General features: G+C 37.3%; 1 protein-coding gene across 1 annotated transcript in view; it reads left to right on the top strand.

Annotated features, from left to right (window-relative positions):
* Positions 1 to 55, top strand: part of LOC307069650 (F-box/WD repeat-containing protein 7-like) — a gene marked incomplete at both ends in the record, with an annotated part of 528 nt that extends 473 nt beyond the window's left edge. The window contains one exon of the mRNA XM_079728009.1: positions 1 to 55. This exon is cut by the window's left edge and continues 473 nt beyond it. Within this exon, the coding sequence (XP_079584135.1) occupies positions 1 to 55 (55 nt within the window).
* Between the last annotated feature and the right edge of the window lie 72,034 nt (positions 56 to 72,089).

The following is a 72,089-nucleotide window of genomic DNA, read 5'->3' as shown; positions in this document are numbered from 1 at the left end:
CCCGTTCTATACAAAGACAACAAAAGTGAGTACATTTAGTCTGCTCTTCACCTGAGAAATTTTACATATCCATATTAATTGTAATGAAACTTTGCTCACAGTCTCTGTAGTATTGCAAAATTAATCTTCAGATGTGTAGTAATAAAATGAACTAATTTTTGTTTTACAGAAGGTATTAGAAAGTATTAGAAATAGAAATACTGATAATGGGACAATGTTATTACACATGGAGAGAGGGTATTTGATCCTATTACTATGAAAAATCATTAATATCAAATTTCATTATCAATTTTGTCCCTGGGACAAGGGTTAGTAGGTTGCATGTAGTGGAGAGGGTTGGAGTGAAACATGGTTTGTGTAGATCAAGTAGTGAAGGCTCTTTTCTTATTTACCAAGTGCAGCTGGGCTGGTGGGCTGTGTATTCACAGTTGTTACTCCAAGGCACTAGTTACTGGAAGTTACCTCATAATTAGTTTTCTTATTATGATGAATAAGATATATCCTTTGTAAATAGTTTTCTCTTTGTTATGTAAACAAGGTAAAATTACAGTCTGAATATTAGTATTTGGCTGTTGGGGAAATCTGAGTAGGTACTTTTAAAAGTTAAAATACTAGACACCGACATATTTAAGATTATGAAACATTTTTCCTACATTATAAAACAACAAGAATGTATGGTGCTGTCTTCACTGCTTGTTTTCTTCTAGTTATTTTATTAAAGTTAAAGCATTTAGGAACCCCCCCCCCCAAAAAAAATAATAATAAAGGGATCAATAAAAGAAGGGGATATTACATACATCAACATATACACACCCAATATAGGAGCACCTAAATATAAAAAACTAATACGAACAGACATAAAAGGAGAAACTGACAATAATACAATAACAGTAGGAGACTTTATCACCCCACTGACATCAATGGACAGATCATCCTGACAGAAAATCAATAAGGCAACAGAGGTCCTAAATGACAAAATAGGCCAGTTGGACTTAATTGATATCTACAGGACACAACATCCAAAAAACCAAGAATACACATTCTTTGTAACTGTGCATGGAACATTTTTTAGGGTAGACTACATGCTTGGTCACAAAACAAGCCTCAACAAATTTAAGAGGAAATAAATTATTTCAAGCATCTTTTCTGAAGAAGATGGTATGAAACTAGAAATCAACCACAGAAAGAAAAAGAAGAAAAGAACAAACACATGAAGACTAAACAAGCTGCTACTAAAAAACCAGAGTCAGTAGTAAAATCAGGGCACGAGGGAGAAGAGGGTGGAAGAGTAAGACATGGAGATAACCTTCCTCACCACAGATACAGCAGAAATACATCCACACGTGGATATGAGGAGGGGGAAGTGTAAGCTGTGACAAAGTGAGAGAGTGGCATGGACGTATACACTACCAAACGTAAAATAGATAGCTAGTGGGAAGCAGCTGAATGGCACAGGGAGATCAGCTCGGTGCTTTGTGACCACCTGGATGGCTGGGATAGGGAGGGTGGGAGGGAGGAAGATGCAAGAGGGAGGAGATATGGGAACATATGTGTATGTATAACTGATTCACTTTGTTATAAAGCAGAAACTAACACACCATTGTAAAGCAATTATACTCCAATAAAGATGTAAAAAAATAGTAAAACCAAAGAAGAAATTAGACAATACCTCAAGATAAACAAAATGAAAACAAACATTACAAAATCTATGGCATGCAGCAAAAGCAATTCTAAGAGAAAGTTCATAGTGATACAGGCATTCCTAAAGAAATTAGAAACATTTCAAATAAACAACCTAACCTACCTCCAAAAATAATTACAGTATAAAGAGCAATCAAAATCCAAAGTCAATAAAAGGAAGAAAATAATAAAGATCAGAGAGCAAATAAATGTAATATATATGTTCAAAAATTAGAAAAAAATCAATAAAGTGAAAAGCTGTTCTTTTTTTTTTTTGAAAAGCTAAGCAAAATCAATAAACCTCTAACCATCCTCACCAGGAGGAAAATAAATTGGACCAAAATAAACAAAATAAAAATTAAAGGTAAGAAATAACAACTGATACCACAGAAATAAAAAAATATATATATAAGAGAACACTATTTGTCAACAAATTTGACAATTAGAGAAATTGACAAGTTTCTAGAAACATACAGCCTGCCAAAGCTGAATCAAGCAGAAACACATAATTTAAAAAGACAAATCACTACAGGTGAAATATAACCTGTAATTTAAAAAATACCCTGCAAACAAATGTCCACGAACAGACTACTTCCATGGGAAATTCTGTCAAATATACAGAGAAGAATGTATACCTATCCTTCTCAAAATATTCCAAAAAATTGTAAAGGAGGGAACAGTCCCAAATTTATTCTATGATGCCACCATTACCCCAATAGCAAAACCAGACAAGACACTACAAAAAAAAATTACAGGCCAATATAATTGATGAATATAAATGTAAAACTACTCAACAAAATATTAGCAAAATGAATCCAACAATACTTAAAAAGGATCATACAATACGATCAAGTTGGATTCATTTCAGTGTCACATGATGGTTGAACATATGCAAACAAATGAATGTGATATTCTGCGTCAATCAAAGGAAAGGCAGAAACCATGTGATCATCTCAATAGATGCAGAAAATGCATTTGATAAAATTCAACATTGATTTATGATAAAAACTCTCACCAAAGTGGATAAAGAGGGAACATACCTCAACCTAATAAAAGCCATTTTTGCCAAACCCATAGGCAAAATCATACTCAATAGTGAAAACCTGAAAGCTTTCCCACTAAATTCAGGAACAAGACAAGGATACTCACTTTCACCACTTCTATTCAACACTGGATTGGAATTCCTAGCCACAGCAATCAGACAAGAAAAAGAAATGAAAGCTATCCAAAATGGAAGGGAAGAGGTAAAACTTCATTATTTCCAGATGACATGATACTCTATGTAGAGAACACTAATGTCTCCAAACAAAAACTTATAGAACTAATAAATGAATTAGGCAAGGTAGCAGGATACAAGACTAATATACATAAATCTGTTGTATTTGCTTACACTAATAATGATATATCAGAAACAGAAAATTTCTTTAAATCCTCTTTAAAATTGGCTCAAAAAATAAAATGCCTACGAAAAAACTTAATCAAGGAGGTGAAAGATCGATGTAATAAAAACTATAAAACATAGAGGAAATTGAAGATGATTCAAAGAAATGGAATGAGAGCCAATGCTCTTAAATTGGAAGAATTAATATTGTAAAAATGGCCATACTACCCAATGCATTCTACAGATTTAATACAATCACTATCGATGAACCCATGATATTTTTCAGAGAACTAGGACAAATCGTCCTAAAATTTATAAGGAATCACAAAAGGCATAGAATCACCAAGTCATCTCTGATTAAAAAGAATAAAGCTGGGGACATAATCCTCCCAGACTAGAGACTATATTACAAACTGCCAATAATCAAAACAGGTCACCAAAGCCAGTCCTGGCCTCAAGGAGGAAGCTCATGCTCTGTACCCGCAGCTGATACTGGTGCTCCCGGCAGGGCGAGAGTGGAGCAGAGCTGCCAGGCACCAGAGCTGAGGCAAGCACTGGCACACCGCTGGTTGGAGCTGCTGTTGGGTGAGTGGCTGCTATACATAGCGAAGCATGTTGTGGTCGGATCTGCCCAGTCATGGAACAGAAACATTTGTTGAATGGAAAATCCATAAAAGAAAGCTCCTGTGAAAGCCTGAGACAGATGATAATTTCAGCACTATTCAGCCGTGTGGCTAACAGAGTTGGGATGCTCCAGCCGGGTGTCAGGCCTGTGCCTCTGAGGTGGGAGAGCCAAGTTCAGGACATTGATCCACCAGAGACCTCCCAGCTCCACATAATATCAAATAGCAAAAGCTCTCCCAGAGATCTCCATCTTAAAGCTAAGGCCCAGCTCCACTCAACAACCAGCAAGCTCCAGTGCTGGACACCTCACGACAAACAGCTAGCAAGACAGGAACACAACCACACCCATTAACAGAGAGGCTGCCTAAAATCATAATAAGGTCACAGACATCCCAAAACATACCACTCGATGTTGTCCTGCCACCAGAAAGAAAAGATCCAGCCTCATCCACCAGAACACAAGCACTAATCCACTCCACCAGGAAGCCTACAAAACCCACTGAAGCAACCTTAGCCACTGGGAGCAGACACCAAAAAAACCGGGAAATACGAACCAGCAGCCTGTGAAAAAGAGATGCCAAACACAGTAAGTTAAGCAAAATGAGAAGACAGAGAAACAACAGCAGATGAAGGAGCAAGGTAAAAACCCACCAGACCAAGCAAATGAAGAGGAAATAAGCAGTCTACCTAAAAAAGAATTCACAGCAATGATTGCAAAGATGATCCAAAATATTGGAAATAGAATGGAGAAGTTACAAGAAACGTTTAACAAGGACCTAGAAGAAAAGAGCAAACAAACAAGGATGAACAACACAATAAATGAAATTAAAAATTCTCCACAAGGAATCAAGAGCAGAATAACTGAGGCAGAAGAACAGACAAGCGACCTGGAAGATAAAATATTGGAAATAACTACTGCAGAGCAGAATAAAGAAAAAAGAATGAAAATAATTGAAGATAGTCTTAGAGACCTCTGGGACAACATTACATGCGCCAACATTTGAATGATAGGGGTCCCAGAAGAAGAAGAGAAAAAGAAAGAGAATGAGAAAATAGTTGAAGAGATTATAGCTGAAAATTTCCCTAATATGGGAAAAGAAATAGTCAGTCAAGTGCAGGAAGCACAGAGAGTCCCATACAGGATAAATCCAAGGAAAAACACGCAAGACACATATTAATCAAACTATCAAAATAAAATACAAAGAAAATATATTAAAAGCAGCAAGGGAAAAACAACAAATAACACACAAGAGAATCCCCATAAGGTTAACAGCTGATGTTTCAGCAGAAATTCTGCAAGTCAGAAGTGGCAAGATATATTTGAAGCAATGAAAGGGAAAAACCTACAACCAAGATTACTTAAACAGCAAGGATCTCATTCAGATTCAATAGAGAAATCTAAACCATTACAGACTAGCAAAAGCTAAGAGAATTCAGCACCACCAAACCAGCTTCACAACAAATGCATAGGGTACTTCTCTAGGCAGGAAACACAAGAGAAGGAAAAGACCTACAATAACAAACCCAAAACAATTAAGAAAATGGTAATAGGAACATACATATTGATAATTACCTTAAATGTAAATGGATTAAATGCTCCCACCAAAAGACACACACTGGTTGAATGGATACAAAAAGAAGATCCTTATATATGCGGTCTACAAAAGACCCACTTCAGACCTAGAGACACAAACACACTGAAAGTGAGGAGATGGAAAAAGATATTCCACGCAAATGGAAATAAAAAGAAAGCTGGAGTTGCAATTCTCATATCAGACAAAATAGCCTATAAAATAAAGTTTATTACAAGGGGCAAAGAAGGAAGCTACATAATGATCAAAGGATCAATCCACGAAAAAGATAAAACAATTGTAAATATTTATGCACCCAACGTAGGAACACCTCAATACATGAGCCAAATTCTCACAGCCATAAAAGGAGAAATCAACAGTAATACAATCATAGTAGGGGACTTTAACATCCCACATTCTCCAATGGACAGATTATCCAAAATGAAAATAAAGAAGGAAACACAAGCTTTAAATGATATATTAAACAAGATGGACTTAACTGATATTTATAGGACGTTCCACCCAAAAACAACAAAATACACTTTCTTCTCAAGTGCTCATGTAACATTATCCAGGATAGATCATATCCTGGGTCACAAATCAAGCCTTGGTAATTTTAAGAATATTTAAATAATATCAAGTGTCTTTTCTGGCTACAGTGCTATGAAACTGGATATCAATTACAGGAAAAAAAATCTTTAGAAAATAAAAAAACAACACACTGCTTAATAACTAGAACTCAGTGAAGAAATCAAAGAGGAAATCAAAAAATACCTAGAAAAATATGACAATGAAGGCACGATGACCCAAAACCTATGGGATGCAGCAAAAACAGTTCTAAAAGGGAAGTTTATAGCAATACAATCCTACCTCAAGAAAAAAGAAACATCTCAAATAAATAACCTAACCTTACACCTAAAGCAATTAGAGAAAGAAGAACAACAAAAAATATCCCAAAGGTAGCAGAAGGAAAGAAATCATAAAGATCAGAACAGAAGTAAGTGAGAAAAAATGAAGTAAACAATAGCAAAGGTCAATAAACATAAAAACTGGTTCTTTGAGAAGATAAATAAAATTGATAAACCACTAGCCAGGCTCATCAAGAAAACAAGGGAGAAGACTCGAATCAATAGAATTAAAAATGAAAAAGGAGAAGTAAACACTGACACTGCAGAGATATAAAGGATCAACAGAGATTACTACAAGCAACTCTATGCCAATAAAATGGACAACCTGAAAGAAATGGACAAATTCTTTAAAAAGCACAAGCTTCCGAGACTGTACCTGGAAGAATTAGAAAATATAAACAGACCAAGCACAAGCACTGAAATTCAGACTTTGATTAAAAATCTTCCAACAAACAAAAACCCAGGACCAGATAGCTTCAGAGACGAATTCTATCAAACATTTAGAGAAGAGCTAACACCCATTCTTCTCAAACTCTTCCAAAATACATCAGAGGGTGGAACACTCCCAAACTCATTCACCGAGCCCACCATCACCCTGATACCAAAACCAGACGAAGATGTAACCAAGAAAGAAAACTACAGGCCAATATTAGTGACGAACATAGATGCAAATATCCTCAACAAAATACTAGCAAACAGAACCCAACAGCACATTAAACGCATCATACACCATGATCAAGTGGGGTTTATCCCACGAATGCAAGGATTCTTCAAAATATGAAAATCAACCAATGTGATACACCATATTAACAAATTGAAGGATAAAAACCATATGACCTTCTCAACAGATGCAAAAGAAGCTTCCAAAATAATTGAACACCCATTTGTGATAAAAAGTCTCCAGAAAATAGGCATAGAGGGAACTTACCTCAACAAAAACAAAGGCCATATAGGACAAACCCACAGCTGACATCGTTCTCAAAGGTGAAAAAATGAAACCATTTCCTCTAAGATCAGGAACAAGACAAGGTTGTCCACTCTCATCGCTATTATTCCACAGAGTTTTGGAAGTTTTAGCCACAGCAATCAGAGAAGAAAAAGAAAGAAAAAGAATACAATTTGGAAAAGAAGAAGTAAAAGTGTCACTGTTTACAGATGGCATGATACTATACATAGAGAATCATAAAAATGCTACCAGAAAACTACTAGAGCTAATCAATGAATTTGGTAAAGTAGCAGGATGCAAAATTAATGCACAGAAATCTCTTGCACTCCTATACACTAATGATGAAAGATCTTAAAGGGAAATTAATGAAACACTCACATTTACCAGTGCAACGAAAATAATAAAATACCTAGGAATAAACCTACCTAAGGAGACAAAAGACCTGTATGCAGAAAAATATAAGACATTGATGAAACAAATTAAAGATGATACAAAAAGATGGAGAGATATACAATGTTCTTGGATTGGAAGAATCACCATTGTGAAAATGACCCTATGACCCAAAGCAGTCTACAGATTCAACGCAATCCCTATCAAGCTAGCACTGGCGTTTTCCACAAAACTAGAACAAAAAATTTCACAATTTGTATGGAAACACAAAGGACCCCGAATAGCCAAACAATCTTGAGAAATAAAAATGGAGTTGGAGGAATCAGGCTCCCTGGCTGCAGATGATTCTATAAAGCTACAGAAATGAAGACAGTATGTTACTGGCACAAAAACAGAAATATAGATCAATGGAACAGGAGATAAAGCCCAGAGATAAACCCACACACATAAGGTCACCTTATTTTTGATAAGGAGGGAAGAATATACAATGGAGAAAAGACAGCCTCTTCAATAAGTGGTGCTGGGAAAATTCGACAGCTACATGTAAAAGAATGAAATTAGAACACTCCTTAACACCATACACAAAAATAAACTCAAAATGGATTAAAGATCTAAATGTAGAGCCTGACACTAAAAAAACTCTTAGAGGTAAACAAAGACAGAACACTCTATGACATAAATCACAGCAAGATCATTTTAACCCACGTCCTAGAGAAATGGAAATAAAAACAAAAATAAACAAGTAGGACCTAATGAAACTTAAAAGCTTTTGCAAAGCAAAGGAATCCATAAACAAGATGAAAAGTCAACCCTACGAATGGGAGAAATTATTTGCAAATGAAGCAACTGACAAACGAATAATCTCCAAAATTTACAAGCAGCTCAGGGAGCTCAATATCCAAAAAGGAAACAACCCAATCCAAAAATGGGCAGAAGACCTAAATAGACATTTCTCCAAAGAAGATATACAGATTGCCAACAAAAATATGTACGGATGCTCAACATCACGAATCAGTCAAGAAATGCAAATCAAAACTACCATGAGGTATCACCTCACACCAGTCAGAATGAGCATCATCAAAAAATCTACAAACAGTAAATCCTGGAGAGGGTGTGGAAAAAACTGAACCCTCTTGCACTGTTGATGGGAATGTAAATTGATACATCCACTATTGAGAACAGTATGGAAGTTCCTTAAAAAAACAAAAATAGGATTAACATATGTCCCAGCAATTCCACTACCTGGCATATCCCCTGAGAAAACCATAATTCAAACAGGGTCATGTACCAAAATGTTCATTGCAGCTCTATTTACAATAGCCAGGATGTGGAAGCAACCTAAGTGTCCATCAATAGATGAATGGATTTACAAGATGTGGAACATATATACAATGGAATATTACTCAGCCATAAAAAGAAACAAAATTGAGTTATTTGTAGTGAGGTAGATGGACCTAGAGTTTGTCATACAGAGTGAAGTTAAGTCAGAAAGAGAAAAATTAATACCGTATGGTAACACATATATATGGAATCTGTAATAAATAAATAAATATATGTTCTGAAGAACCTAGGGGCAGGACAGGAACAAAGATGCAGACATAGAGAGTGGACTTGAGGACACAGGGAGAGGGAAGGGTAAGCTGGGATGAAGTGAGAGAGTGGCATGGACTTATATATACTGCCTATTGTAAAATAGATTGCTAATGGGAAGCAGCCGCATTGCACAGGGAGATCAGCTTGTTGCTTTATGACCACCTAGAGGAGTGGGATAGGAAGTGTGGGAGGGAGACGCAAGAGGGAGGAGATATGGGGATATATGTATATGTATAGCTGATTCACTTTGTTATAAAGCAGTAACTAACACACCATTGTAAGAAATTATACTCCAATAAAGATGTTAAAAAAGAATGAAAACAGCATGGTATTGGCACATAAACTGACATGTCCATCAATGGAACAGAATCCAGAGCCTAGATTGACGCACACACCTACATATGGTTATTTAATCTACAACAAAGTGGCAAGAATATAAAATGCAGATAATACAGTCTGTTCAACAAGTGGTGCTAGGAAAGCTGAACAGCTATACATAAATCAATTAAATTAGAACACTCCTTCTCATCATATACAACAATACAGTCAAAATGGTTTAAAGACCTAAATATAAGTCATGACACCATGAAACTTCTAGTGGAGAACATAGGTAAACATTCTCTGTCATAAATCATACCAATATTTTCTTAGTGCAGTCTCCCAATGCAAAAGACAATGAAAGCAAATATAAACAAATAGGACCTAGTTAAACTTAAAAGTTTTTCACAACAAGGGAAACCATCATCCAAACTAAAATATTGCCTACAGAATGGGAGAAAATATTTGCAAACCATATGACCAACAAGGGGTTAATATCCAAAATATAGAAACGGCTCACACAACTATATATATATAACAACTAACCCATTTGAAAAATGGGCTGAAGACATAAATACACATTTCTTCATAGACAACATAGAGATGGCCAAGAGGCACATGAAAATATGGTCAACACTGCTAATTATTAGAGAAATGCAAATGAAATCCTCAATGAGTTATCACCTCACACTAGTCAGAATGGCTATCATCACAAAATCTACAAATAATAAATGCTAGAGATGGTATGGCGAAAAGTAAGCCCTTGTACACTGCAGGTGGGAATGTAAATTTGTGTAGCCACTATGGAAAACAGTATGGAGTTTCCTTAAGAAAACTAAAAATAGAGCTACCATATGATCCACCAATGCTACTATTGGGTATTTATTCAGAAGAAACAAAAACACTAATTCAAAAAGATACATGCACCCCAATGTTCATAGCAGCAGTATTTACAGTAGCTAAGTGTCCCTCAACAGATGACTGGTATTTATATACAATGGAATGTTATTCAGCCATAAAAATGAATGAAATATTGCCACTTACAGGAACATGGGTAGACCTAGAGAATATTATATTTAGTGACATAAGTCAGACAGAGAAAGACAAATAGTATATGATATAGCTTACATGTGGAATATAAAAATAATATGAATAAATTAGTATACAAAACAGAAACAGATGCACAGACATAGAAAACAAACTTATGGTTACCAAAGCAGAGAGGCAGTGAGGGAGTGACAAATTAGGAGTATGTTATTAACAGATACAAACTACATAAAAAAAGATAAGCAGCAAGGGTTTACTGTATAGCACAGGGAATCAGAGTCAGTGTCTTGTAATTACCTATACTGGTACATAATCTGAAAAAAATAACCAAATCCTTTTCCTCTACATATGAAACTAACATAATAAAAAATAAAAATAATACAATTCAATCGAAACATTGCTAACAGTCTTGAAGAGACATTTTTCCAAAGACATACAAATGGCTAACAGGCACATGATATGATGCTCAACATCACTAATTATTAGAAAATGCAAATGAAAACCACAATGAGGCATCACCTCACACTGGTCAAAATCGCTATAATCAAAAATCCTACAAATAGGAAATGTTGCCAAGGATCTATAGAAAAGGGAACCCTCCTACACTGTTGGTGGGAATGTAAATTGGTGCAGCCTCTATGGAAAACAGAATGGAGGTTTCTTAAAATCTAAGAAAAGAACTACCATATGTGCTTCAGGAAATCCACTCCTGGGTATGTATCTGAAAATGAATACACTAATTTGAAAAGATACATGCACCCCAGTGTTCGCAGCAGCACTATTTACAATAGCCAAGAAATGGAAGCAACCCAGTGTCCATCAGCAGATGATGTGTTTACGAGGATGTGATATACATATACAATGGAATATTACTCAGCCATAATAAAAGTGAAATACTGCCATTTGCAGCAATGTGGATCAACCTAGAGAATATTATGCTCACTGAAATAAGTCAAACAGAGAAAGACAAATATTATATAATATCACTTATATATATCACACATAATATCACTATTTGTGAGACATAGACTCACACAGTCTATGTCTACAGACTCACGGACATAGAAAACAAACTTATGGTTACCAGACGGGAGATGGACAAATTAGGTGTATTTACAAATCAGGGATTAACAAGTACAAACTACTGTGTATGAAATAGATAAGCAAAAAGGATTTACTGTTATAGCATGAGGAATTATACCCATTATTTTGTAATAACCTGTCATTGAATATAATCTGCAAAAATACTGTATCACTATGCTGTACACATGAAACTAAAACAGTATTATAAATCAACAATACTTCAATTAAGAAAAAGAAGAGAAGAAAAGGCAAACCCCAGGACTGACTCATGGAACACTATAAGAGTTCTGGAGGAAGAGGAGCAGTTAGCACAGACCGAGGAGTGTTCAACTTGTCAGGAAGAAAACCAGTAAAGTTTGATATTACAAGAACCAAGAGAGGAGAGAGATTGAGAAGGAGAGATTGGGCCACTGAAATGAATGTTTCTAAGCATTTAAGATAAAGAAAGAAATTTTAATCAATATATTTGACAACATAGAAGTCATTAACCACCTTGCTGTGAGTGGTTTCAGTGGAGTAATTGGGAAGAAAGTCAGATTGGACTGGATTGAAGAGGGAAAGTATGCTAATAAAGTGTAACAGGAGTGGAAATAACTCTCCAATATTTAAAAAAAATAGCTTGGAAGCTAAAGTAGTTTGTGCAGTTTGAGGAAAATTACTTTTTGGTAAGATAGGATATATCAGACCATATTTGTAGGCTAGTAGTAATGATATAGGACAAAGGAACAGAATGGTGATATATGAAAGAGGGAGTTTAATGAACAGAGTGAAGTTCTTGATAAGATGAGAGGATATAGTGTCCAGCATACAAGTTTAGAACTGGTCTTTCATAGGAGCAGAAATAGATGGGTGCTAGCAGTTTTAGAGATTCCATTTAGGTGGGGAAAGTAAAGGAAATTTTGATGCTGTTTATTTTCTCAATGAAATATGAGGTAGCATTAGCCGAGAATGAGTGGGAAAGAAGATGAGATATTTGAGAAGAGTGGGTAAGCTGACCTACCGGGAAACATAGTAAGATGTCAGACAGAACTGAGTAACCAATTTGAGGTTTGTGGTCTTGAATTTTAAGTGCAACCAGGCATCTTAGCTGTGTGATTTTTTTTATAAGTAGGAAACTAATCCTCCTCAGTCATGGCATGTTATTCTTTCAATGTACTTCTGGATTTTTTCTTTGAATTATATTTTTTGGCATTGAATTTATAAATTTTACCTTATTATGGTGTATAAATATCCTGTCTATCGTTAATCTCAAATGTAATGTCCAAATTATTTCCACATTATCTCCAAATATGTCTCCAAACGTAATATTGGGTATACAAGACCCTCCTTTAGGCATCTTGCTTTGATTTGGAAGAACTGGATGCTTGAATAATTTTATCTCAAAACTTAAAGCTTACATTTCTTTGATCTAATACCAGTATTATTTTTCAGTCAGTACTATCTACCAGTGTTCGTTTATGCCTCCCATGTGATATCGAAGACTAACGAATAGAAGACTTCCTTGAGATAAGTTTGTAAGACATTGAGGATTCACAGGAAAGAGGAAGAGGGTTAAAGACAAGTGAGACTGTTGCAATGGCTATGCATATGTGGCAACTTGATAATACATATGTATGCATGAGGTAGTGGCTATCTGAAATGGAAGGGTGAAGTGTAAAGTTAAAAGGACAAGGTATGGGAGGAAGATGTTGGAGGAGGAAAACATGCTGCATCTGATAGAGAAGAGAGGACATGGTGGGGAAGAGATGCCAAAACAGGCGGCTCACATTGCCCTAGTAGCATAAGCTAATCATCCAATGTAAAGAGGGGAGAGCCAACGGCCTTGGTGTGCAAAGTGAAACTTTGAGGAGGCAAATCTGGCATATAGATACATTTTGTTAGACCTACATAAAGGTTGTAAAAATTGGTAGTTGTAAACATTTTAAAATTGAGAGGTTTCTTGAGAAAACCTGTCTATGACTTCTCTCAAAAATTCTGAAGATATGTGTTGAGCATTTATTATGCACTAGTTACTCTTCTAAGCCCTTTAGCACTAATTAACTCAAATCTCATACAAGCTCTATGTGGAAGATACCATCATTATTATTATTTTAGAATTTAGGAAACTGGAACAGAAAAGCTAAGTGACTGGCATTTTGTCACACAACTGGTAAATGGCAGAGCCAGGATTCTAATTCGGAGAATCTGGCTTCAGAGTTTATACATTTTTTTTTTTTTTGGTACTCAGGCCTCTCACTGTTGTGGCCTCTCCCGTTGCGGAGCACAGGGTCCGGATGCGCAGGCTCCGGGTGCGCAGGCTCAGCGGCCATGGCTCACGGGCCCAGCCGCTCCACGGCATGTGGGATCTTTCCAGACCGGGGCACGAACCCATATCCCCTGCATCGGCAGGCGGACTCTCAACCACTGCGCCACCAGAGAAGCCCCAGAGTTTACACTTTTAACCATGCTATCTTGTTCTTTAGTTAATACTGAGCTCACATCTCTGCATGGCAACATTTGGCTGAAGATATGTAGTGTCTGCCTCTTTAGATGAAACATATGCTCTCCTGTTTGCCTCAGTTTTCTTTAGCATTCCCTTTTGTAGTTCACCTACTCCCCTTCGCTCATTTACATTACCTGTATGTTCTCTGAAGGCATTTGAATGTGTGACTCCTGATGTATAAGAAGAGGGTAGAGGAATATTACTTGTTCATATCAAGACATACTTACAAGGTTTTCATAACTTTGGAGGGTCCTTCAACATGATAGCCTCTGGCTTCAAATGCTATATCATTTGGTTGGGGAGGGGGAGAGAGTCATTTACCCACAGGGCCTGGTATATTGCAGTAGCTTAATATCTATTCATTGAATAAATAGAGCATGAATGCATGAAAAAATGGAGTTGCTGTGAGCATTCAAGAATTAGATCTGTGGATGAATTAGATAAACCTTAAGGCTTCTATTACTCGGAAATTATGATTCAATAATCCAAAACATTATAAAGCCATTAACATATCATAGTATTTCAAATTGAATATAATTACACAATTGGAATTTTAAATCTGGAAGGGATCTTTGAGAATATACAGTTCCCCAACTCCCTATTTCTATCATTTTAGGGAGTAGTAACTTGGAGACTCAGACTCCTCCTTTATGTTATGTTGTTTCCTCTCAACATTCTAGGGGAAAATGACTACACTTTCCTTTGTGCTTCACTCAGGGCAAACTTCAGAGTATCCATAAGGTTTTCTATCACTACTGTAAAAATTACCAAAATCATAGTGTCTTCAAAACAACACAATATGTTATTTCAGAATTCTATAGGTCAGAAGTCTAGGCACAGAGTGGCTTGTCTGGTTTCTCTGCTTCTGACCTCAAGGCCAAAATTAAGGTATTTGCCAGCCTTGGCTCTTGTCTGGAGGCTCTGAAGGAGAATCCCCTTCCATGCTTGTTCATGTAGTTGTCCAAATTAAATTCCATGTAGCCTCTATTTCCTTGCTGGCTGTTAATTGGACATTGTTCTCAGCTTCTAGAGGCCACCTGCATTCTTTGGCTCTTTCTCCATTATTAAAGCCAGTACCAGAAATGTGAGTTATTTTCATTCAAATCTCTCTGACCTCTCCTTCTACCTCATCTCTCCTGCTTCCCACTTCCTCCAAATCTCCCTGATGGACTCTTCTGACTTCTTTTTCTGCTTTTAAGGACCCTTTGGGACCACCCAGGTAGTCCAGGATAATATCCTTATTTAAAAATCAGCTGATTAGTATCCTTAATTACACCTGCTTTCACAGCAGAACCTAGATTATTGCTTAATTGAATAAGTTGGGAATGGAAATCTTGAGAGGACACTTTTAGAATTCTGTTTACCACAGTGTAATTTATCTTATTTGACTATATATGTTTCCCTGAAAGACTTAAGCATTTAAGTGCCAGGACTCTGTCTTTGGCTAAATATTGTAGTGGTTAAGTGCACAGATCCTAGAGCCCGACTATTTGGATCAAAAGCCTTTCTTGTTTGGCAGCCTAGGGTAAATTATTTAACTTTCCTGTGATTCAGTTTCTTCAACTATAAATGGAAATAAGCATAGTAACTATTCCAGAATTGAAGATATAATAGCACATTTTAAGTTTTAGTTTTTGGCATTATTACCCTTAGCACCTAGCACTTAGCACTATATTTGTTATGTAGTAAATACTCTGTAAATAGTAGCCATAATTTTTATTATTGCTATGTACAGATTTTTATAATGGCACTCATGACTCTTTATTGACCTTGTTTTTCTACTTATCCTCCTCTCTCTCCTAGACTGTATATTTCTTGAAGACTGGTATCATTTAGTTTATATTTTTGTTCCCAGCCTAGCAAAGTATCCAGCATGTAGTAGGTGCTCTATGAGCACTAATTAAATAAGTAAATGAATGAATAAAATACTTTTCCAATGAATTCAGTCTCTGATGATGCATAGCCTTGCTGGTTAGGAATTATAGGTCCAGTAGGTATGCCGTTTCCTGGCTTAGCTAGAGAAGTTATGAGGCTTGCCGAAAGTCATACAGATAGGTAGTACTTGTTTTCTCTGTGGTGTGACTATTTACCTTTCCATGTGCATATTTAATGAACTGAATTATAATTTAAAGATCAAAATATAGAGTAAAAGCAGTTAGCATTGTGGGTTGCCAGGAAGGTCAGAGATTAAGTCATTATTGAATTCAATCTAATCTCCTGAGAGATGACATGATTATTTCAAAAATTCCATCTCTAAGCTTGAAGATGGGACTCTGCAAAAAGCTGAGACATTTATAAATGAAAGAGGAATTGTCACTTTGAGTCATTTGTTGATTCACCAGCAGGACCAGTTTATGCAAATTTAATTAGTAAAGAAGCCTATACAGGCTTTCAGTGAAGGCATTCCACCTGGATCATTGTCATTATATTTTTTAATACATATGTAACCAGAGACACCTATGCTACATTGTAGACATAGACCCATAGGTCTATGAATATAGGTCTGTAAAATATAGACCTCAGATTTATTAAAGAAAAGGATGAACTGTCTTAGGAATTGACTCTAACATGTTCATTAAAAATGTGTATGTGCGTGAGTACATGCCTGTAATTGGAGAAAAACAGGATCACATACCAGATCTGAGAAAAAGAGAGTGATTAATTTTGAATTATAATAACACCAGGAGACTTGAAATGAGGTAGAATCATTTTTCTTATAATGATACAATGAATTTCCTAGAAATTACATAAATATTTGGCAGCTAAGGACAATAACACCTCCCCTGAGCCCCTGTACACATCACAGGTAGCAGTACACTGGGAGATGTTATGCCACATCTATGGCCACCAAAAATCCTGAAAGGTAAATTTACCATCTGTGGAAGAACATTGGTGATATGCTGACATATTGCATAGAAAGAGGTACAGAACTCAAGTTGGTTTCCTTCATCAAATTGTATAGCCAGCTCTTTCATCCATGCATACCCCATTCTCCCTACATCCCTCAATGACACCTACTCCCTAATCTTTTGAAGAATATGCTAGTGTGATTATAGGTTTCAGAAAACTAGATTCTATATAGCCCTCTGTTTGTCTATGTCTGATTATCTCAACAGCACTTTAAATTTGAGGACAGCTCAAGTGGCCTCAACTGCCCCTTGTTATTTGAATTTATCTGACAAGGTCACTTAAAGCTTCTGGACTATATAACTAACAGCTCCTGGACTCTGTGACAGTAGGGTTTAGACTGCATTTTTCCTGATGCTAAAGACCCAAGTATTTCAGCAACTTTATCAGTGGCAATAACCTCCCACCCCAACAGTGTTACCAATGATGAAAAAGGTGTGTACCTAGTCCACTTCTCCCAGGTCCTTTGGGTACCTGATATTTCTTTGTTTCCCTCCAAGGCACTGACATTCAGGAGAGAAATATGCTCAAAACTGTAGTAAAATGAATATGGCCTATAATCATTTTGTGGTTACCTGCCCTATTTGTTATAGGACTGAACTGGGTTTGGCCCCTGTTTGCCTTTAACTTATTTAGATGAACCTCTGGAAAGATCCATACATCTATCTAATCTCTCTCTTTCTGATCTACACTTTTACAGTCATGTTCACCACATTTCTCCTGACTAAATGCCTCTTGAAGAAAAAAGCTGCACCCCTGAGATCACTCTTGCATTTCTGTTACCTTCCTGCAGGTGGGGTGGAGGTAACAATTCTATCCCTGTTTCTAAATACCTTTTGTAATAACGCCTCTGCTTAGATTCAACGACTCTCCCACTCTCCTGTTTTGAAGCCTTGACTGAGCCCCCTTAATTAACTTTAGTTTTCAGAATCTCCTCTACAAAGCTCTAGGCATCCACTGGCCTTGGTTGCCAAGCCACAATTTCTCCTTAGGTGTTAGGGCTCAGAGAAGTTTCCTCTAACAGCTCTAGCTAAACCAGAACCCATTCCATCAATCTGTCCTCTTATACAACTTTACAGTTTCTTGTTAGCACTATGCATCATGATTGTTGGTTTTTATTCATTTATTTATTTTTGCTTGTATATTTTCTGCACTGGAATAGGATTTCCACCTTCGTGGACTTTCTCAATTGCATTCTCTACTAAAGGACCAGTGCCTAGAAGAGAGCTTAAGACATAGTAGGTGTCCAATAAATATCTGTTGTGTGTAGGAATGAATTAAATCGCAGATGGATCCTGTCCCAAGGTCACTGATAATTGGTACTGAAAAAGTATTTTTCCCCCTTTGTCCAACCCCATATCCCATTAACCTTGATGTCAGCTTTGGAGTCTCTGCAAGTGTCTTCTTGGGTATTGTAGGTTTTTATGTTCTTCAGTGTTTTCCTAAATCTTATGTTTTAAAATCTTTTCTCTCTTCTCTCAGCTACCTTTGAGGAAGAAATTGTAGAGGGTAGAGAAAAAGAAAGTATTAGGCAGAAGGGCTGTTAGAAAATGTTCTTGAAAAGAATTTTCCCCCGGGGAGGCAGGATAGTGTACAAAAAGGAGCATGGGTTTTAGAGTCAGAATCCCAAGCTCAAGTCCTAGCATAATCAGATTTTTTAGTAGCTTGGTGGCTATGGGCAAGTTGTGTAAATCCTCTGTGCATTATCTACAAACTGGGGTCATCAATAGCATTTGCCTCTGTTACTGAGTCCAAGCTCATTCTACTCATTGCCAATAAATCAAGAGATGGGGTGTTGGGGCAAGGAATAACGACATTATTAGGAAAACCAGGAGTCCAAGAAGATGGCAGACAAATGTCCTAGAGGACCATCTTCCCAGGGTCTGCATGCTAATTGCTTTTATAGAATAAAGAGGGGGATGGTGTGAAGGGAAGGTAAAAAGGCCATAAGTTGTTGCAAATGTCTCCTGGTTTCAGCCAGACTCCAGGAGATGTGTTAATTTCTTCTTTCCTGTAGCCATTGAGAGGTAAGCTGGCTCAGGATGTTTCCTGTGAGCTGAAAAGGTATTTTAGTTTTACTTTCAGGCATGGGGGACAGGGTTCTTAGATATGGGCCATTATGTTTACTTTAAGCTATAGGCAAATCCTTTTATGGTTAACTTGTAGCAAAAACAATAGAAAACAAAGGTTAAGGTAAAAGAAACAGATCTAATACGGAGTCATATAGGGCTCTTGTGAGGATTAAGTGACTAATACATATAATAACAATGTTAATTCTCTCCCTGCTTTTGTGTATCTTATCTCCTGATTTTCTTTTCTTACCTAGCTTTCCATAAGGAAAATCAGTATGTTTCCACAGGTGAGATACGTAATACTTTGCTGCCCCAACACTGTCCCCCTCCCCTACTCATACCTCAATTCTAGTAAAAACAAAACCCTAAACAAATAAAAACCACACATAAAATCTAGACAGTCCAGTCTGGAAAGGATTGAGACAGCTCTCCTAAAACAATGTCTTACTTGCTTGGTAAACTTTACACACAAAAGTCCCCTTAGCAAACACTGCAGCACTTTCACAACCCTTACAGCCTTCCCTGGAAGAGAAATTCACAAGAGTGATTCTCAAAGTATACTGTCTACTGAAAAAAAACGCACAACCTATAAAAGTTAAGAGTTGTTTCGTTTGGTGGACTTTCTGAGGATTTCATGCCTGGGAGTTAGCTTCTCAGGTAGTTCTGAAGGACTCATCTGAAGAGGTAAGGGAGGATCCAGGATATATAGGAGTTTTGCAACAAGGACCAGGTAGTAGGAACATCAAAAGATTGCTGTTTATTTTATTTATTTTTCATTGGAGTATAGTTGCTTTACAATGTTGTGTTAGCTTCTGCTGTGCAGCAAAGTGAATCAGCCACATATATATATATATATATGTGTATATATATATATATATATATATATATATATATATATATATATATGTATATAATCTCCTCTTCCTTGGGTTTCCTTCGCATTTAGTCCACCACAGAGCACTGGGTAAGTTTCCCTGTGCTCTACAGTCTGTTCTTATTACTTATCTATTTTATACACAGTAATGTATATGTCAGTGTCAATCTCCCAATCCATCCTACCCCACTTCCCCCCTGGGTATCCAAACGTTTGTTCTCAAAGTCTGAGTCTCTATTTCTGCTTTGTAAATAAGTTCACCTATACCATTTTTCAAGATTCCACATATAGGTATTAATATACAATACTGGTTTTTCTATTTCTGACTTACTCTGTATGACAATCCCTAGGTACATCCACATCTCTGCAAATGGCACAATTTTGTCCTTTTTTTTACAGCTGAGTAATATTCCATTGTATATATGTACCACATCTTCTTTATTCATTCCTCTGTTGATGGACATTTAGGTTGCTTCCAGGTCCTGGCTATTGGAAATTGTGCCACAATGAACAATGGGGTGCATGTATCATTTTGAATTATGGTATTCTCTGGGTATATGCCCAGGAGTGGGATTGTTGGGTCACATGGTAGTTTTATTTTTAGTTTTCAAAGTAAGCTCCATACCTTTCTCCATAGTGGTTGTATCAATTTACATTCCCACTGAAAATGTAAGAGGGTGCCCTTTCCTCCACACCCTCTCCAGCATTTATTGTTTGCAGATTTTTTGATGATGGCCATTCTGACTGGTGTGAGGTGATACCTCATTGTAGTTTTGACTTGCATTTCTCTAATGATTCATGACGTTGAGCATCCTTTCATGTGTTTGTTGGCAATCTGTATATCTTCTTTGGAGAAATGTCTATTTAGGTCCTCTGCCCATTTTTGGATTGGGTTGTTTGCTTTTTGGATATTGAGCTGCCTGAGCTGCTTGTAAATTTTGGAGATTTTTCCTTTGTCAGTTGCTTCATTTGCAAATAATTTCTCCCATTCATAGGGTTGTCTTTTCATCTTGTTTATGGCTTCCTTTGCTTTGCAAAAGGTTTTAACTGTCATTAGGTCTCATTTGTTTATTTTTGTTTTTATTTCCATTTCTCTAGGAGGTGGGTCAAAAGGATCTTGCTGTGATTTATGTCATAGAGTGTTCTGCCTCTGTTTACCTCTAAGAGTTTTATACTGTCAGGCCTTACATTTAGGTCTTTAATCCATTTTGGGTTTATTTTTCTGTACAGTGTTAGGGAGTGTTATAATTTCATTCTTTTACATGTAGCTGTCCAGTTTTCCCAGCACCACTTATTGAAGAGGCTGTCTTTTCTCCATTGTATATTCTTGCCACCTTAATGAAAAATAAGGTACCCATATGTGTGTGGGTTTATCTCTGGGCTTTCTATCCTGTTCCATTGATCTATATTTCTGTTTTTGTGCCAGTACCATACTGTCTTGGTTACTGTAGCTTTGTAGTATAGTCTGAAGTCTGGAGCCTGATTCCTCCAGCTCCGTTTTTCTTTCTCAAGATTGCTTTGGCTATTTGGGGTCTTATGTGTTTCCGTACAAATTGTGAAATTTTTTGTTCTAGTTCTGTGAAAAATGCCAGTGGTAGTTTGATAGGGATTGCATTGAATCTGTAGATTTCTTTGGGTACTAGATTCATTTTCAAATTGTTCATTCTTCCAATCCAAGAACATGGTATATCTCTCCATCTATTTGTATCATCTTTAATTTCTTTCATCAGTGTCTTATAATTTTCTGCATACAGATGTTTTGTCTCCTTAGGTAGGTTTATTCCTAGGTATTTTATTCTTTTTGTTGCAATGGTAAATGGGGGTTTTTCCTTAATTTCTCTTTCAGAATTTTCATCATTAGTGTATAGAATGCAAGAGATTTCTCTGCATTAATTTTGTATCTGGCTATTCTACCAAATTCATTGATTAGCTCTAGTAGTTTTCTGGTAGAGTCTTTACGATTCTCTATGTATAGTATCATGTCATCTGCAAAGAGGAAGAGCTTTACTTCTTCTTTTCTGATTTGTATTATTTTTATTGCTTTTTTGTCTCTGATTGTTGTGGCTAAAGTTCCAAAACTATGTTGAATAATAGTGGTGAGAGTGGACAACCTTTTGTTTTTCCTGATCTTAGGGGAAATCTTTCAATTTTTCACCTTTGAGAATGATGTTGGCTGTGAGTTTGTCATATACGGCCTTTATTATACTGACATAAGTTCTCTCTATGCCTACTTTCTGGAGGGTTTTCTTCATAAACGGAAGATGAATTTTGTCTAAAGATTTTTCTGCATCTATTGAGATTATCATATGCTTTTTCCTCCTTCAATTTGTTAATATGGTTTATCACATTGATTGATTTGGGTATACTGAAGAATCCTTGCATTCCTGGGAGAAACTCCACTTGATCATGGTATATGATCATATTAAGGTGCTGTTGGATTCTGTTAGCTAGTATTTTGTTGAGGATTTTTGCATCTATGTTCATCAGTGATATTGGCCTGTAGTTTTCTTTCTTTGTGACAACTTTGTCTTGTTTTGGTATCAGGGTGATGGCGGCCTCGTAGAATGAGTTTGGGAGCGTTCCTCCCTCTGCTATATTTTGGAAGAGTTTGTGAGGGATAGGTGTTAGCTCTTCTCTAAATTTTTGTTAGAATTCGACTGTGACGTCATCTGGTCTTGGGCTTTTGTTTCTTGGAAGATTTTTAATCACAGTCTGAATTTCAGTGCTTGTGATTGGTCTGCTTATATTTTCTATTTCTTCCTGGTTCAGTCTTGGAAGGTTGTGCTTTTCTAAGAACTTGTCCAATTCTTCCAGGTTGTCCATTTTAATGGCATAGAATTTCTTGTAGTAATCTCTCATGATCCTTTGTGTTTCTGCCGTGTCAGTGTTTACTTCACCTCTTTCATTTTTAGTTCTATTGATTTGAGTCTTCTCCCTTGTTTTCTTGATGAGTCTGGCTAGTCGTTTATCAATTTTGTTTATCTTCTCAAAGAAACAGCTTTTAGTTTGATTGATCTTTGCTATTGATTACTTCATTTCTTTTTTACTTATTTCTGATCTGATCATTATGATTTCTTTCCTTCTGCCACCTTTGGGGATTTTTGTTCTTCTTTCTCTAATTGCTTTAGGTGTAAGGTTAGGTTGTTTATTTGAGATGTTTCTTGTTTCTTTAGGTAGGATTGTCTTGCTATATACTTCCCTCTTGGAACTGCTTTTGCTGCATCCCATAGGTTTTGGGTCGTCTTGTTTTCATTGTCATTTGTTTCTAGGTATTTTTTGATTCCCACTTTGATTTCTTCAGTGATCTCTTGGTTATTTAGTAGTGTATTGTTTAGGCTCCATATGTTTTTATTTTTACAGATTTTTTCATGTAATTGATATCTTGGCTCATAGCATTGTGGTCAGAAAAGATACTTGACACATTTTCAACTTTCTTAAATTTACCAGGGCTTGATTTGTGACTCAAGATATGATCTATCCTGGAGAATGATCCATGAGCACTTGAGAAGAAAGTGTATTCTGTTGTGTTTGGATGGAATGTCATATAAATATGAATTAAGTCCATCTTGTTTAATGTATCATTTAAAGCCTGTGTTTCCTTATTTATTTTCATCTTGGATGATCTGCCCACTGGTGAAATGTGAGTGTTAAAGTCCCCTAATATGATTGTGTTACTGTTGATTTCTCCTTTTATGGCTGTGAGCATTTGCCTTATGTTTTGAGGTGCTCCTATGTTGGGTGTATAACTATTTACAATTGTTATATCTTCTTCTTGGATTGGTCCCATGATCATTATGTACTGCCCTTCTTTGTCTCTTGTAATAGTCTTTATTTTAAAGTCTACTTTTTGTGATATGAGAATTGCTACACCAGGTTTCTGTTGATTTCCGTTTGCATGGAATATCTTTTTCCATTCCTTCAATTTAAGTTTGTATGTGTCCCTAGGTCTGATGTGGGTCTCTTTTAGACAGCATATACATGGTTATTGTTGTTTTATCCATTCAGCCAGTCTATGCCTTTGGGTTGGAGCATTTAACCCATTTTTATTTAAGGTTGCTATTGATATGTATGTTCCCATTACCATTTTGTTAATTGTTTTGGGTTTGTTATTGTAGGTCTTTTCCTTCTCTTGTGTTTCCTTCCCATAGAAGTTCCTTTAGTATTTGTTGTAAAGCTGGTTTAGTGGTGCTGAATTCTCTTAGCTTTTGCTTGTTTGTAAAGTTTTTAATTTCTCCCTCAAATCTGATTGAGATCCTTGCTGGGTAGCTCAATGTTGGTTGTAGCTTTTTTCCTTTCTTCACTTTATATATGACCTGTCACTTCCTCTCGTTTGCAGAATTTCTGCTGAAAAATCAGCTGTGAACCTTATGGGGATTCCCTTGTATATTATTTGTTTTTTGCCATTGTTTCTTTTAATATTTTTCTTTGTGTTTAATTTTTGATAGTTTGATTAATATTTTTCTTGGTGTGTTTCTCCTTGGATTTATTCTGTATGGGACTCTCTGTGATTCCTGGACTTGATTGACTACATCCTTTCCCATATGAGGTATGTTTTCAACTAAAATTTCTTCAACTATTTTCTCAATTCCTTTCTTTTTCTCTTCTTCTTCTGGGACCCCTACAATTCGAATGTTGGTGTGTTTAATATTGTCTCTGTGTTCTCCGAGAGTGTCCTCTATTCTTTTTTCTTTATTCTGCTCTGTGGTAGTTATTTCCAATGTTTTATCTTCCAGGTCACTTATTCTTTCTTCTGCCTCAGTTATTCTGTTATTGATTTCTGTTTGAGAATTTTAAAATTTCATTTATTGTGTTGTTCATCATTGTTTATTTGCTCTTTCCTTCTTGTAGTTCCTTTTTAAATGTTTCTTGTATTGTCTCCATTCTATTTCCAAGATTTTGGATCATCTTCACTGTCATTACTCTGAATTATTTTTCAGGGAGACTGCTGATTTCCTCTTCATTTGTTTGGTCTGGTGGGCTTTTACCTTGCTCCTTCATGTGCTGTGTGTTTGTCTGTCTTCTCAGTTTTCTTAACTTACTGTGTTTGAGGTCTGCTTTTTACAGGCTGCAGGTTTGTAGTTTCCATTGTTTTTGGTGTCTGCCCCCAGTTGCTAAGTTTGATTCAGCGGGTTGTGTAGGTTTCTTGGTGGAGGGGACTGGTGCCTGTGTTCTCGTGGATGAGGCTGTATCTCTTCTTTCTGCTGGGCAGGTTTGCATCTGGTGGTGTGTTTTGGGTTGTTTGTGACCTTATTATGAATTTAGGCAGCTTCTCTGCTAATGGGTGGTGTTGTGTTCCTGTCTTGTTAATTTTTTTTCATAAGGTGTCCAGCAATGTAGCCTGCTGGTTTTTGAGTGGAGCTGGGTCTTAGTGTTGAGATGGAGATCTCTGGGAGAGCTTTCAGTGTTTGATATTACATGGAGCTGGAAGGTCTCTGGTGGACCAATGTCCTGAACTCAGCTCTCCCACCTCAGAGGCACAGGGTTGACACCCGGCCAGAGCAACAAGACTCTGTCAGCCACACGGTAGATCACTGGTTGGTTATAAAAGGATGCAATGCATGAGCAGCCATGTTAAAGACACGCAGTGGGCAGGTATGGGGAAAGGGCATGGAGTTTCCATGTCCTGTGCTAATGCCCCACTCTTCCCAAATCTCTCAGTGTTCACCAACCAGAAGCTCCAAGAGACTCATTTTAAACCAAAATGAACTCACAGTCTGAAAGTGAAAGGATGGAAAAAATATACCATGCAAACTGAAATATAAAGTTGGGATAGCAATACTTACATCAGATAAAAATATACTTAAAACTAAGAATTTAACAAAAGACAAATAAGGGCATTACATAATAAACAAATAAAGGGGTCAATGCAAGAACAGGATATATCATTCCTAAATATTTATGCCCTGCATATGAGAGCACCTAAATATATAAAACAAATATTAGCAGAAATAGAGGGAGAAATTGACAGAAATAGAATAATAGTAGAGGAATTTAATACCCCACTTACATCAATAGATAGATCATCCAGATATAAAATCAATAGGGAAACACTGACCTTAAACAACTCATTATACTAATAGACCTAATATATAAATACAGAAGTTTCCAACCAAAATCAGCAGAATACACATTCTTTTCAAGTGCACATGGAACATTCTCTGGGAAAGATTACACATTATGTCACCAAACAAGTCTCACTAAATTTAAGAAAGTGTAATCATATCAAGCATCTTTTCCAACGAAGTGATATGAAACTAGAAATTAATTACAAGAAAAGAGCTGGAAAAAAAGTAAACGTGAAGACTAAACAACATGCTACTAAACAACTAATGATTCAACAAACATATCAAAAGAAAATTAAAAAATACTTGAGATAGATGAAAATGAAATCACAACTGTCCAAAATTGATGGGACTGAGCAAAAAGAATTCTAAGAGAAATGGTTATAGCAATACAAGTCTATCTGAAGAGACAAACAAAAAATATAACTTTATATTTAAAAGAACAAGAAGAAAAAAGGCAAAGCCCAAAGTTAATAGAAGGAAGGAAATTATAAAGATCAGAGTGGAAATTGAGAAAATAAAATCTGAAAATGAAACAAAAGAAAGCGAAATCAATAGTAAAGATGAATGAAACTAAGAGTTGGTTCTTTGAAAAGATAAGCATCATAAGAGAATACTATGAAAACTATATGCCAACAAATTAGACAACCTAGAAGAAGTGGATAAATTCCTAAAACATAATCTTTCAAGCCTGAATCATGAAAAGTAGAAAATCTAAAATGACTGAGTCCTAGGAATGAAATTGAATTTGTAATAAAAACTCTTCCAACAATCAAAGGTCCAGGTCCAGATGGTAAATTCTACCAAACACTTCAGGAAAGTTTAATGTCTATCCTTCTCATTTATTCCAAAAATTTGAAGAAGAAAGAATGCTTCCAAACTCATTTTATGAGACCAGGATTACTGTGAAACCAAAACTAGACAAAAACAGTACAAAAAGAGAAAATTGTAGGTCAATATCACTAAAAAACATAGATGCAAAAAATTCTCAAGAAAATATTAGCAAACCTAATTCAACAATATATTAAAAAATCACACATGTTGATCAAGTAATATTCCAGGGAAGCAAGAATTAACATCTGAAAAACCAATCAATGTTGTACACCACATTAACAAAACAGTTGATTATAATCATATAATCATCTAAATAGCATATGATGAAATTCAACATCCATTTAAGGAAAAAGAATCTCAACAAAGTGGGTATCAAAACATACCTCACCATAATAAAGGCCATATATGAAAAATTCACAGCTAACGTCATACTCAATGGAGGAAAGGTTAAAGCTTTTCCTGTAAGATCAGGAACAAGGCAAGTATTTCCTCTATCATCACTTTTATTCAGCATAGTATTGGAAGTCCTAGTCACAGCAATTAGACAAGAAAAAGAAATAATAGGATTGGAATGAGAGAAGTAAAACTGTCACTATTTGTAGATGGCATGATACTATATATAGAAACCCCCAAAGACGCCACTAAAAAACTATTGGAAGTAATAAATGAATTCAGTAAAGTTGCAGGATATGAAATTAATTTGTAGTTATCAGTTTCACTTCAATATGCTAATAACAAACTATCAGAGTGATGAATGAAGAAAAAAATCCCATTTACAATTGCATGAAAAAGAATGAAATACCTAGGAGAAAATCTAACCAAGAAGGTAAGAGCCCTGTACTCTGAAATCTATAAGACATTTATGAAACAAATAAATGGAAAAATATCATGTTCATGGATTGGAAGAATCAGTATTATTAAAAATGTCCATACTACACAAAACAATGCACAGATTTAATGCTATCCTATCAAAATATCAATGTCATTTTTCAGAGAACTACAACAAATAAAATTAAAATTTGTATGAAACTACAGAACCCTCAAATAGACAAAGTGCTCTTGAGAAAGAAGAACATAACTGGATTTATCAAGTGCCCAGATTTCAAACTATACTACAAAGCTATAGTAATCAAAACAGTATGGTACTGACAAAAAAACCAGAAATATAGATCAATGGAACAGAGTAGAGAGCCCAGAAATAAGCCCACACTTATATGGTCAATTAATCTATGGCAAAGGAAGCAAAAATATATAATGGGGAAAAAACAGTCTCTTTGATAAATGGTGTTGGGAAACATGGACAACTACAAGCAGAAAAATGAAACTGGACCACTTTCTTATACTATATACAAAAATTAACTCAAAATGGATTAAACTTAATATAAAGCCTGAAAATAGAAGAATCCTAAAAGAAACGTAGGCAGTAATCTCTTTGACATTGGCTTTAGAAACTTTTTTTTCCTTTGATATGTGTCCTCATGTAAGGGAAACAAAAGCAAAGTAAACAAAAGGACTACATCAAACTATCGATAAAAATCTTTTGCAGAACAAAGGAAACCACCAGTAAAGCATAAAGGGAACCTCTTGAATGGGATAAGATATTTATAAAGGTTATATCTGATAAGGGGTTTATATATCTGATAAATACATAAAAACTCATACAACTCAATATCAAATAAAAGAAAAATCTAATAAAAATAGCCACTTTTCCAAATAAAATATACAGATAGCCAACAATCACATAAAAAGATGTTCAACATCACTAATCATCAGGGAAATACAAAACAAAAACCACAGTAAGACACCACCTCACTCCTGTCAGAATGGCTATTATCAAAAAGAAGAAATAACAAATGTTGGTTAGATGTGGAGAAAAAGGTATCCTCATGCACTGTTGGTGGAAATATACATTGGTGCAGTCACTGTGGAAGACAATATGGAAGTTCCTTCTTTGTAATGTATAAGAATATCAAATCACTATGTTGTACACCTAAAACTAATGTAATACAGTATGTCAATTTTAATTTAATTTAAAATAAATAAAAGAAAGAAAAGGAATGAAACAGGAAATATTACTCTAGACCTTGAAGATAAGAATACAATGAACAATTCTATGTTCACATTTGATAACTCAGGATAAAAGGACCAATTCCTTGGAAAATACAAACTACTACATCTCATCCAATATAAAACATAATTTGAATAGGACTATAACTATTATGGAAATTGAATTCATAATTTTAACTCCAGAAAAAAAAATAATCTCCAGATCCAGAAGCTTTCACTGGGCAATTCTATCAAATACTTATGAAGAATTACATTAATTCTACACTTTTTCATCCAGAAAATAGTGGAGGAAGGAATATTTTTCAATTTATTGAATTAAGTCAGTATTACTCTGATATCCAAATCACACATAGTATGTAGAAATAATACTACAGATTAATATTCCTCATTAATATAAGTGCAAAAATCCTTAACAGAATGTAGGCAAAGAGAACTGAGTTATATATACATATGAAAAATTGTGTAATGATTAAGTGGGTTTAATCCAGGAATGCAAGACTGGTTCAATATTTGAGAAACAATCACTGTAATCCTCCAAATTAACAAATTAAGAAAGACAAAACACAACAATTGATTCAAAAATTATTTGCAAAATTTGACACCCATTTTGTTATAAACACTCTCAGAAAGTTAGGAATAGAGGAAATTACCTCAATTTGCTCAAGAGCATCTGCAAAAGATCTACAGCTAATTCATACTTAATGATAAAAAACTGAATGCTTTCCCCTTAAGATAAGGTGGAAGGTAAGTATATTCACTCCCAGCACTCTTATTCAAAACAATGCTGGAAGTCTGAGGTACAGCAATAAGGCAGGGAAAGGAAATAAAATGCATACAAATTGGAAAGTAAGAAACCGTTTTTGGGAATGTAAATTGGTTCAGCCACTATGGAAAACAGTATGGAGTTTCCTTAAAAAACTAAAAATAGAGTTAGTATATGATCCAGCAATCCCACTCTTGGGCATATATATGGGGCAACTCTAACTTGAAAAGATAAATGCATGCAATGTTCATAGCAGCACTATATACAATAGCCAAGACATGGAAGCAACCTAAACGTCCATGGACGGATAATGAAATACTACTCAACTATAAAAAAGAATAAAATAATGCCATTTTCAGCAACATGGAAGGAACTAGAGATTATCATACTAAGTGCGATTAAGTCAGACAAAGACAAATATCATATGATATCACTTATATGTGTGATCTAAAAAGTGATACAAATGAACTTATTTACAAAACAGAAACAGACTCACTGACATAGAAAACAAACTATGGTTACTAAAGGGGAAAGGGGGGAGGGATAAATTAGAGTTTGAGATGAGCAGATACAAGCTACTATATATAAAATAGATAAACAACAAGGTCATACTATATAGCACAGGGAACTATATTCAATATCTTGTAATAAACTATAATGGAAAAGAATCTGAAAAAGAATATATATATCTATATATCTATATATATATATATATCTGAATCACTGCTGTATACCAGAAACTAACACAATATTTTAAATCAATTATAATTAAAATTTTTTTTTAAAAAAATGGAAAAATCTCTACCCCTATTTGAAGATGATTGTCTATATAGAAAATTCAAGGAACTTACAGAAACCACAACTAATAACTGAATTTAGTAAAGTTGCAAGATAAAAGATAAATTTAAAAAGTCAACTGTAAAATGGGACTTCCCTGGTGGCACAGTGGATAAGAATCTGCCTGCCAATGCAGGGATCATTGATTCAGTCCCTGGTCCAGGAAGATACCACATGCCATGGAACAACTAAGTCTGCGTGCCATAACTACTGAGCCCCCGCCACAACTACTGAAGCCTGCACACCTAGAGCCCGTGCTCTGCAACAAGAAGCCACAGCAAAGAGAAGCCCATGCATCAGAACGAAGAGTAGCACCCGCTCTCCACAACTAGAGAAAGCCCGTGCGCAGCAACTAAGACCGAATTCACCCCAAAATAATAAAATTAAATCTTAAAAAATCTACTTTATTGTGTCTATTTATTTAAATGTTAATCTTATCTGGAAATACTATCAAAGACACACTCAGAAATAATATATAATCTGGACACCCTGAGGCACAGTAAAGTTAACACATAAAATTAACCATTATAAATCCATCCCTTGTCTACTTGGCACCCAAATGCATCTCCTTAATCCGCACTTAATCTCCCACCCCCAAAAAACCAAGACAATAACATGGTCATAATTCCACCTAACATGATACAACCATTATGTATACAACTGAAAATACACTAACTCCTTCCCCAGAAGAGGACATAAAGTTCTTGAGTGTTGTTTACCCTTCTCATTGATATCCTATAGCATTAATAAAATTAATAACACAAATATTATAATGTAAAGCCAATACATATTGTGTTACATAATAAGGGAATAAGGGAGGGAATAAATAAAAGATACATATACACAGATTCACAGGATCAAATATTCATGACAATCACAGTCGTTGTTTCTGTAACTGGTCACATGGTTGTAGCTGGTATTTATAACTACCTTCTCCCACTACCTACTCAGTATTCCCTTTGCCTTCAGCAAGCACCTCATCTGATCATGGTTCTTTACCTGGTGTAGTGGCCCAAACCTTTATTCCCTGAAGGGTCTAGGTCATTAGTAATTATGCCTGAGTTAGATTGTTGTATTTTTTGCTAACTTTTATCACAGGGCATGGTAATACTAAAAGACCCTCTAAGGGTTCACTCAAATTCCAGAAATACCCTTCCTTACCTCCATTGTGGAGTAGCAGTCCAATTTTCCCTTAGTAGTCAGGATCAGTCACCCCAGTCAACACTGTAACTCCCTTATTTGCCTGTTGATTCAGAAGCATGAGGAGCTCAAAGTGGATGGGAGTCTTAACTTCCAGTTCAGTGGAATTATTATTGTGTCTCTTGGTGGAAAAAATCTTCTTTTTTAAACAAAGACCTCTAGGTCAGCAGAGCATAAGGTCATGGGGACAGGAAACACATTTAGTTAGTGGGTAACTATGGGTAAAAGTGAATGGTGTAACCCCCATGTCCACCCCTTGATTCCTGGACTTGTGAATCCTTGCTATGGGAGAAACAACACTACGTGTTGGATACTGATTAAGAGCATATACAAAGCCCTGGAAAACCTTGCCCCAGCCCTGCAAGGTATTACCATCTAGATAGCACTGCAACTGGGTCTTCAAAAGGCCATTACACTGCTCTATCAAGCCACCTGCTTCAGAATGGTGGGAAACATGCTAAGACCAGTGAATTCATGAGCATGGGCCCATTACCACAGTTTTTTTTCCTGTGAAATGAGTCCCTTAATCAGAAGCAATGCTGTGTGGAATACCATCATAGTGGAGAGGACATTCTGCAAGCCCCCAGATGGTAGTTTTCTCAGAATCTTGGGTACAAGAAAGGCAAATCTGTATCCAGAGTAAGTGTCTATTCCTGTAAGAACAAAATGCTCCCATGATTGAAGTTGTCTAATGTAATCAACCTGCCACCAGGTAAATGGATGATCCCCCTGGGAATGGTGCCATATCAGGGATTCAATTTTGGTCTCTGCTGCTGGCAGATTGCACACTCAATGGTGACTATTGCCAGGTAAGCCTTGGTGAGTAAAAGTCCTTGTAGCTGGGCTCATGCATATCTCCATGTCTGCTACAACAGGGGAAAGAAGATGACTGGTATCCACAGAATAGGTCATTCTATCCATTTAATTACTAAAATCCTCCTCTGCTGAGGTCAGTTGTGGGCAACATTCATATGGAACACAAATATCCTCACATATTTTGCCCATTCAGGGAAGTTTATCCACATACTTCTTTCCCAAATTTCCTTGACACCAGTTTTCCAATCATATTCTTTCCAAGTTCCTGACCTTCCAGGTAACATTTTGGCTACAGCCCATAAAAATATATATAATCACAAATCTTTGTGCTGTTTCTCCTTTAAAGCAATATGAACAACCAAGAGCACTGTATGCAGTTCCTCCCACTGGGTGGATTTTCCTTCACCACTTTACTTCAGTGATCTCCCAGAAAGGAACTGTAGTGCTGGAGCTGTTCACTGCATATGGTGATGCCTGCATAACCTGCAGAACAATTTGTAAATGATAGTTTACAAATTCTCCTCTTCCTCCATAAACTGATCATAGGGAACTTCCCTTAAAACCATATGTACAGGCTGGGAGAGATAAGGCAGTGTAGCAGGAATGGGGACCATGGACATTTGAGCCACTTCTTCATGTAACATACTTATGCAGTAAGGTCCTGATCCATTTGATGATGAAGTGCTACTGTGCCCAACCAACTTTATGGATTGGTGGATCAGGTAACATCCAGTTCTTAATAGGCAACTCAGTTTACATGGTAACTTGGTAGCCAATGTTTAAGTGCTCAATGTCTACTAAGTCCCAGTGCAAGATAAGAGCTGTTTCTCAAAAAAAAAAAGTAGTTATCTGCAGAGAATGGCAGGTCATGGCTCAAAGATCCTACGAACTGGCATTGTGATTTGCTTATATGTTGGGGTCTGCCAAACCAGATCTGCCACTCCAAGTACCACTGGACCTGCTATATCATATAGCCCAAGTGACAGAACAACTTGCACAGTATGGACCTGTTGCAGAGCCATCTCCTGCTATGGACCTCACTAAAAGCTAGAAGATTCTTGGATCACTTGGCAAATGGGCTGGAGTAACAGACTCAAATGTGGAATATGTTGCCTCTAAAATTCAAAGAGACTCGATAGGCATTATGCCTTTTTTTTTTTTTTTGGTTGTATGAAAGGATGAAGATCCCTTCACTTTAGAAGGTATATCTCCACATGCTCCACACCACCAAGGAGGTAAAAACCAGTACACTGAAAACTATAAAACAATGATGAAAGATGTTGAAGACACCATAAATGGAAAGATATCTTTATGTTATGTTATTTATTTTTGGATGCTCTTGGTCTTCATTGTGGCATGCGGGCTTTCTCTAGTTGTGGTGAGCGGGGGCTTCTCTTAGTTGTGGTGTGTGGGCTTCTCATTGTGGTGGCTTCTCTTGTTGCAGAGCACAGGCTCTAGGTGCACGGGCTTCAGTAGTTGTGGTGCACAGGCTCAGTAGTTGTGGCTCATGGGCTTAGTTGCTCTGTGGCACGTGGGATCTTCCTGGACCAGGTCTCAAACCTGTGTCCCCTGCATTGGCAGGTGGATTCTTAACCACTGCACTACCAGGGAAGCCCCAATGGAAAGATATCTTGAGTAAGAATAACAAAGCTGAATGCATTAAATGCTGTAACTTCAAACTATATTACAAAGCTATAGTATTCAAAACAATAATGGTACTGGCATAAAAATAAACACATATACCAAAGGAACAGAGTAGATAACCCAGAAATAAACCAACACATATATGATTACCTAATTTTCAACAAAAGTGCCAAGAGTAAACAATGGGGAAAGGATAGTCTCTTTAATAAATGGTGTTTGGAAAACTGCATATATACATGCAAAAGTGAAGTTTTAACCCTGTCTTACAACATTCACAAAAATCAACTCAAAATGGATTAAAGACTTTAGCCTGAAACTGTAAAACTCTTAGAAGAAAACAGTGGAAAAACATCTTGACATTGGTCTTGGCAATAATTTCTTGAATTTGACAGAAAAAGCATAGGCAAAAAAGGAAAAACTAGTGGAAATATATCAAACTATTTTTTTACAGCAAAGGAAACAACAACATTAAAAAGTTAAACCACAGAATGGAAGAAAATATTTGAAAACCATAGAGATTTACTACCCAAAATACATAAGGAACACATACAAGTCAATAGCAAAAAACCCCAATAACCTAATTAAAAGGTGAGCAAAGCCACTGAATAAACATTTTTCCAAAGAAGACATACAATTAGCCAACATGTATATGAAAAGATGCTCAATATTACAAATGATCAGGGAAATGTAAATAAAAACCACAATAAGATAACACTTCATGTATGTTAGGATTGCTATTATGAAGAATCAAAAATAACTTTGAGGTATATGAGGAGAAAAGTGAACCCTCGGGCACTGTTGCTGGAAATGTAAATTTTTATATCCACTATGGAAAACAGTGTGAAGATTCCTCAAAAAATTAAAAATGGTACTACCATATGATCCAGAAATCCCACTTCTAGGGTTATATTTGAAGAAAATATAATTACTATCTCAGAGACATCTGTACACTCGTGTTTATTGCAGCATTATTCACAATAGCCAAGACATGGATACAACCCTGTGTTCTTCAATGGAAGAATGGATAAAGAAGATGTAGTATTTATATTCAATGGATAATTATTTCACCATACGAAAGAAATAATTCTGCCATTTGTGACAATATGGACAAAACTTAAGGAAATGATGCTAAATGAAATAAGACAGATAAGAGAAAGACAAATATTGCATGATATCACCTATATGGGGAATGTAAAAAAAAAAAGATGAACCCATAGTAACAGAATATAATGGTGGTTTCCAGAGGCTGGGGTTTGAGGGGGAAGAGGGAGATAGAAATCAATGGGTAAAGGGACTTCTCTGGAGGTGCAGTGTTTAAGACTCCACACTCCCAATGCAGGGAGCCTGGCTTTGATCCCTAGTCAAGGAACTAGATCCCACATGCATGCGTCAACTAAGAGTTCACATGCCACAACTAAGGAGGTGGCAAGCTGCAACTAAGGAGCCCACTGGCCGCAACTAAGGAGCCCACATGCTGCAACTGAGACCCGGTGTAACCAAATAAATAAATAAATAATACATTAAATTAAATTAAAAAAAGAAAATTAACTGAAATCTGCAAGTTCAAAAGTTGAACCTCTCAACTCTGAAATAAACAGAGAATCTTATTTTTTTAAAAGAAATCAATGGTACAGTTTTTCAGTTAAAAGACGAATAAGATATGGAGACCTAATGTACAACATGGTGAACTTCAGTAAATAATATTATATTGTATACTTGAAATTTATTAAGAAAATATATCATGTGTTCTCACACACACCAAAAATGTTAACTATTAATGATAGATATATTAATGAGTTTAATTGTGGTAATATTTCACAATGTATACATACATCTAAATATCACTTTGTACTATATATATATATACATTTTATATATACACATAAATCACATATGTCAAAAATAAATAGGAGGAGGAGTCAAAATGGCGGAATAGGAGGATATAGAATTCATTGCTCCTGACGTGTACATTAAGAAAGAAGAAAAAGAGAAAAGAGGAATCAAAAAAGGGACCAGCAACCCTGGTGTGAAGCCAAAGGTGAAGGGAGGTCCCCACACTCAGAAAAACTCCCTCTCGGTGGGGAAATCATCTGGGACAGAAAAGGACACTTGGGGGATCAAAGAAGAATGCAACAGATGGTCTGTGGAAGGCAGGACAAAGTAAGAACTGCACGCGTGGTCTATACTGCAACTCTGCACATTCCAACCAGAGTTGTGAGTCTCCTGTTTCAAAGGCGGAATTGGTGCTGGAAAGTGTGGTTTGGAGTGTGGACCCAGGGAGGGGACAGATGGTGGCTGGGAGAATACAGCCTGAAGGGACAGGAGTAAGGAGCTCCACATCCAGGAAAGTCTGCAGAATAAATCCAGGACACCATAGAAGTAAAACATCATGGTTGACTGATGCGCAAGGGACAGAGCCACCATTACAACCCCTTTCCACACCCACCAGCTTCTTCTGCTACTGCAGGCACTGGGAGAGGCTCCTATCTGAGCAGTCCCTCCCACCACTCAGGTCGGGGTCTCCTCTGCCCACATGCAATCCAGGGGCCTGAGTGTCACCCATCCCAAAGCCTCCTTGAAAATCAGCCTTGGGCACCCCTGCCTGGTATGAGACACCACCGATGCTGCCAGGAGCTGAGTGCTAAAGCATGGGGTTAGGTAAAGAGATCCAGGGAGAGCAACACCGTTGGCTGTGCAGATACAGCAGAGGGGATGGGAGTGAGGGGATGTGTGGCCGGGAATGCACCTATAGGAAGCATGATCTGCCTGGAAAGTGAGGTGCCATTGTTGTGAGGTGCATGGGGGGCAGGGCCACCACTGCCCCCACATGCCAGCTACTGCCTCCTTGCGCACTGGGAGGGTCTCCACCCAGAGCAAGCTCACCACAGTCTGCTGCAACTGCCTGCTGCTCCCTGCCACTGCAGGCAACTCCCATACATCCCAACTGTGCCTGCTGTACCCCTCCCAGGCCTAAGTGAGTAAGTGTGTCCCAAGAAGCTACTGCTTTTGCCCCCTCTCTCTTCAGCAAGGAAAGATGACTGAGTGTGGCGCACATACAGAAGTAGGATCAAAACTGAAGGTGAGCCCGAGGGGCAGTGTGACTAAGGAAGAGGAACGGAAATCTTTCTGTGCAGCTGCACAATCCGCAGATTAAATCTTCGAGATTGGCTTGGTAAATCCTGCATCTGTGGAATATCTGAATAGACAAAGAGTGTTCCCACAATGGAGACTGGTCTAGCCTTCACAGCAGTGGACTTTGGGGACAAATACACATGAGACTCAGGCCAGGTCAGAGCCTCAGCTGGCCCTACAGTGCCCAAAGCAGATCCAGAGACTTATCTAGAGGTACTGGAAGGCCTCCTGGGAAGGCAGGGATTGGCTCTGGCTCACTATGGGTGCAATGACACTGACAGAGGAGGCTCCAGGAAAATATTTTTATTACTATTATTATTTTTTGTTTGTTTTATTTAATTCAGCTGTTGGCATTGTTGCTTTTATTTTTATCTTTTATTTTAAGTTTTAATTTTTTAATATATATATTAATTTTTCTATTTTTACTTAACTTTTTGTTGTTTGATGGTTTTTTGCTTGTTTTTGTTTTTAATTTGATTTTTTCTTTATTATTTTGATTGCTTTTATATGCATATTTTATGTTTTCCACACTTTTTTGTTATTCATTTGCTTTCTGTTTTTGTATTATTTTTCATTTTTTTTGTTTCTGTTAGTTTAGTCCTTACTGACTCTTCTCATTATTGAATTCTTTTGTTTGTACTCTTTTTTTCTTGTTTATTTTTCTTTTTTCTGTGTGTGTGTGTGTGTGTTGCATGGTTGTTGCTGCTGCATGTTTGCTGTTGTTTTTGCTGTTTGTCTTGGGTTTTGTTTGTCTGTTTCTTTTCTTTTCTCTTCTTTTCTTTCTTTTTTTTTTCTGGCTGCATTGTGCGGCTTGTGGGCTCTTGGTTCCCCAGCCAGGAGTTGGACCTGGGTCTCCAGGGTGGGAATGCTGAGAATTACCAGGCTCAGGCAATATTAATCAGTGTGTGTGCTCCTGGAGGTATCAGTATTAACACCAAGACCTGGACCCACACAACTGCCTACAGCCTCCAGTGCTGGATGCCTCACACTAAACAACCAGCAAGACAGGAACACAGACACACCAATCAGCAGACAGGGTATCTGAAGTCCTAGTAAGCTCACAGGCACCCGAGAAAAGACCACCTGATGCAGCCCTGCCCTTTAGAGTGAAGAAACACAGCTCCACACCAGAGAACAGGTAACGGTCCCTCCCACCAGGAAGCCTACACAAGCACCTGGAACAACTTTACTCACCAGAGGACAGACAAAAGAAACAAGAGGAGCTACGACACTGCAGCCTGTGCAAAGGAGACAATAAACACAGTAGGTTAGACAAAATGAGATGACAGATAAATTTGTTGCAGACAAAGGAGGAAGGTAAAATCCCGCAAGACCAAATAAATGAGGAGGAAAGAGACAATCTACTTGAATAAGAATAAAGAGTAATGATAGTAAAGATGATCCAAGTTCTCAGAAATAGAATGAAGGCACGGATCAAGAAGATACAAGAAACGTTTAATAAGGACCTAGAAGAACTAAAGAACAAACAGTGATGAACAACACAATAACTGAAATGAAATATACACTAAAAGGAATCAGTAGCTGAATAACTGAGGCAGAAGAATGGATAAGAGGTCAGGAAGATAAAATAGTGGAAATAACTACTGCAAAGCAGAATAAAGAAAAAAGAATGAAAAGAATTGAGGACAGTCTCAGAGACCTCTGGGACAACATTAAATGCACAAACATTCGAATTATAGGGGTCCCAAAGGAAGAAGAGAAAAAGAAAAGGACTGAAAAAATATTTGAAGTGATTATAGTTGAAAACTTCCCTAATATGGGCAAGGAAATAGGTAATAAAGTCCAGGAAATACAGAGAGTCCCATACAAGATAAATACAATGAGAAAAATGCCAAGACACATTTTACTCAAACTATCAAAAATTAAATATAAAGAACAAATATTAAAATCAGAAGAGAAAAACAATAAATAACATACAAGGGAATCCCCATAAGTTTAATAGCTGATCTTTCAGCAGAAACTCTACAAGCCAGAAGGGATTTTTTTTTTTACCTTTAAAATTTTTTTTCTTAAATATTATTTTTTTATTTTAATAACATTATTTTATTTTACACACAAACATTCAAATTATAGGGGCCCCAGAAGACGAAAAGAAAGGAAAAGGACCTGAGAAAATATTTGAAGAAATTATTCTCAAAAACTTCCCTAACATGGGAAAGGAAATAGTCAATCAAGTCCAGGAAGCACAGAGAGTCCCATACAAGATAAACCAAAGGAGAAACACACCAAGACAAATATTAATCAAAATAAAAATATCAAATACAAAGAAAATAATATTAAAAGCAGCAAGGGAAAAGAAACAAATAAACAGCAAGGGAATCCCCATGAGTTTATCAGCTGATTTTTCAACAGAAACTCAACAAGCCAGAAGGGAGTTGCAGGACATATTTAAAGTGATGAAAGGGAAAAACCTACAACAAAGATTACTCTACACAGTAAGGATCTCATTCAGATTCCACAGAAATCAAAAGCTTTACAGACAAACAAAAGCTAAGAGAATTCAGCACCACCAAACCAGTTTTACAACAAATTCTAAGGGAACTTCTCTAGGCTGAAAAAACAAGAGAAGAAAAAGACCTACAAGAACAAACACAAAACAGTTGAGAAAGTGGCAATAGGATCATACATATCTATAATTACCTTAAATGGGAAAGACAACCCTCAGAATGGGAGAAACTATTTGCAAATGAAACAACGGAGAAAGGATTAAACCCCAAAGTATAAAAACAGCTCATAGAGCTCAATATCAAAAGAACAAACAAACAAACAATCTAATTTAAAAATGAGCATAAGATCTAAATAGACATTTCAATAAAGAAGACATACAGATGGCCAAGAGGTACATGAAAAGATGCTCAACATAACTAACTCTTAGAGAAATGCAAATAAAAACTACAGTGAGATATTACCTCACACTGGACAGAATGGCCATTATCAAAAAATCTCAAAACAGTAAATGATGGAAAGGGTGTGGTGAAAAGGGAACACTCCAGCACTGTTGGTGTGAATGTAAATCGATACAACCACTATGGAAACAGTATGGAGGTTCCTTAAAAAACTAAAAATAGAACTGCCACATGTCCCAGCAATTCCACTACTGAACATATACCCTGAGAAAACCATAAGTCAAAAAGGGTCATGTACAACAATGTTCATTGCTGCACTATTTACAATAGCCAGGACATGGAAACAACCTGAGTGTCCAATACAAATGAATGGATAAAGAAGATGTGGCACATATATACAATGGAATATTACTCACCCATAAAAAGAAACAAAATTGAGTTATTTGTAGTGAGGTGGATGGACATAGAGTCTGTGATACAGAGTAAAGTAAGTCAGAAAGAGAAAAACAAATCCTGAGGACCCCAAATAGCCAAAACAATCTTGAAAATGAAAAATGGAGCTGGAGGAATCACAGGTTCCCTGCCTTCAGACTGTACTACAAAGCTACAGTAATCAAGACAGTATGGTACCGGCACAAAAAAAGAAATATAGATCAATGGAACAGGATACAAAGCCCAGAGATAAACCCATGCAGATATGGTCACCTTTTCTTTGATAAAGGAGGCAAGAATATACAGTGGAGAAAAGACAGCCTTTTAAATAAGTGCTGCTGGGAAAACTGGACAGGTACATGTAAAAGTATGAAATTAGAACACTCCCTAACACCATGCACAAAAATAAACTCAAAATGGGTTAAACCAAAATGTAAGGCCAGACACTATATAACTCTTAGAGGAAAACATAGGCAGAACACTCTATGACATAAATCACAGAAAGATCCTTTATGACCCACCTCCTAGAGAAATGGAAATAAAAACAAAAATAAACAAATGGGACGTAATGAAACTTCAAAGGTTACACAAAACAAAGGAAATCATAAACGAGACAAAAAGACAACCCTCAGAATGGGAGAAAATATTTTCAAATGAAGCAACTGACAAAGGCTTAATCTCCAAAATTTACAAGCAGCTCATGCAGCTCAATAACAACAACAACAAAAAAAGCAACCCAATCTAAAAATGGGAAGAAGACCTAAATAGACATTTATCCAAAGAAGATTTACAGATTGCTAATAAACACATGAAAGGATGCTCAACATCATTAATCATTAGAGAAATGTAAATCAAAACTACAATGAGATATCATCTCACACCGGTCAGAATGGCCATCATGAAAAAATCTAGAAAAAATAAATGCTGGAGAGGGTGTGGAGAAAAGGTAACACTCTTGCACTGTTGGTGGGAATGTAAATTGATACAGCCACTATGGAGAACAGTATGGAGGTTCCTTAAAAAACTAAAAATAGAATTAGCATACGAACCAGCAATGCCACTACTGGGCATATACCCTGAGAAAACCATAATTCACGAAGAGTCATGTACCAAAATGTTCATTGCAACTCTATTTACAATAGCCAGGACATGGAAGCAACCTAAGCGTCCATGAACAGATGAATGGATAAAGAAGATATGGCACATATATACAATGGAATATTGCTCAGCCATAAAAAGAAATGAAATTGAGTTATTTGTAGTGAGATGGATGGACCTAGAGTCTGTCATACAGAGTGAAGTAAGTCAGAAAGAGAAAAACAAATACTGTATGCTGACACATATATATGGAATCTAAGAAAGAAAAAAAAACGTCATGAAGAACCTAGGGGTAAGACAGGAATGAAGACACAGACCTACTAGAGAATGGACTTGAGGATAAGGGGAGCGGGAAGGGTAAGCTGTGACAAAGTGAGAGAGTGGCATGGACATATATATACTACCAGATGTAAAACAGATAGCTAGTGGGAAGCAGCCACATAGCACAGGGAGATCAGCTCGGTGGTTTGTGACCACCTAGAGGGGTGGGATAGGGAGGGTCGGATGGAGGGAGATGCAAGAGGGAAGAGATATGGGAACATATGTATATATATAACAGATTCACTTTTATAATAAAGCAGAAACTAACACACCATTGTAAAGCAATTATGCTCCAATAAAGATGTTTTAAAAATATACTGTATGCTAATGCATATATATGGAATCTAAAAAAAATGGTTTGTTTTACCTAGTGTAAGGGCAGTAATAAAGATGTAGACATAGAGAATGGACTTGAAAACACGGGGGGGGGGGCAAAGAGGAAGCTGGGGCAAAGTGAGAGTAGCATTGAAACATATACACTACCAAATGTTAAGCAGGTAGCTAGTGGGAAGCAACATCATACCACAGGGAGGTCAGCTTAGTGCTCTGCGATGACCTAGAAGGGTGTGATAGGGAAGGTGGGAGGGGGCCTCAAGAAGGAGGGTATAAGGGGATATATGTATGCATATGGCTGATTCACCTTTTTGTACAACAGAAACTAACACAGTATTGTGAAGCAAGTTTACTCCAATAAAGATGTTTTAAAGTATTTACCTTAAATATAAATGGATTAAATGCTCCAATCAAAAGACACAGACTAGCTGAATGGATACAAAAACAAGACCCATATATATACTGTCTACAAGACACCAACTTCAGACCTAGGGACAAATACAGATTTAAAGTGAGGGGGTGGAAAAAGTTATTCCATGCAAATTGGAATGAAAAGAAAGCTGGAGTAGCAGTACTCATATCAGACAAGATAGAATAAAGACTATTACAAGAGACAAGGAAGAGAGTACATAATCATCAAAGGATCAATCCAAAAAAGATATTACTATTGTGCATATATATGCACCCAGCAGAGGAGCACCTCAGTACATAAGGCAAATGCTAACAGCCATAAAAGGGAAAACTGACAGTAACCTAATAATAGTGGGGGACTTTAACACTCTACTTACAGCAATGGACAGATCATCCAGAGCAAAAATAAATAAACACAAACTTTAAAAAACACAATAGACCAAATAGACTTAATTGTTATTTATAGGACATTCCATCCAAAAGTGGCAGTATACAATTTCCTCAGAAGTGCTCATGAAACATTTTACAGGGTAGATAACATCATGGGTCAAAAATCAAGCCTTGGTAAATTTAATAAAATTGAAATCATGTCTGGAATCTTTTCCAACCAAAACACTGTGAAATTAGAAATCAATTACATGGCAAAAACTGTAAAAAATACAAACCCAAGGAGGCTAAACACCATGTTACTAAATAACAAAGAGATCACTGAAGAAATCAAAGAGGAAATTTTAAAATACCTAGAAAGAAATGACAAAGCAAACAACATGACCCAAAACCTTTTGGGATGCAGCAAAAGCTGTTCTAAGAGAGAAGATTATAACATAACAATCTTCACTCAAGAAACAAAAAAATCTCAAATAAACAACCTGACATTACACCTAAAGAAACTAGAGAAAGAAGAAAAAAAAACCCCAATATTAGTAGAAGGAAATTAATCATAAAAATCAGAGCAGAAATAGATGAAATATATACAAAGAAAACAATTGGCAAGGATCAATAAAACTAAAAGTTGGTTCTTTGACAAGATAAACTAGCAGATTCATAAAGAAAAAAAGGGAGAGGACTCATATCATTAAAATTAGAAATGAAAAAGGAGAGTTACATTTGACACTGCAGAAATACAAAGAATCATAAAGGACTGCTACAAGCACTATATGCCAATAAAATGGACAACCAGGAAGAAATGGACAAATTCTTAGAAGGGTACAACCTTCCAAGAGTGAACCAGGAAGGAATAGAAAATATGATCAAGGAGTTGAGGAAGGTGGTGGAAGAGTAAGACACGGAGATCAACTTCCTTCCCACAGATACATCAGAAATACATCTACACGTGGAAATGCTCTTATACAACTCCCACTGAACACTGGCAGAAGATGTCAGACCTCCCAAAAGGCAAGAAACTCCCCACATACCTGGGTAGGGCAAAAGAAAAAAGAAAAAAACAGACAAAAGGATAGGGAAGGGACCTGCACCAGTGGGAGGGAGCCGTGAAGGGGGAAAGGTTTCCACACACTAGAAGCCCCTTCGTGGGCGGAGACTGCAGGTGGTGGAGGAGGGAACCTTCAGAGCCACGGAGGAGAGCGCAGCAACAGGGGTGTGGAGGGCAAAGTGGAGAGATTCCCACACAGAGGATCAGTGCTGACCAGCATTCACCAGCCTGAGAGGCTTGTCTGCTCACCCGCCGGGGCGGGCAGGGCTGGGAGCTGAGGATCGGGCTTCGGTCGGATCCCAGGGAGAGGACTGGGGTTGACAGCGAGAGCACAGCATGAAGAGGTTAGTGCACCACGGCTGGCCGGAAGAGAGTGCGGGAAAAAGTCTGGACCTGCTGATGAGGCAAGAGACTTTTTCTTCCCTCTTTGTTTCCTGGTGTGCAAGGAGAGGGGATTAAGAGCACTGCTTAAAGGAGCTCCAGAGATGGACGCGAGCCACGGCTAACTGCGTGGACCCCAGAGACAGACATGAGAACCTAAGGCTGCTGCTGCTGCCACCAAGAAGCCTGTGTGTGAGCACAGGTCACTAGCCACACCATCCCGCCCGGGAGCCTGTGCAGCCCGCCACTGTCAGGGTCCCGTGATCCAGGGACAACTTCACCGGGAGAATGCACTGTGCACCTCAGGCTGATGCAACATCATGTTGGCCTCTGCTGCCGCAGGCTAGCCCCGCATCCGTACCCCTCCCTCCACCTGGCCTGAGAGAGCCAGAGCCACCAAATCAGCTGCTCCTTTTACCCCGTCCTGTCTGAGCGAAGAACAGACGCCCTCAGGTGACCTACACGCAGAGGCGGGGCCAAATCATAAAGCTGAGCCCCGGGAGCTGTGTGAACCAAGAAGAGAAAGGGAAATGTCTCCCAGCAGCCTCAGGAGCAGTGGATTAAATCTCCACAATCAACTTGATGTACCCTACATCTGTGGAATTCCTGAATAGACAACGAATCATCCCAAATTGATGAGGTGGATTTTGAGAGAAAGATATATTATTTTTTCCCCTTTTCCACTTTGTGTGAGTGTGTATGTGTATGCTTCTGTGTCAGATTTTGTCTGTAAAGCTTTGCTTTCACCATTTGTAGTAGTGTTCTGTCCGGCCATTTTTTGTTTGTTTGTTTGTGTTTTTTACTTAAAAATTTTTTCTTAATAACTATTTTTTATTTTAATAACTTTATTTTATTTTATCATCTTTCTTTCTTTCTTCCTTCTTTTGTTTGTTCGTTCCTTCATTCCTTCCTCCCTTTCTTTCTTTCTTTCTACTTTTTCTCCCTTTTATTCTGAGCCATGTGGAGGAAAGGCTCTTGGTGCTGCAGCCAGCAGTCAGTGCTGTGCCTCTGAGGTGGGGGAGCCAACTTCAGGACACTGGTCTACAAGAGACCTCCCAGCTCCATGTAATATCAAACGGCGGAAATCTCCGAGAGAGCTCCATCTCAACACAAACACCCAGCTACACTGAACGACCAGCAAGGTACAGTGCTGGATGCCCAAGGCCAAACAACTAGCAAGACAGGAACAAAACCCCACCCATTAGCAGAGAGGTTGCCTAAAATCATAATAAGGCCACAGACACCAAAACACACCACCAGACGTGGACCCGCCCAACAGAAAGACAAGATCGAGCCTCATCAACCAGAACACAGACACTAGTCTGCTCTACCAGCAAGCCAACACAACCGACTGCACCAACTTTACACACTGGGGACAACACTAAAAACAACGGGAACTATGAACCTGTCGCCTGCAAAAAGGAGATCCCAAACACAGTAAGATAAGCAAAATGAGAAGACAGAAAAACACACAGCAGATGAAGGAGCAAGATAAAAACCCACAAGGCTTAACAAATGCAGAGGAAATAGGCAGTCTACCTGAAAAATAATTCAGAATAGTAATAGTAAAGATGATCCAGAATCTTGGAAATGGAATAGAGAAAATACAAGAAACATTTAACAAGGAACTAGAAGAACTAAAGAGGAAACAAGCAACAATGAACAACAAAATAAATGAAATTAAAAATAATCTAGAAGGGATCAATAGCAGAATAACTGAGATAGAAGAACGGATAAGTGACCTGGAAAATAAAATAGTGGAAATAATGACTACAGAGCAGAATAAAGGAAAAAGAACGAAAAGAATGGAGAACAGTCTCAGAAACCTCTGGGACAACATAAAATACAACAACATTCGAAATATAGGGGTACCAGGGACCCGGAGGAAGATGGCGGAAGAGTAAGACACGGAGATCACCTTCCTCCCCACAGATACATCAGAAATTCATCTACACGTGGAACAACTCCTACAGAACACCTACTGAACGCTGACAGAAGACCTCAGACCCCCCAAAAGGCAAGTAACTCCCCACATACCTGGGTAGGGCAAAAGAAAAAAAGAATAAACAGAGACAATAGGATAGGGACGGGACCTGCACCAGTGGGAGGGAGCCGTGAAGGAGGGAAGGTTTCTACACACTACAAGCCCCTTCGCGGGCGGAGACTGCAGGTGGTGGAGGGGGAAAGCTTCGGAGTAGCGGAGGAGAGCAGAGCAACAGGGGTGCGGAGGGCAAAGTGGAGAGATTCCAGCACAGAGGATCGGTGCCCTCAGGCACACACCAGCCCGAGAGGCTTGTCTGCTCGGCCGCCGGGGCGGGCGGGGCTGGGAGCTGAGGCTCGGGTATCGGCTTTCAGTCGGAGCGCAGGGAGAGGACTGGGGCTGGCGGCAGGAAGAGAGCCTGAAGGGGTTAGTGCACCACGGCTAGCCCGGAGGGAGTCCGGGGAAAGGGTCTGGAGCTACCGAAGAGGCAAGAGACTTTTTTCCCTTTTGTTTCCTGGTGCGCGAGGAGAGGGCATTAAGAGGGCTGCTTGGGGAAGCGCCAGAGACAGGCGCGAGCCGCGGGTAAGGCGCGGACCTCGGAGATGGGCGTGGGACGCTGGGGCTGCTGCTGCTGCCGCCGCCGCCGCCGCCGCGGGGCCTATGTGCGAGCGCGGGTCACTGTCCGCCCTGCCTTCCGGGGGGCCTGCGCACCCCGCCACTGCCGGGGTCCCTGGACCAGGGGACGGCTTTCCCGGGAAAGCGCATGGAGCGCCAAGGGCTGCTACAACGTCACGCCAGCCTCTGCCGCCACAGGCCCTCCCCACACTGCGTGCCCCTCCCTCCCCTCTGCCTGAGTGAGCCAGAGCCCCCGAATCAGCGGCTCCTTTAAACCCGTCCTGTCTGAGCGAAGAACGGACGCCCTCTGGCGACCTACGCGCAGAGGCGGGGCCAGGTCCAAGGCTGAGACCCGGGAGTTGTGAGAGCAGAGACAGGGAAATCTCTCTGTGCAGCCTCGGAGGCAGCGGATTAAAGCTCCATGGTCCATTTGATGTGCCCTGCGTCTGTGGAGTGCATAAATGGACAGCGAATCATCCCAAATTGAGGAAGTGGACTTTGAGGACAAGATTTAAGACTTCCCCCCCTTTTCCTCTTTTTACAATGAATTATCCCAAATTAAGGAGGTGGACTTAGCAAGATTTCAGACTTCTCGCCCTTTTCCTCTTTTTACAACGAATTATCCCAAATTGAGGAGGTGGACTTGGAGAGCAAGATTTTTGATCTTTCCCCCTGCTCTCTTTTTGTGAATGTGTATGTGTAATCTTCTGTGTAAGATTCTCTCTGTATAGCTTTGCTTCCACCATATGTCCCAGGGTTCTATCGGTCCGTGTTTTTTTCAATAATTACTTTTTAATTTTAATAACGCTACTATATTTCATACTTTATTCTGTTTTACTTTACCTGCTCTTTGTTTTTTTCCTACCTTCCCTTCCTCCCTCCCTCCCTCTGCTCCTCCTTTCCTTCTTTCTTTTTCTTTCCTCCCTCCCTCCCTCCCACCCTTCTTCTTTCCACTTTCTTTTTCTTACCTTCCTCCCTCCCTCCCTCCTGTCTTTCTTTCTTTCTTTCCTTCCGCCCTCCCTCCCTCCCTTCTTCCATTCACGCTTCCTTTTGCTTTCATTCCTCCGTCCCTCCCTCCTTTCTTTCCTTCCTTCTTTCCATCCTTCCTCCCTCCCTCCCTCCTTTCTTTCCTTCTTTCTTCCTTCCTTCCTTTCTTCCCTTCCTCCTTTCTTTCCCTCCCTCTTTCTTTCTTCTACTAATTCTTTCTTTCTACTTTTTCTCCCGGTTATTCTGAGCCGGGTGGATGAAAGGCTCTTGGTGCTGCAGCCAGGAGTCAGTGTTGTGCCTCTGAAGTGGGAGAGCCAACTTCAGGACACGGGTCCACGAGAGACCTCCCAGCTCCACATAATATCAAGCAGCGAAAATCTCCCAGAGATCTCCATCTCAACACCAGCACCCAGCTTCAGTCAACGACCAGCAAGGTACAGTGCTGGTCACCCTATGCCAAGCAACTAGAAAGGCAGGAACACAACCCCACCGATTAGCAGAGAGGCTACCTAAAAACATAATAAGGCCAGAGGCACCCCAAAACACACCACCAGACGTGGACCTGTCCACCAGAAAGACAAGATCGAGCCTCAACCACCAGAACACAGGCATTAGTCCCCCCCACCAGGAAGCCTACACAACCGACTGAAAGAACCTTAGCCACTGGGGACAGACACTAAAAACAACGGGAACTACGAATCTGCAGCCTGCAAAAAGGAGACCCCGAACACAGTAACATAAGCAAAATGAGAAGACAGAAAAACACACAGCAGGTGAAGGAGCGAGATAAAAACCTACCAGACCTAACAAATGAAGAGGTAATAGGCAGTCTACTGGAAAAAGAATTCAGCATAATGATAGTAAAGCTGATACAAAATTCTATTTCCAAATCCATAATCTTGGAAATAGAATAGACAAAATGCAAGAAACAGTTAACAAGGACCTAGAAGAACTAAAGATGAATCAAGCATCGATTAAAAACACAATAAATGAAATGAAAAATACTCTAGATGGGATCAATAGCAGAATAACTGAGGCAGAAGAACGGAAAAGTGAGGTGGAAGATAAAATAGTGGAAATGACTGATGCAGAGCAAAATAAAGAAAAAAGAATGAAAAGAACAGAGGACAGTCTCAGAGACCTCTGGGACAACATTACATGCACCAACATTCAAATTATAGGGGTTCCAGAAGAAGAAGAGAAAAAGAAAGGGACTGAGAAAATATTTGAAGAGATTATAGTTGAAAACTTCCCTAATATGGGAAAAGAAATAGTGAATCAAGTCCAGGAGGCACAGAGAGTCCCATACAGAATAAATCCAAGGAGAAATACGCCAAGACACATATTAATCAAACTGTCAAAAATTAAACACAAAGAAATCATATTAAAAGCAGCAAGCGAAGAACAACAAATAACACACAAGGGAATCCCCATCAGGTTAACAGCTGATCTCTCAGCAGAAACTCTAGAACCCAGAAGGGAGTGGCAGGACATAATTAAAGTGAGGAAGGAGAGAAACCTGCAACCAAGATTACTCTACCCAGAAAGGATCTCATTCAGATTTGATGGAGAAATTAAAACCTTTACAGACAAGCAAAAGCTGAGAGAGTTCAGCACCACCAAATCAGCTTTACAACAAATGCTAAAGGAATTTCTCTAGGCAAGAAACACAACAGAAGGAATATACCTACAATAACGAACCCAAAGCAATTAAGGAAATGGGAATAGGAACATAAATATCAATAATAACCTTAAATGTAAATGGACTAAATGCTCCCACCAAAAGACACAGAATGGCTGAATGGATACAAAAACAAGACCCATATATATGCTGTCTACAACTGACCCACTTCAGACCTAGAGACACATACAGATTGAAAGTAAGGGGATGGAAAATGATATTCCATGCAAATGGAAATCAAAAGAAAGCTGGAGTAGCAATTCTTATATCAGACAAAATAGACTTTAAAATAAAGACTATTAGAAGAGACAGAGAAGGACACTACATAACGATAAAGGGATCTATCCAAGAAGAAGACATAACAATTGTAAATATTTATGCACCCAACATAGGAGCACCTCAATACATAAGGCAAATACTAACAGCCATAAAAGGGGAAATCGACAGTAACACAATCATAGTAGGGGACTTTAACACCCCACTTTCACCAATGGGCAGATCATTCAAAATGAAAATAAATAAGGAAACACAAGCTTTAAATGATACATTAAACAAGATGGACATAATTGATATTTATAGGACATTCCATCCAAAAACAACAGAATACACATTTTTCTCAAGTGCTCATGGAACATTCTCCAGGATAGACCATATCTTGGGTCACAAATCAAGCCTTGGTAAACTTAAGAAAATTGAAATTGTATCAAGTATCTTTTCCGACCACAATGCTATGAGACTAGACATCAATTACAGGAAAAGATCTGTAAAAAATACAAACACATGGAGGCTAAACAATACACAACTCAATAACGAAGTGATCACTGAAGAAATCAAAGAGGAAATTAAAAAATACCTAGAAACAAATGACAATGGAGACACGACGACCCAAAACCTATGGGACGCAGCAAAAGCAGTTCTAAGTGGGAAGTTTATAGCAATACGATCCCAGCTTAAGAAACAGGAAACATTTCGAGTAAACAACCTGACCCTGCACCTAAAGCAATTACAGAAAGAAGAACAAAAAAACCCCAAAGTTAGCAGAAGGAAAGAAATCATAAAGATCAGATCAGAAATAAATGAAAAAGAAATGAAGGAAACGATAGCAAAGATCAATAAAACTAAAAGCTGGTTCTTTGAGAAGATAAACAAAATTGACAAACCATTAGCCAGACTCATCAAGAAAAGAAGGGAGAAGACTCAAATCAATAGAATTAGAAATGAAAAAGGAGAAATAAAAACTGACACTGCAGAAATACAAAAGATCATGAGAGATTACTATAAGCAACTCTATGCCAATAAAATGGACAACCTGGAAGAAATGGACAAATTCTTAGAAATGCACAACCTACCAAGACTGACTCAGGAAGAAATAGAAAATATGAATAGACCAATCACAAGCACTGAAATTGAAACTGTGATTAAAAATCTTCCATCAAACAAAAGACCAGGACCAGATGGCTTCACAGGCGAATTCTATCAAACATTTAGAGAAGAGGTAACACCCATCCTTCTCAAACTCTTCCAAACAATATCAGAGGAAGGAACACTCCCAACCTCATTCTACGAGGCCACCATCACCTTGATACCAAAACCAGGCAAGGATGTCACAAAGAAAGAAAACTACAGGCCAATATCACTGATGAACATAGATGCAAAAATCCTCAACAAAATACTAGCAAACAGAATCCAACAGCACATTAAAAGTATCATACACCATGATGAAATGGGGTTTATTCCAGGAATGCAAGGATTCTTCAATATACACAAATCAATCAATGTGATACACCATATTAACAAGTTGAAGGAGAAAAACCATATGATCATCTCAATAGATGCAGAGAAAGCTTTCGACAAAATTCAACACCCATTTATGATAAAAACCCTGCAGAAAATAGGCATAGAGGGAACTTTCCTCAACATAATAAAGGCCATATATGACAAACCCACAGCCAACATTGTCCTCAATGGTGAAAAACTGAAACCATTTCCACTAAGATCAGGAACAAGACAAGGCTGCCCACTCTCACCACTCTTATTCAACCTAGTTTTGGAAGTTTTAGCCACAGCAATCAGAGAAGAAAAGGAAATAAAAGGAATCCAAATTGGAAAAGAAGAAGTAAAGCTGTCACTGTTTGCAGATGACATGATACTATACATAGAGAATCCTAAAGATGCTACCCAAAAACTCCTAGAGCTAATCAATGAATTTGGTAAAGTAGCAGGATACAAAATTAATGCACAGAAATCTCTGGCATTCCTGTACACTAATGATGAAAAATCTGAAAATGAAATCAAGAAAACACTCCCATTTACCATTGCAACAAAAAGAATAAAATATCTAGGAATAAACCTACCTAAGGAGACAAAAGACCTGTATGCAGAAAATTATAAGACACTGATGAAAGAAATTAAAGATGATACAAATAGATGGAGAGATATACCATGCTCCTGGATTGGAAGAATCAATATTGTGAAAATGACTCTACTACCCAAAGCAATCTACAGATTCAATGCAATCCCTATCAAACTACCACTGGCATTTTTCACAGAACTAGAACAAAAAATTTCAAAATTTGTTTGGAAAAACAAAAGACCCCGAATAGCCAAAGCAATCTTGAGAACGAAATACGGAACTGGAGGAATCAGGCTCCCTGACTTCAGACTATACTACAAAGCTACAGTAATTAAGACAGTGTGGTACTGGCATAAAAACAGAAAGATAGATCAGTGGATCAGGATAGAAAGCCCAGAGATAAACCCACACACATATGGCCACGTTATCTTTGATAAAGGAGGCAGGAATGTACAGTGGAGAAAGGACAGCCTCTTCAATAAGTGGTGCTGGGAAAACTGGACAGGGACATGTAAAAGTTTGAGATTAGATCATTCCCTAACACCATACACAAAAATAAGCTCAAAATGGATTAAAGACCTAAATGTAAGGCCAGAAACTATCAAACTCTTAGAGGAAAACATAGGTAGAACACTCTATGACATAAATCACAGCAAGATCCTTTTGGACCCACCTCCTAGAGAAATGGAAATAAAAACAAAGATAAACAAATTGGACCTAATGAAACTTCAAAGCTTTTGCACAGCAAAGGAAACCAGAAACAAGACCAAAAGACAACCCTCAGAATGGGAGAAAATATTTGCAAATGAAGCAACTGACAAAGGATTAATCTCCAAAATTTATAAACAGCTCATGTAGCTCAATAGCAAAAAAAACAAACAACCCAATCCAAAAATGAGCAGAAGACTTAAATAGGCATTTCTCCAAAGAAGATATACAGACTGCCAACAAACACATGAAAGAAAGAATGCTCAACATCATTAATCATTAGAGAAATGCAAATCAAAAAACTACAATGGGATATCATCTCACACCAATCAGAATTGCCATCATCAAGAAATCTAGAAACAATAAATGCTGGAGAGGGTGTGGAGAAAAGGGAACACTTTTGCACTGCTGGTGTGTATGTGAATTGGTAAAGCCACTATGGAGAACAGTATGGAGGTTCCTTAAAAAACTAAAATTAGAACCACCATATGACCCAGCAATCCCACTACTAGGCATATACCCTGAGAAAACCATAATTCAAAAAGAGACATGTACCAAAATGTTCATTGCAGCTCTATTCACAATAGCCCAGAGCTGGAAACAACCTAAGTGTCCATCATCGAATGAATGGATAAAGAAGATGTGCCACATATATACAATGGAATATTACTCAGCCATAAAAAGAAGCGAAACTGAGCTATTTGTAATGAGGTGGATAGACCTAGAGTCTGTCATACAGAGTGAAGTATGTCAGAAAGAGAAAGGCAAATACCTTATGCTAACACATATATATGGAATTAAAAAAAAATGTCATGAAGAACCTAGGGGTAAAACGGGAATAAAGACACAGACCTACTTGAGAGTGGACTTGAGGATATGGGGAGGGGGAAGGGTAAGCTGTGACAAAGCGAAAGAGAGGCATGGACATATATACACTACCAAGCGTAAGGTAGATAGATAGTGGGAAGCAGCCGCAGAGCACAGGGAGATCAGCTCGGTGCTTTGTGACCGCCTGGAGGGGTGGGATAGGGAGGGTGGGAGGGAGGGAGATGCATGAGGGAAGGGATGTGGGAACAGATGTATATGTATGACTGATTCACTTTGTTATAAAGCAGAAACTAATAAAAAAAAAATAAAATAAGAGAAGGAACAAATCAAAAAAAAAAAAAAAAAGAAATATAGGGGTACCAGAAAAAGTAGAGAAAAAGAAAGGGACTGAGAAAATGTATGGAGAGATTATAGTTGAAAACTTCCCTAATATGGGAAAGGAAATAGTTAATCAAGTCTAGGAAGCATAGAGAGTCCCATACAGGATAAATCTAAGGAGAAACACGACAAGACACATATTAGTCAAACTATCAAAAATTAAATACAAAGAAAACATATTAAAATCAGCAAGGGAAAAACAACAAATAACACACAAGGGAATCACCATAAGGTTAACAGCTTATCTTTCAGCAGAAACTCTGGAAGCCAGAAGGGAGTGGCAGGACATATTGGAAGTGATGAAGGAGAAAAACCTACAACCAAGATTAGTCTACCCAGGGCTTCACTGGTGGCGCACTGGTTGCGAATCTGCCTGCCAATACAGGAGACACTGGTTAGAGCCCTGGTCTGGGAAGATGCCACATGTCGTGGAGCAACTAGGCCCGTGAGACCCAAGTACTGAGCCTGTGCATCTGGAGCCTGTACTCCACAACAAGAGAGGCCGAGAGAGTGAGAGGCCCATGCACCACGATGAAGAGTGGCCCCCACTCACCACAACTAGAGAAAGCCCTAGCACAGAAAAGAAGTCACAACACAGCCGAAAATAAATAAATAAATTTATAAAAAAATTATAGTCACAGGACAAGGCAGTTCCCATTCTACCATTTAACAGCTTAGAATACTAAACGCATGTCATGAAAATTGCTAAACATTAAAACGGAAACACTTAAAAAATTACTCTACCCAACAAAGATCTAATTCAGATTTGATGGAGAAATTAAAAGCTTTACATACAAGCAAAATCTTAGACAGTTCAGCACCACCAAACCAGGCTTACAACAACTGCTAAAGATACTTCTCTAGGCAAGAAACACAAGAGAAGGAAAAGACCTACAATAACAAACCCAAAACAATTAAGAAAATGGGAATAGGAACATACATATCGATAATTACCTTAAATGTAAATGGATTAAATGCTCCCACCAAAAGACACAGAATGGCTGAATGGATACAAAAACAAGACCCATATATATGCTATCTACAAGAGACCCATTTCAGACCTAGGGACACACACAGACTGAAAGTGAGGGGATGAAAAAAGATATTACATGCAAATGGAAATCAGAAGAAAGCTGGAGTAACAATTCTCATACCAGACAAAATAGACTTTAACATAAAGACTATTAGAAGAGACAAAGAAGGACACTACATAATGGTCAAGGGATCGATCCAAGAAGAATATTTAAAAATTTTAAATATTTATGCACCCAACATAGGAGCACCTCAATACATAAGACAAATACTAACAGCCACAAAAGGGGAAATGGAGAAGACCAGAAATATAGTAGGGGACCCTAACACCAAACTTTCACCAATGGACAGATCATCCAAAATGAAAATAAATAAGGAAACACGAGCTTTAAGCGAAACATTAAAAAAGATGGACTTAATTGATATTTATGGGACTTTCCATCCAGAAACAACAGAATACACATTTTTCTCAAGTGCTCATGGAACATTCTCCAGGATAGATCATATCTGGGGTCACAAATGAAGCCTTGGTACATTTAAGAAAACTGAAATTGTATCAAGTACCATTTCCGACCACAACACTCTCAGACTAGATATCAATTAAAGGAAAAGATCTGTAAAACATACAAACACATGGAGACTAAACAATACACTATTTAATAACGAACTGATCACTGAAGAAATCAAAGAGGAAATCAAAAAATACCTAGAAACAAATAACAATGGAGACACGAGGACCAAAACCTATGGGATGCAGGAAAAGCAGTTCTGAGAGGGAAGTTTATTGCAATACAATCCTACCTTAAGAAACAGGAACATATCAAATAAACAACCTAACCTTGCACCTACATCAATTAGAGAAAGAAGAACAAAACACCCCAAACTTAGCAGAAGGAAAGAAATCATAAAGATCAGATCAGAAATAAATAAAAAATAAATGAAGGAAACGATAGCAAAGATCAATAAAACTAATAGCTGGTTCTTTGAGAAAAAAACAAAAATTGATAAACCATTATCCAGACTCATCAAGAAAAATAGGGAGATGACTCAAATGAATAGAATTAGAAATGAAAAAGGAGAAGTAACAATTGGCACTGCAGAAATAAAAGGATCTTGAGAGATTGCTACAAGCAACTATATGCCAATGAAATGAACAACCTGGAAGAAATGGACAAATTCGTAGGAATGCACAACCTGCCGAGACTGAAGCAGGAACAAACAGAAAATATGAACACACCAATCAAAATCACTGAAATTGAAACTGTGATTAAAAATCTTCCAATAGGGCTTCCCTGGTGGCACAGTGGCTGAGAGTCCGCCTGCCGATGCAGGGGACGCGGGTTCGTGCCCCAGTCCGGGAGGATCCCACGTGCCGTGGAGCGGCTGGGCCTGTGAGCCATGGCCGCTGGGCCTGCACGTCTGGAGCCTGTGCTCCGCAATGGGAGAGGCCACAACAGTGAGAGGCCTGCGTACCGCCAAAAAAAAAAAAAAAAAAATCTTCCAATAAACAAAAGCCCAGGACCAGATGGCTTCACAGGCGAATTCTATCAAACATTTAGAGAAGAGCTAACACCTATCCTGCTCAACCTCTTCCAAAATATAGCAGAGGGAGAAACGCTCCCAAAATCATTCTATGAAGCCACCATCACACTGATACCAAAACCACACAAAGATGTCACAAAGTAAGAAAACTACAGGCCAACATCACTGATGAATATAGATGCAAAAATCCTAAACCAAATACTAGCAAACAGAATCCAACAGCACATTAAAAGGATCTTACACCATGATCAAGTGGGGTTTATTCCAGGAATACAAGGATTCTTCAGTATACATAAATCAATCAACGTGATACGCCATATTAAAAAATTGAAGGAGCAAAACAATATGATTGTCTCAATAGATGCAGAGAAATCTTTCATCAAAATTCAACACCCATTTGTGATAAAAAAAAAACCCTGCAGAAAGTAGGCATAGAGGGAACTTTCTTCAACATAATAAAGGCCATATATGACAAACCCACAGCCAACATCGCCCTCAATGGTGAAAAATTGAAACCATTTCCACTAAGATCAAGAACAAGACAAGGCTGCCCACTCTCACCATTATTCAACATAGTGTTGGATGGTTTTAGCCACAGCAATCAGAGAAGAAAAAAAAGTAAAACAAACCCAAATCAGAGAAGAAGAAGTAAAGCTGTCATTGTTTGCAGATGGCACGATACTATACATAGAGAATCCCAAGAATGCTACCAGGAAACTACTAGAGCTAATCAATGAACTTGGTAAAGTAGCAGGATACAAAATTAATGCACAGAAATCTCTGGCATTCCTCTACACTAATGATGAAATATCTGAAAGTGAAATTAAGAAACCACTCCCATTTACCATTGCAACAAAAAGTATAAAATATCTAGGAATTAACCTACATATGGAGACAAAAGACCCGTATGCAGAAAATTATAAGACACTGTTGAAAAAAATTGAAGTTGATACAAGTAGATGGAGAGATATACCATGTTCTTGTATTGGAAGAATCAACATTGTGAAAATGACTCTACTACCCAAAGCAACCTACAGATTCAATGCCACCCTTATCAAACAACCACTGGCATTTTTCACAGAAGTAGAACAAAAAATTTCACAATTTGTATCGAAACACAAAAGACTCCGTAGAGCCAAAGTAATCTTGAGAACGAAAAATTGTGCTGGAGGAATCAGTCTCCCTGACGTCAGATTAAACCACAAAGGTACAGTAACCAAGACAGTATGGTACTGGCATGAAAACAGAAATATAAACCAATGGAACAGGATAGAAAGCCCAGAGATAAACCCACGCACATATGGTCACCTTATCTTTGATTAAGTAGGCAAGAACATACAGTGGAGAAAAGACATCCTCTTCAATAAGTGGTGCTGGGAAAACTGGACAGGTACATATAAAAGTATGAAATTAGAACACTCCTTATCATCATACAGAAAAATAAATTCAAAATGGGTTAAAGACCTAAATGTAAAGTAAGACAGTATCAAACTCTTAGAGGAAAACATAGGCGGAATGTTCTATGACATAAATCACAGCAAGACCTGTTTGACCCACCTCCTAGAGAAATGAAAATAAAAACATAAACAAACAAATGGGACCTAATGAAACTTCACAGCTTGTGCACAGCAAGGAACCCATAAACAAGATTTAAAGACAACCCTCAGAATGGGAGAAAATATTTGCAAATGAAGCAACTGACAAAGTTATAATCTGCAAAATTTACAAGCAGTTCATGTAGCTTAATCACAGAAAGACAAACAACTCAATCCAAAAATGGGCAGAAGACCTAAATAGACCTTTCTCCAAAGAAGAGATACAGATTGCCAACAAACACATGAAAGAATGCTCAACATCATTAATCATTAGAGAAATGCAAATCAAAACTACAATGAGATAGTATCTTACACTGGTCAGAATGGCCATTATCAAAAAATCTAGAAACAATAAATGCGGGTGAGGGTGTGGAGAAAATGGAAAATTTTTGCACTGTTGGTGGGAATGTCATTGATACAGCCACTATTGAGAGCAATATGGAGGTTCCTTAAAAAGCTACAAAGAGAACTACCGTACAACCCAGCAATCCCACTACTCGGCATATACCCTGTGAAAACCATGACTGAAAAAGAGTCATATTCCAAAATGTTCATTGCAGCTCTATCGACAATTGCCAGGACATGGAAGCAACCTAAGTGTCCATCAACAGATGAATGGATAAATTAGATGTGGCACATATATACAGCGGAATATTATTCAGTCATAAAAAGAAACTAAATTGTGTTATTTGTAGTGAGGTGGATGGATTTAGAGTCTATCATACAGAGTGAATTAAGTCAGAAAGATGAAAACAAATACCGTATGCTAACATATATATATATATATATATATATATATATATATATATATATATATATATATATATATGGAACCTACAAAAAAAGAAAAAAAGGTCATGAAGTACCTAGGGCTAAGACGGGAATAAAGACACAGACCTACTAATGCATGGACTTGAGGATATGGGGAGGGAGAAGGGTAAGCTGTGACAAAGTGAGAGAGTGGCATTGATATATATACAGTACCAAAAGTAAAATAGATAGCTATTAGGAAGTAGCTGCATAGCACAGGGAGATCAGCTATGTCGTTTGTGACCGCCAAGAGGGGTGGGATATGGAGGGTGCGAGGGAGGGAGACACAAGAGGGAAGAGATATGGGAACATATGTATATGTATAACTGATTAACTTTGTTATAAAGCAGAACCTAACACACCATTGTAAAGCAATTATACTCCAATAAAGATGTTAAAAAAAGAATGAACATATGATGAGGCAAATCACAAGTAATAAATTTAAAACTCTGATTACAAATCGTGTAGCAAACAAAAGTCCAGCACCAGATGGTTTCACATGTGAATTCTATCAAGCATGTAGAGAAGAGCTAAAACATATCCTTTGCAAAATCTTCCATAAAATTGTAAAGGGTGGAAAACTCCCAAACTCATTATACAAGGCCACCATCACCCTGGTACCAAACCCGGACAAAAATATTACAAGAGAAGAAAATTAAAAACCAATATCACTGATGAACGTAGATGCAAATATACTCAACAAAATACTAGCAAACCGAATGTAACAACACATTGAAAGTATCATACACCATGAACAAGTGACATTTATCCCAGAGATACAGGGATTCTTCAATATACCCTAATCAATCAATGTTATACACAATATTAATTAATTGAAGGATAAGAACCATATTGTCATCTCAATAGATGCAGAAAAAGCTTTGGACAAAATTCAGCACCCGTTTATGAGGAAAACTCTCAAGAATGTGGGCTCAAAAGGAACCTACCTCAGCATAAAAGGGCCACATATGACAAACCCCCAGCAAATATTATTCTCAATGTTGAAAAGCTGAAAACATTTCCTTTAAGTTCAGGAACAAGACAAGGATATCCACTCTCACCACTTTTTATTCAACATAGCTTTGGAAGTCCTAAACACAGCAATCAGAGAGTAAAAAGAAATAAAAGGAATCCAAATTGAAAAAGAAAAAATAAAGCTGTCACTGTTTGCAGATGACTTGGTAGTATACATATAAAATCCTAAAGATGCTACCAGAAAACTACTAGAGCTAATCAATGAATTTGGTAGAGTAGCCAGATGTAAAATTAATGCACAGAAATCTCTTGCATTCCTATACACTAATGATGAAAAATCTCAAAGAGAAATTAAGGAAACAGTCCCATTTACCATTGCAACAAAAAGAACAAAATACCTAGGAATAAACCTACCTAAGGAGACAAAAGACTTGTATGCAGAAAAGTATAAGACACTGATGAAAGAAGTTACAGGTGATACAAACAGATGGAGAGATATATCATGTTCTAGGATTGGAAGAATCAACGTTTTGAAAATGACTATACTATCAAAAGCAATCTACAGGTTCATTGTAACAACTATCAAACTACCAATGGCATTTATCAGAGAACTAGAACAAAAAATTTCACAATTTGTGTGGAAACACAAAAGACCATGTATAACTGAAGCAATCTTGAGAAAGAAAAAAAGAGCTGGAAGAATCATGCTCTCTGTCTTCAGACTATACAACAGTGCTCCAGTAATGAAGATAGTATAGTACTGGTACAAAACAGAAATATAGATCAATGGAACTGGATATAAAGCCCAGAGACAAACCCACACTCCTATGGCAACCTAATCTGTGACAAAGGAGGCATAATATACAATGGAGAAAAGACAACCTCTTCAATAAATGGTGATGGGCAAACTGGACAGCAACATGTAAAATAATGAAATTACAACACTCCCTAACACCATGCGTAACAATATACTCAAAATGTATTAAAGATCTAAATATAAAGCCAGACACTCTCAAACTCTTAGAGGAAAACCTAAACAGAATACTCTTTGACATAAATTGTAGCAACATCTTTTTTGACCCACCTCCTAGAGTAAGGAAAATAAAAATGAAAATAAACAAATGGGACCTATTTAAATTTAATAGCTTTTGTACTGCAAATGAAACCATAAACAAGATGTAAAGACAGCCCTCAGCATGGGCGAAAATGTTTGCAAATGAAGCAACTGACAAAGGATTAATTCAAAAGTATACACACAACACATGCAGCTCAATATCAGATATACAAATAACCCAATCGCAAAATGGGTGGAAGACCTAAATAGACATTTCTCCAAAGAAGACATACAGATGGGCAATAAAGACATAAGCAGATGCTCAACATCTCTAATTATTAGAGAAGTGCAAATCAAAACTACAATGAATTATTACCTAACACTGGTCAGAATGACCATCATCCAAAAATTCTAGAAACAATAAATGCTGGAGAGGGTGTGGAGAAATGGGAACCCTCTTACTATGTTGGTGGGAATGTAAACTGATACAGCTCCTATGGAAAACAGTATGGAGGTTCCTTAACAAACTAAAAATAGAACTACCATATGATCCAGCAATCCCACTACTGGTCATATACACAGAGAAAAACCATAATTCAAAAAGACGCATGCACCTCAATATTCATTGCTGCACCATTTACAGTAGCCAGAACATGGAAGCAACCTAATTGTCCATCAACAAAGGAATGGAAAAAGAAGATGTGATACATATATACAACAGAATATCACTCAGTCATGGAAAGGAATGAAACTTAGTCATTTGTAGAGATGTGGATGGACCTGGAGAGTGTCATACAGAGTGAAGTCAGTCAGAAAGAGAAAAACAAATGTCGTATATTAGCTCATATATGTGGAGTCTAGGAAAACGGTATAGATGATCTTATTTGCAAACAGAAATAGAGACACAGATATAGAGAACAAATGTATGGATTTGTTCAGTGGTGAAAGGGGGACTGGTGGGAGAAATTGGGAGATTGGGATTGACGTATATACACTATTGATACTATATATAAAATAGAAAACAAATGAGAACATACTGTAAAACACAGGGAACTCTACTTAATCCACTGTTCTGACTTAAATGGGATGGTTGGACTTGAGGATATGGGGAGGGGGAAGGGTAAGCTATGACAAAGCAAGAGAGTGGCATGGACATATATACACTACCAAACGTAAAATAGATAGATAGTGGGAAGCAGCCACATAGCACAGAGATATCAGCTCGGTGCTTTGTGACCACCTAGAGGGGTGGGATAGGGAGGGTGGGAGGGAGAGAGATGCAAGAGGGAAGAGATATGGGAACATATGTATATGTATATCTGATTCACTTTGTTATAAAGCAGAAACTAACACAACATTGTAAAGCAATTATATTCCAATAAAGATGTAAAAAAATAATAAAATAAATAAATGGGATGGAAATCCCAAAAAGAAGGGTATGTGTATATATATGGCTGATTCATTTTGCCTTATAGTAGAAACTAACACAACACTGTAAAACAAATAAATATACTCCAATAAAAATCAATTAAAAAAATTAATAAAATCTAAAAAAATCCCTGAACTTCAATTGAAAAATAAATAAGGAGCAATTATAAACAATAATTATCGAACTGTAGTCCAAGACCAGAGCATGCCTAATAGCAAGGCTTATTATTTTAGTCAAATCACTTCACTTCTTGAACCTCAATTGCATATCAAATAAAGCATAAGGTAAAAGTAACAAATTCATAGATTAGTAGTACTAAAAATCTGCACAAGAAATTAAATGATCAACTAAATAGAAAAGAAACCTACAGAATGACAGAGGTGTCTGCAAATCATACATCTAATGGGGGTTAATATACAAAATATATAAAAAACTCATAAAACTCAATAGCAGAAATACAAATAATACAAGTAAAAATGTGCAAAGGACCTGATTTAACATTTTTACATAAAACGTATTCAAATGGCCAACAGATACATTAATAATCATTAAGGAAGTGCAAATTAAAACCATAAAGAGGGTTGAAGAGATCAAGATGGTGGAGTAGGGGACACAGAGCTCACCTCCCACCATGAACACACCAAAAATACCTCTACATGTTGAAAAATTCTCACTGAAAACAAACTGGAGACCAGCAGAAAGACTCTTGTAAAACCAATGCAGTAAGAAAACCCCACACAGAATCGAGTAGGAAGGGAAGGGAAGTGATCAGGTTGGAACTTGCCCTCCTAGGAGAGAACACAGAAGAGGAGAGGGATAAAATGGACTCAGAGATCCTCCCTGAGGAGAAAGTAGTTCAAGCCACATATTAGGAACTCAGCTCTGTGGTCCAACACTGAGAAAATGAGTCCCCTTAGCTGGTTTGAAAACCAGCGGGAGTAAAAGGAGCCTGTAAGAAACCAAGATGCCACTCGTGAAGAGCATGTATACACTTGCTTACTCCCAAAACAAAGTGAAGGAAGAAGATTGAAACTGCCTGGAACTATGGAAGGTTTCCTATGACCACCCTAGCACATACCTTAACCTGAGCCAAGCATTTTCCCTGGCCCCACTTGCTCTATGGTGCAGCTCCACAATAGAGTGAGAGGTCTCACTGGAGAGCAGAGTGTGTAGTAATGAGGAACAGAGCCAACCCAGACATGGTCCCTCTTATGAAAATGGATGGAAGACCATTGCTAGAGCTTGTGTAGACAGCCCATCAGAAGTCATCTGGAACTCTGATGGATCAGGACCACCACCACATAACCCATGCCGAGCACCCAGTCTGGCCACTCTTAACTCACTCCAGCACTGCTCCACTCTGGGATGAGGGTGCCAGTGTTTAGATGGAACAGGACAACTTGGATTCAAATCACGGGGATCCTGTTCCCAGCAACAAGGTACCTGACACCACCCTGAAAAGGGTGCTGTTGACCACTAAGCATAGGAGAAGCCTTAGCTCACACCTGGCTTTGGGTCTAGACCCTCCACCACCAACACCACCTCCTAACAATGTGATAGCTGCCAGCACAACCCAGAGGAATATGTGACTTGAGCTCACGTCAAATTCAGCACTCCCCCCAAAGCCACAGGGCACACAAAGACTCTATATGGGTGCACCCACACAAGGACACCCCTTCAAAACCAGAAGAGGTAACGTTTCCACCTAATATCAAAGAGACAGAGAAAATTAAGCAAAATGAGAAGACAGATACATTTATTTCAAATGAAAGAAAAAGAGAAAGCACCTTAAATACACTAATAAACAGAAATAAATAATTTACTAGTTAAAGAGTCCAAAGCATTAGTAAGAAGAATGCTAACTGAATTGGGGAAAAGAAAAAAAAATGAATACAGTGAGAATTATAAAAAGGAAGTATAAAATATAAAAAAAGAACCATTCAGAAATGAAGAATAAATTAACTGAAATGAAAAACACATTAAATGAATAAACAAAACACTAGGTGATATAGAAGAATGAATAAGTGACTTAGAAGATATTGTAATGTTCACCCAATCAGAACAGCAAAAAAAAAAAATTACAAAAATGAGCACAGTTTATGGTACCTCTCAGACAACATCAAACATACTAATATTTGTATTATATGGGTCCCAGAAGAAGAGAGAGATAAAGGGGTTTAAAATATATTTAATGAAATTATGGTTTAAAACTTCCTAGACCTGACCATGTTCTTGAATTGGAAGAATCAATATTGTGAAAATGACTATACTACCCAAAGCAATCTACAGATTAAATGTAATCCCTATGAAATTACCAATGACATTTTTCACAGAATTGGAACAAAAATGTTCACAATTTGTATAGAAACACAAAAGACCATGAATAGCTGAAGGAATCTTGAGAAAGAATAATGGAGCTGGAGGAATCAGGCTCCCTGACTTCAGACTATACTACAATGCTACAGTCATCAAAACAGTATGGTACTGGCACAAAAACAGAAATACAGCTTAATGGAAGACAATGATAGAAAGCCCACAGATAAACCCATGCACCTACAGTCACTTAATCTATGACAAAGGAGGCAAGGATATACAAAGGAGAAAAGACAATCTCGTCAATAAGTGGTGCTGGGAAAACTAGACAGCTACATGGAAAAGAATGAAATTAGAAGACTCCTTAACACTATACAGAAAAGTAAACTCAAAATGTATTAAAGACATAAATGTAAAGCCAGATACTATAATACTCTTAGAGGAAAACATAGGCAGAACACTCTCTGACATAAATCGCAGCAAGATCTTTTTTGATCCAGCTCCTATAGAGTAGTGAAAATAAAAACAAAATAAAGAAATGAGTCCTAATTAAACTTAAAAGGTTTTGCACAGCAAAGGAAATGATAAACAAAATGAAAAGACAACCCTCAGAATGGGAGAAACTATTTGCAAATGAAGCAACTGACAAGGGATTAATCTCAAAAATATACAAACAACACATGCAGCTCAATATTAAAAAAAACAAAAAATAACAATCAAAAAATGGGTGGAAGATTTAAATCGAGACTTCTCCAAAGAAGACATACAGATGGTTATAAAGCACATGAAAAGATGCTCAACGTCACTTATTATTAGATAAATGCAAATCAAAACTACAATGAGGTATCACCTCACACCACTCAGAATGGTCATTATCAAAAAAACTACAAACAATAAGTGCTGGAGAAGATGTAGAGAAAAGGGAACCGTCTTACACTGTTGGTGGAAATGTAAATTGGTGAAGCTACTATGGAGAACAGTATGGAGGTTCCTTAAGAAACTAAAAATATAGCTACCATATGATCCAGCAATCCCACTCCTGGCCCTATATCTGGAGAAAAGCATGGTTTGAAAGGATACATGCACCCCAGTGTTCATTTGCAGCACTACTTATAATAGCTGGGATATGGAAGCTGCCTAAATGTCCATCAACAGAGGAATGGATAAAGGAGATGTGGAACATATGTACAATGGAATATTACTCAGCCATAAAAAAGAATGAAATAATGTTATTTGCAGCAACATGGATGGACCTGATGATTATCATACTGAGTGAAGTAAGTCAGATAGAGAAAGACAAATATCATATTATATCGTTTATATGCGGAATCTAAGAAAAAAAACATACAAATGAACTTATATACAAAACAGAAATAGAGTTACAGATGTAGAAAATAAACTTATTGTTACCAGAGGGGTAAAGGGGAGAGGGATAAATTGGAAGATTGGAATTGACGTATACACACTATTATATATAAAACAGATAGCTAATAAGGACTTACTGTATAGTATAGGGAACTCTACTCGTTACTCTCTAATGGCCTATATGGGAAAATAATCTAAAAAAGCGTGGATATACAGATATGTATAACAGATTCACTTTGTTGTACAACTGAAACTAACACAACATTGTGAATTAACTATACTCCAATAAAAGTTAAAACAAAACAAAACAAAACTTCCTAGACCTGAAGAAGAAAACAGTACAGGAAGCTTAGAGATTCCCAAACAAGATAAACCCAGAAAGACCTGCACCAAGACATTATAATTAAAATGGCAAAAGTTAATGTTAAAGAGGGTATTCTAAAGGCAGTAAGAGAAAAACAAAGAGTCACATGTGAGGGAACACTTATAACTCTGTCAGTTGATTTTTCTACAGAAATGTTGCAAGCCAGATGGGAGAGCATGATATATTTAGAATGCTGAAAGGGAAAGTCCTGAAACATAGGAAACTCTACCCAGCATGACTTTCATTCAGAATTGAAAGAGAGATAAAGAACTTCTCAGACAAGCAAAAGTTAAAGAATTTAAAAGAAATCTTAGAGTCTTCTCTAAGTGGAAAAGAAAGGGCTATGACAAGAAGTAAGAATCTATAGAAAAGGAAAAATCACTCTAGTAAAGGCAAATATAAGTGAAGGCAGTAGATCAACCATTAAAATAAGCTAGAACAAAAATTAAAAAACAAAAAATTATAACATCAACTATAACTACAGTAAAGAGTAAAGGGGCAAACATGAAGATGTGAAATAAAACATCAAAGGCACAAAACAAGGAGAAAGAGCAGTAAAAGAAAGTATACCTTTTGGAATGTATTTAAACATAAATGACTATCAGCTTAAAACTAGTAGATACACATACAGGTCAAAATACATGAACCCCATGGTAACCATATATCAAAAACTTACAGTGGATACACAAAGACTTGAGAGAATGGAACAGAAGCATACCACTAAAGAAAATCATCAAACCTCGGTGAGGAAACTAAAAGAAGAGTAAAAGGACAAAGAAGAATGATAAAAGCAACACGAAAAACAAGTAACAAAAAGGCAACAAGTACATACCTATCAACAGTCATGGAAATGTCTATGGATTAAATGCTCCAAACGAATGATTTAGGATGGCTGATTGGATTAAAGAACATCATCCATTTATATGCTGTTTATAAGAGATTCACATCAGAGCTAAAGACACACACAGACTGAAAGTGAGGGGATGAAGAAAGATATTTCATGCAAATAGAAATGACAGAAAAGTAGGTGTAATGATACTTATATGAGACGAAATAGACTTTAAAACAAAGTCTATAACAAAAGACAAAGTGGACATTATATAATAATAAAGCATTCAGTGCAAGAAGAGGATATAATGCTTATTAGCATACATGCACCTGATATGGGAGCACCTAAATATATAAAGCATATATTAAAAGACATAAAGGAAGTAGTTAACAATAGTACAAAAATAGCAGGGAACTTTAACAACCCACTTATATCAATGGACTAATTATTCAGAGAGAAAATCAATAAGGAAACAGTAGTCTTAAAGGACACATTAACTAGTAGGACTTAATAGATAACTATAGGATATTCCATACAAAAACAGCAGAATATACATTCTTTCCAAATGCACGTGGAATGTTCTCCAGGATAGATCACATGGTAGGCCATGAAACAAGTCTCAACAAATTTAAGAAGACAGAAATTATGTTAAGCATATTTTTTTCTGGCCACAGCATTATGAAAGTAGAAATCAATTATGGGAAGAAATTTGGGAAAAACAGACACATGTGGAGACTCAACAACATGCTACTAAAAAAGTCAATGGGCCAATGAAGAAATCAAAGAGTTATATCGAAAAACACATTGAGACAAATGAAAACAAAAACCAAACTTTACAAAATCTATGGGACACAGGAAAAACAGTTATGAGAGGGAATTTTATAATAATACAACTTACCTCAGGAAACAAAAATCTCAAATAAACAACCTCAACTACTATCAAAGGAATTAAAAAAGAAAAATAAACAAAGCCCAAATTCAGCAGAAGAAAGAAAAATAATAATGGTTAGAGAGGAATTAAACAAACAAACAAACAAAAAACCCCCAAAGATCAATAGAACAAAGAGCGGGCTTATTTGAAAGCATAAACAAAATTCATAAGTCTTTAGCCAGTCTCATGAAGAAGAAAAGAGTGAGGACTCAAACAAACAAAATAAGAAATGAAAGAGTTTGATTAGGTTCCATTTGTTTATTTTTGTTTTTATTTCCATTACTCTAGGAGATGGATCCAAAAAGATATTGCTGCAATTTATGTTAAAGAGTGTTCTGCCTATGTTTTCCTCTAGGAGTTGCATAGTATCTGGTCTTACACTTTGGTCCTTAATCCATGATGAATTTATTTTTGTATATGGTGTTAGAGAATGTATATATACACAACGGAATATTACTTAGCCATAAAAAGAATGAAATAATGCCATTTGCAGCAACATGGATGGACCTAAAGATTATCCTACTAAGTGAAATAAGCCAGACAAAGACAAATATCATATGATATTGCTTATATGAGGACTCCGAAAAAGGATACAAGTGAACTTATTTACAAAGCAGAAAGAGACTCACAGACATGGACAACAAACTTATGGTTAACAAAGGGGAGGGGAGGAGAGGGATAAATTAGGAGTTTGGGATTAAAATATACACACTACTATATATAAAATAGGTAATGAACAAGGACCTACTGTATAGCACAGGAAATTACACTCAAAAGCTTGTAATAACCTATAATGGAAGATAATGTAAAATATATATATATATACACACACACACACACATATATACATATATATGAATCACTTTACTGTACACTTGAAACTAACACAACATTGTAAATCAACTATATCTGAATAAAAATTTAAAAAACTCTGAATCCATATAGAGTTCAGAAATCAGAAATAAATTTGCTTTAGAGGTGAAGGAAAAAAAAAGAAATGAAAGAAGAGAAATAATGACTGATTCCACAGAGATACAAAAAATCATGAGAATACCATGAAGAGTTATATGCCAAAAGCAGCAGAATTGGGAAAATTTATATAAACATGTAAAGATGCAACACTGAATCAGGAAGAAATAGATCATCTGAACAGAATGATCACTAGTAGTGAAATTAAATTTTTAATAAAATATTTACAGCAATGAAAAGACCAGGACTAGACAGCTTCAGAGAGGAAGTATACCAAACATATAAAGAAGAGCTATTATCTATACTTCTGAAGCCATTCCAAAAAATTAAAGAGGTTGGAACACTCCCAAATTCACTCCATGAGGCCACCATTACCCTGATACAAAAACCAGACAAACACATGACAAGAAAAGAAAATTAAAGGCCTTTGATGAATATAGATGCAAAATTCCTCAATAAAGTAATAGCAAGCTGAATCAAACAATATATAAAAAGGATCACACACCATGATCTAGTGGGATTTATTCCAGGGTTGCAAGGGGGATTCAATGTTTGCAAGTCTACCAGTGTGATACACCACATTAACAAAAGGAAGGATGAAAATCACATAATCCTCTCAATAGATGCAGAAAAAGCATTTGATAAATTCAACATCCATGAATGATGAAAACTGTCATCAAAGTTGGCATATAGGGAACATATATCAACATAATAAAGGGTATTTATGACAAAATCACAGCTAATATCATACTCAAAGGTGAAAAGCTGTAAGCCTTTCCTCTAAATTCAGGAACAAGACAAGGACTCCCAACTTCACCACTTCTATTTAGCATAGTATTGGATGTCCTAGCCACAGTAAGCAGACAAGAAAATGAAATAAAAGACATCCAAATTCGAAGGGAAGAAGTTAAATAGTCACTACTTGGAGATGACATGATACTTTATATGGAAAACACTAAAGTCTCCAACGAAAAACTATTGGAAATAATAAATGAATTCAGTAAAGTTCCAGAACATAAATTAATATACAAATATCTGTTGCTTTCCTATATGCTAATAATGACCTATCAGAAAGAGAAAGAACATAATTTCATTTAAAATCACATCAAAAGAATAAAATACTAGGAATAAACTTAACCAAGGAGGTGAAAGACCTATACTATGAAAACTATAAAACACTGATGAAGGAAATTAAAGATGATAAAAGAAATGGAAAGATATCCCATGTTCTTGGATTGGAAGAGTTTATATATTTATTTATCTATTTATTTATTTATTTTTGGCTGTGTTGGGTCTTCATTGCTGTGTGCAGGCTTTCTCTAGTTGCAACAAGTGGGGGATACTCTTCGTAGCAGTGCATGGGCTTCTCATTGAGGTGGCTTCTCTGTTTTTTTTTTTTTTTTCGGTACGTGGGTCTCTCACTGTTGTGGCCTCTCCCGTTGTGGAGCACAGGCTCCGGACGTGCAGACTCAGCAGCCATTGCTTATGGGCCTAGCCGCTCCATGGCATGTGGGATCTTCCCGGACTGGGGCACGAACCCATGTCCCCTGCATCGGCAGGCACTCTCAACCACTGCGCCACAAGGGAAGCCCTGAGGTGGCTTCTCTTGTTGTGGAGCACGGGCTCTAGGCATGCAGGCTCAGTAGTTGTGGTGCATGGGCTTAGTTGCTCCACAACTTGTGGGATCTTCCTGGACCAGGGCTCGAACCCGTGTCCTCTGCATTGGCAGGCAGAGTCTTAACCACTGTGCCACCAAGGAAGCCCTGGAAGTGTTAATATTTTTAAAATGACCATACTAGTCAAAGCAGTCTACAGATATAATGCAATACCTATCAAAGTACCCATGACATTTTTAACAGAACTAAAACAAATAATACTGAAATGTATATGGAGCCATAAAAGACCCCTAATTTCCAAAGCACTCTTGAGAGAAAAAAAGCTGGAAGTCTAACCCTTCCAGACTTCACATTGTACTACAAAGCTACAGTAGTCAAAGCAGCATAGTCCTGGCACTAAAACATAAATATAGATCAATGGAACAGAGTAGAGGGCCCAGGAATAAACCCATGCACCTATGGTTAATTAATCTATGACAAAGGAGGCAAGAATATACAATGGACAAAAGACAATCTCTAAAACAAGTGGTGCTAAGAAACCTGTACAGCTGCATGTAAAACAATGTGATTAGAACATTTCCTTACAGCATGTAAAAAATAAACTCAAAATTGATTAAATACCTAAATGTAAGACCTGAAACCTTAAAACTCCTAGGGGAATGAATAGGCATAACACTATTTGACATAAATCCTAGAAATTATTTTTTTGAATCTCTCTCTTAAGGCAAAAGAAAGAAAAGCAAATATATATATGTAACCTAATTAAACTTTAAATATTTTTCATGACAAAGGAATCCATGGACAAAATGAAAAGACATCCTAATGAATAGGAGAAAATATATGCAACTGATATGACCAACAAGGGGTCAATATACAAAATATTTAAACAGCTCATTCCTTCAAAATATGAAAACCAGCCAACCCAATTCAAAAATGGGCATAAGATCTGAATAGACTTTTTTTTGTTTCACAGAAGACATTCAGATGGCTAAGAGACACATAAAAAGATGCTGAACATCACTATTCATCAGAGAAATGAAAATCAAAGCACAATGAGATATCATCTCACACCTACCAGAATGGCCATCATGAAGAAGACTACAAATAACAAATGTTTGCAAGGATGTGGAGAAAAGTGAACCTTTGTACAGTGTTGGTGGGAATGTAAATTGATGCAGCCACTATGGAAAACAGTACAGAGGTTTCTTTAAAAAAACTGAAAATAGAA

The sequence above is a fragment of the Hyperoodon ampullatus genome (assembly GCF_949752795.1).
Source record: "Hyperoodon ampullatus genome assembly, chromosome: X".
Taxonomy (NCBI): Eukaryota; Metazoa; Chordata; class Mammalia; order Artiodactyla; family Ziphiidae; genus Hyperoodon; species Hyperoodon ampullatus.
Note: the sequence above shows the minus strand (reverse complement) of the source record. Positions and strands in the feature narration are given on the sequence as shown.